This window comes from Nesoenas mayeri, assembly GCF_963082525.1.
Source record: "Nesoenas mayeri genome assembly, chromosome: 9".
NCBI lineage: Eukaryota > Metazoa > Chordata > Aves > Columbiformes > Columbidae > Nesoenas > Nesoenas mayeri.
This window is the reverse complement of record NC_137557.1, coordinates 9,921,146-9,993,234: the sequence shown is the minus strand read 5'-3', so window position 1 is coordinate 9,993,234 and position 72,089 is coordinate 9,921,146. Positions and strand designations below refer to the sequence as shown.

The 72,089-nt window shown below is 39.0% G+C and overlaps 2 protein-coding genes across 2 annotated transcripts; one reads left to right on the top strand and one right to left on the bottom strand.

Annotated features, from left to right (window-relative positions):
* The first annotated feature begins 30,131 nt into the window (after window positions 1-30,131).
* On the top strand, window positions 30,132-38,949 carry TTC14 (tetratricopeptide repeat domain 14). The gene is made up of 12 exons (XM_080350093.1): window positions 30,132-30,319; window positions 30,414-30,535; window positions 30,736-30,935; window positions 31,918-32,002; window positions 32,092-32,221; window positions 32,813-32,965; window positions 33,599-33,670; window positions 34,919-35,038; window positions 35,113-35,235; window positions 35,921-36,038; window positions 36,925-37,034; window positions 37,504-38,949. The coding sequence occupies exons 1-12, from the start codon at window positions 30,156-30,158 to the stop codon at window positions 38,465-38,467; spliced, it is 2,361 nt and encodes a 786-aa protein (XP_080206219.1). The 5' UTR covers window positions 30,132-30,155; the 3' UTR covers window positions 38,468-38,949.
* Window positions 38,950-39,910: 961 nt separating this feature from the next.
* On the bottom strand, window positions 39,911-60,234 carry CCDC39 (coiled-coil domain 39 molecular ruler complex subunit; the record flags this gene model as incomplete). Its single annotated transcript, XM_080349854.1, is given in 20 exon segments — window positions 39,911-40,061; window positions 40,683-40,771; window positions 41,009-41,188; window positions 41,330-41,470; window positions 42,750-42,856; window positions 43,864-44,023; window positions 45,272-45,392; window positions 46,594-46,802; window positions 48,173-48,310; window positions 49,636-49,800; window positions 50,504-50,698; window positions 52,413-52,545; window positions 52,847-52,950; window positions 54,646-54,837; window positions 55,913-56,035; window positions 56,124-56,219; window positions 57,053-57,211; window positions 58,237-58,383; window positions 59,480-59,599; window positions 60,124-60,234. Coding segments are annotated over 20 exon segments (2,841 nt in total).
* Window positions 60,235-72,089: the final 11,855 nt, after the last annotated feature.

The window sequence follows — 72,089 nt, the reverse complement described above, 5'->3', positions numbered from 1 at the left end:
GAGTTCTTAGACCCAATTTTCATTTGAAAGCAGAAAAGAGTCCATAGAAGTCAGTGGAATTACACAGCAACAAAATTGATCTCATCCCTGAGATCTGATGCAAGCAAAGGGCAGGATGAAAGCCTGGACTCCCGGCATCCTTTACATGCCCTTGCACTGAAAAGAATGGGGCATCTGCTGGGTCTCTGGCATGTGTTGATCTAATTTAGAGGTCCAGCAATTCAGTTCTTCACCCCAGGACCCTTGTGGGTCTCAGGAAATAGAGGACACATGCCACGCAGTGGAGTTTGGCCATAGCGTATGTCACTGCAAACAGTTTGTTCCAGTTCTCAGCAAGCAAAAACGGAATCCCTCTGCTGACACTTCAACAAATTAATCTCCCCTTCTTTATGGAGCCTTTGTTGCTGGAGTATTGTTAAGAGATGTTAGGGTATGGATTGTTCAGTACTTTGAATTGTAAGCTCCGCTTGCAATCTCTGCTACTATCAGATATGATGTAAATACTACAGAAAAATTCATGGAAAGATGAAGTCTCTGCAGGAAAAGAACATTTAAATGCTATTAATTGAAAGAATCACCAGAGAGGAAGGAAGAGAGAAAGAGATCACCATCACTGGAAATGAAAGATATAAAAGATAAACCATTTCCATCACTGCAGTTCAGCAGTGTGCAGGAGTTGTTAAGGCAGATGCTGTGTGATTTATTATTTGCCTGTGTGGGTAGATCTCTTTGTAATATACTATAGCTCTTCAAAACAGATTTGTGCCTTCCCTTTCTGTTTTACCTCCTATATATATATACAACTTCTCTGTATATTTAATGATTAGGACATTAAAAAATCTTTTGCCAGTTAGAGACAGGTATTACGAAATACTCCTCAACTGTATTGGGAGTCTCTATTGGGTGTCTGTTAAACAGGGAGTACCAGTCATATCGTAATAAAAAAGTGATAAATTTGTTATTGAACCACAATGTAGCTGCTCAGAAGCACTGGCTCTATTTCCTGCTTTGCCACTCTTGCTTTATAATCCTGTGAAATTTGTTCAAAATTTCTGGGTATCTATATTTGGTTTTTATCCCATTTTGGTTTTATCTACTTAAACTATTTATCACTGTAAAGATTTTTCCTCTGGCTTTCTGTGTATTTTGCTCTGCACTCTAAAACCCTCATCTAATTTGGGACCTGGGCACTGCTGTAGTCCAGAAATAGTGAGAGATAACAGTAGCACTAAGTTAGGATTGAAAAAGGCAGTTCCTCTGACACTTGGCATTTCCTGTAATGTCAGTACGCAGAAAGGTTTGAAGAAGGTGTTCTGAATCATGCTGCTGTCACTGGTGAAATCTCCGAGCCTTCTGAAATTGAGAGCGGCACGTGCGGCTCGTGTTTGGATTGAGAACTCCAAGAAAACAAGGAAGTTTTACTGGAGCCTGCTCTTGGTAGCAATTGTGTAATCAATGGTAAGGACAGACTTTGAGTATTTTACAAGCATGACATTTGACATGACTCAAATATTTTATCAGTGGCCTCTGCAGGAATTTCTTTAAGCACCACTGATGCACAGTTGATTGCAATGGGGAAAAGGCAAGACAGCAGGAAGCAAAAATGCTCGATGCCTAATGACATTACAGCTTTTACAGACCAGTAATTCTGAGGCCACAGTGAACTGCAGCTTTGCAGTTAACTAATAATGATACATCCTGAGGCAACGCAGGAAGAATTTTTCTGTCTCAGACTAGATCGGGACAGTTTATCATCAGCAAAGACACTTTTTGTAAGGATATAGGCATGGTTTTTTGATATCTTAGTAAATTTAGTATGCCCAGTATACACCAAAGCACAGTTTAATTTAAATTCAATAAGGATTCCATACAACTTTTTACAAGGGTAGACAAAGCTGATCCCTTGCACAGTAGGATTGTTCCATAAATTCCCTTGGCAGTTTCACTTGGATCAACTGTTCCCTTATCTGCTATTCAGTGTTATGAGCTGCTAGAAGATCTCACCCGCAGCTGTCTGTATTTCACTGATAAGTGAAGTAACTGCAGTCACTTATTTCAGCAGAGTCTGTGGGTCCTGTTTGAGCTCTGGGTCCTGTATAGCCGCATTCTGTAGAAATCTGTAACGAGCAGCTGTCAGCCTGGAAATGGGCGGATTCCAACAGAAACTGGAAATCTCACAACAGCAGCACCACCAAGCTTAATCTTCTGAATTGGGATTCCAGAACCAAGGGATCACAAAGAAATGCTGAAATGTGCCTTGACCCCAGGTTATCTATAATGCAAATGCAGTCTGGAATCACAGCCTGCACAGCAGTGCCAGTTAGGAGTCTGAGACTTTGCAAGAAACCATCCAGAAAAGTTTTTGGGAAGCCCAGCAGCTTCCAGCAGGTCTCTTCTGATATGACAAACAGGTGTATTTTGACAAACAGGTATTTTTCAACAACAGCAAAATTATTAATTTTTTTTTTTTATCATTTCTACCTCCAGTTCTGAGTTGGTCCTGATTTTTTAGTGCAGATGACAGGCATCAGTTAGAGCTATTCATGTGTTTTCCACAGAGAGCACAAAACCTAAAATCCATGGCTTGCTTGCAACGTTATTCAGTGATTTTTTTCTTGAGAAAATCTGGAAAAACCCAATAAATTTTGATTTTCAGGTTTGTAACATGATCGTTTTATTCCCTTTTCCACTGTGAGCTTGACATTTTCTACAGGCTGCATTTATACTTGTGTTGTAAGGCAGTTGCTAAGTAGAACCACAGCAGTTAGAGATGGTAAGAACTTCCTGAGTCACGTAGTTCAAGCCCTCTGCTAGGTTGTATTTGAAAAGTAAAAGAAATGGGTTTTACATAAGGATTCTCCTGGTTCAAATGATGACAAATTTGCAGGATTGGTGACATAGGATTTTCAATTTTGTTCAATAGTTTTGTCATATAGGAAGCAACACCGTTTTTGCTAATGATGGAAAATGAGGTTTGCCATGTTGCCTGGCATGATTTATGATGGGGTGCAGCACACTATAAAGTTCTCTAGCCTTTAATTCCACCAAGACTTACAATCTTTACAGCCAGAGTTCTCAAAAATTAATTAATGTAGCAGTTGAATAAGTGTGAAAATGAAGCAGAAATTATTTCCTAATGACTTAGTTAAAATGTTTATTTTAAGCTTCAGAAGGGACCTTGCTTTTCAAAGTTAAGACTCTTCATAAAGAACCCGGCTTTGAAATGGGATTGGTTAAAAGATAAGAAACTATTTATTACATTCCTAACAAACTGACAAAGTTTTAGAGATACAGATTTAATCTTCTCTTAGTTTGCAGAAGGAATACAATTTGAGCTTCATCTAAATGTGCTTTTTCTTCCCTTCACTCCACCTAAATGTAGCTACACTGCAGCATTTAGGTGTTGCCAGTGAACCTGACTCAGATTTCTTCATCATTATTGTAAGTAATGGCAATGCTGCAGGCCAGACAGTGCCACTCCTGATACCTTTGGGACTTCTTTATTGCCAATGCAAAACAAATGGCTTGAATTCAGGAGGCAAACCTGATGGAAAAGCAAAAATCGCAACAGCAGGCAGTTCTGGGTCCTTCAGCTGTGACTCCTGAGTAAAATTGTGGTTTTGTAAGTAGCAGAAACAAGCTGTAATCTGGACAACCAGCAGTAACAAATCTTTAGTGTGCAAAGGTAACATTCATAAATATCTAATTTTAGAGTAGAAAGCACTAGTGGCTTTTGAATATGAGGTTACTTAGTGATATATCAAGCAAACTTGTGAAAAGGCTGGTTACCCAGGGGGTGGTATATTGCCATGTCTTTGGAAATATGCACAAGGGATGATAAAATAGAGTTATGCAGAGCCAAGCTCTTTTGAAGTGTTGCCAAATAGCTTTCAGAAGAGTTGCTCCCCTAAACTACTGTCTCCAAATATCCTTATTATCTTTATCTTCCATATAAATGATGGACAGAAAGTAGGATATTGCAGCCCTACTGGCTGGGCAGCGTAACATGCTTTCACAAGAAGCTGAGACTGAGAGAGACAGTTATCAAATTACCTGGAAATGTGAATCATGTTTACTTATTCCATTGCAGTTTTAAAGAGCCAGAGAGAAGCATGATCCATTTTTATGGCCTGAATATTCCCCATTGTGACAGAATCCTACCCCTTTTTCACTATTGGTATTGAATCAGGCAAGCCTATGCACTATAAAGCAAAAAATATATGCATGTTGTTTTAGTATGAAAAAGTAAATATCCCATTTGCAGTCAAATTCATGTTTCAGTGCAAAAGGATCCCAAATGTGCCAGTCACTGCAGGAGGGAACAGTAAGTTACCACATTTTGCTGCTACAGAATTTCACCCTTAAGAAAGGACAGTCAGAGTAAGCCTCAATCTCTTTTGGATGTACCTTCTCCAGCTCAGGTTTATTGTCCTGGATGCCTTCCCTCTCCTTCAAGAGAGGAATAAACCACGGCTCTGAACTGTTATCTGTGGGGCAGTGAGTTTCTGTGCTAATCCTGTCCATCACCCCTCTAGCATTACCTCTGCAGGTTCCTACACTCAAAGCAAAGCTATATTTTTCCTACATCAGTGCACAGCTTCATGCCAGTTTTCTCAGTGTTGCTTTCAAGCTTTGTGGAAATTCTAATGGAAGCACTAAATCATTATGGTGTGGAAAGTGAGCCTGCTTTGGCTATTAACTGCAATTAGCATTCACCCTTCCTGTTTTAAATGAGCACACTGCCCTGGGATCCCCCTCTGAACACAACATTTTGCTCATCTTAGGTCTCGATTGTCTTTCTAGTAAATAGGTACCTTGAGAATCACTCAGCAATAATCGCTATCATAGCTCATCGTTCTGCAAGACTGGCGTTTTATGATAAATTTATGCAATACTTATATAAACAAAGGCTAATGGAGTTATGCAAATAATTTCCTTTAGTACTGAAGAATAGATTGTTAGCGTGAACTTAAAATCCAGATTGTATTATCATTTAGATTTACGAAATATGACTGCAAGAGGCTTCCAACCACATTACCTTTACATTACGCAGCTCTAGAGAGCACCTTACAAAATGCTGGAAAATCAAGCCCTCTGAGTTAGATAATGGCCCTTTCTAGCTCCATTCTGCCATTCTGGGGACTAAAGAGCAAAATACTGATGTGTGTGGGAATTTCTTCTTAGGAAATGGGCCTTTGAGTTCAGAGAGTAACCAAGTGGCAGCACACTATTTGCTGCCTTCTAGCTCCTCTCCTTGCAACATGACCAGGGAAAGCCTGTCAGACACAGCATATCCTTTGCTGCAAGAATATCCCTTTGGGGCTGTGCCAGCCCATGATGTACTAAGGCGACCTCTATTAGATGGCTTTGTGCCACGAAACTGGGCCAATCTCTAGCTGCAGACTAAAGTCAGAGTGCAAAAGATTTATGGCTATACCTGCTTGAGTGCAGTTTGGAGTGCAGAGTTGCTATAGGAACCTGGTCAAAGCACCCAAGGTTCCCTCTTGTTCAAGTGTCATTTTTAATCCCGTCACAAACACATTAGTTTACCTGGGGATATGGTAACTGGGCTGATAGGCTGTTGCATTTATCCATGTTGGGAGAATCCACTGAAATGGATTCAGAAAAGGAAGAATAAGAATTTGGGGGAGGGGAAGAAGGGGAACGGGGACTTCTTTTTTTTAATACATTTTCTGTTCTTCAGTGTTGGAAGGCAAGATAACTTTAGTTGAGCTAAATGCAAAAAATGTAAAGTGAAGAAAACACGATTTGGACAGGAGAAGAAAGGCTGTACAGAACAGTCTGTGAGCAGCAGGAAGGCGCTTTGCTGTGCCCAGGTGCTCTGTGACAGCTCAGGTAACATCATCTGCCTTGCACTGAAGCACACAATGCTCATTTGATCTACTTTGCTGTAGTAAAATTCAACAGAGGGTGAAGCACAGAGCTGGGGTTGGTAACTGTTTCAGAGACGCTAACAAAAATACACATCTCTGTCACTGTAGTCACATACCCTTTAAAACGCCTGTTCCCGTCTTCACTAAATTCTGACCACTACAGTCACATGTGCATCTGGGAATTAGGGAATGAACCATTTTGGTCAGGAACAAACAGGTCTGCTTTAGGTTAAAAGTTTACCAAACTCTTTACAGACAAAGGTACTGGAATAGCTGTCTGCTCCTTCTTCTGCTATTTGCACAGTAAATAACAAAGGCATACAGTTATCCCCGAGATACGCAGGTGTTCTCAAGGCACAAAAGTCTAAAGCCTGGTTTTCTGCCTGTCTGGGCAGGCTTCCAAGACACAGACAAGAGTGAACCGATGAAGAGATATTTGACTGTCGAAGGAAACTTCTACCCTTCTGTGCTCACATCACATTCATAGAGACAGTTCTTCCACAGAATCCTTTTTTGGGCAAAAGAACAGGGAAGTAATCTCTTTCTAAGTGCCCAGATGCTTTGATAAGCTAAATATTAACATAGACTTGGATTTAAATAGTTATTATGTAGCAAAAAAAATCTGTAGTTGCCAGGTTATACGGAAATAAATATATGGCTTGTAAATCTCACTTATTTTCCTTTCTAAACTGAAAGCACATGAGGATCAATAGGAAAAACTCACCATTTTTGCAAACTACCACAACCCCACAGGCTCCAGCAACAGTCCTTTCACATAATGTCTCTCTGCTGAGGTTATGATCTACTCATCCCATGGCAAGCATTAAAGCAGAAATAGCAGAACTCCTCACATCATCTCGCTAGCACTTGGAGTGCTGTTTAAAAACATGTTCTCAATCCTCAAGTATATAGCTAGCTCAGTCAAATCTGTGTCCTGAGCCAAAATTTTGTCCTGAAACCACTATTGTGACTAAGCCGAGGGTGGTATTAGAAGGTATTAAATATTTATTTGGGGATTCTGATGATGCTGAACATTTTTTCCTGTGGAAGTTCCTATCCCAATGACCGTAAATGAAGAACAGGGCTTGGATGAAGCAGATGGTTCAGCAGATGGTGACTTGCTCCTTTTTTTAACCAGGCTTTTGTGTAAATGGAGTATGGCGTGGATCTCTTTATGTCTTTTGACTTTGAGAGTGTGTATATGTGCTTCTAGGTTTTAATAAGTGTTTAATCGTGAAATCATGTGTCACGGTGATGATACGGATTTTAGTGGCTTTGAGAAGTTCTTGAAAATTTAGTTTGTTCTCTGATTTCTGAAACAAATACTATCTTTGTAAAAGGGGTATTTTTGTGTTGATTGTTATTAATAATTAAATGGGAGTAGCCCACAATCCTTGAGTGTGGGGCTGGACAAAGCAAGATTCTGTTGCAGTCTTTAATTTTGTTGCTCTTTTCTGGTTTTGTTTCTCCACCATTAGGCTTAGCTTTCCTGAGCATCCACTGTATTAAGATTTCAATGAAACTAAAAACCAAAAGAGCCAAGAAGTAACTGAAGAAGGGTGAGATCTGAGGTTCCCTTTGCAAAAAGGTCTGTCAAGCTCTCGAAAGTTCAACAGCCCTCAGCACCTACTTACTTACTTATTTACTTACTGTGCTGAAGGTAACAGCCCCCTGAAACCTGCCAGCAGGACAGCTTGTGCATGTGCTCCCTAACCCATTTTATTCAAAATTAGGTGGATTAGTGAAAAAATATACTGCTGAACCATTTCAACTAATGTGCTTTGTATAAACTAATGCAGGTTAAGGAAAAGTCACGTGAGCAGCCTGAGCATCAGCAGATCTGAGGCAGCATTAATTTCTACCACAGGAAACTTCATGATTTGCAGTGAGGATTAGATTGAGGGTGGCAGCATATTATACTGACATAGCTGGAACCGGAAGAGAATGTCCTTTTGCTGTCCAAGAGTGGTTAAACCAACAGTGTCATCTGTTCCCTTGAAGTTCTTATTCCTGTAATTCACCCATGAACTTGCTTCTAATTTCACGTTATTTCATTAGGCCATAGAGTGGTCTTCTAGGATCCAGCTTTGTATTGACAGTGGTCTTCTTGTATCTCATTCTATGTAAATTCTCCTACCAACTAGTATCCAAGTGTATTGTAACTCTTCAATGGGAAAGGGTATCTTTCAGCGTTTGAGATTTGTTCCTTTGCTCATTATTTTCCCAGATTGTACAGGCAGAGCTGTGTTTTTGCTGGCAGAGTTCATAGGTTTAACAGACTGTTTTGAAGTAAACTAGAATATATTTTTGTTCGTAAGCCAAAAGACAATCTACTTGCAGAGTTGTCCAGCTTAACTTTGTCTCCTACTTGAAGTGTTTCTAAGCTGAATATAATCAAGATCTATTCTAAGAATTCCTAAGGGATCTCTTCACACAGAATTTGGAATGGATCCATGGGTTTCCACACTTTAATCAATGCACCGTCTAATATTGATTTCCTCCAGGAGTCAAAGTGATTTGTTTCCCTTCCCTGGAGACTTTGGGTTTTTACCTTTGGCTGCAGTCCTTGAATTAATATGGAAATTGAGAACATCACTCAGGACTAGGCTCACATGCAAGTAAAATGTGCAGTTTCATGGAGCCAGGTATCCCATGCACGCTCAGATGATTGCTCTGTCTCCTTCTCTGGCAGCTGGACAACTCATACAGCTCTTTGCTCATTTCTCTCTAAGCTTCTTTGAGGAGCAGAATAGTAAGTGACTTATTACTGATCTCTTTTTTTCCCCTTTCTTATGCTAGCTCTTCCTCCTCATGTCACTCTGGCGTAAAGGTCAGCACAGTTCTCTCTGGAAATCTGCTCAGGCTGGTAAGGTAATAAGGAGCTGATTACAAACCAGAAAGCAGCTAGATGGAAAGCAGCCATCTCTCCCATCATTAATCCATACTGACCTATAGGTGACTGTCTATCAAGCAAAAAGTTTCAGATTTGCAGCTGAAGCCTAATACCTTTCTTCTAATCAGCATTTCTAAGCTGCCAATATGAATGATTATAACATTGGCTGTGTGAGGTTTCCTTTCATCACTTGGCAGCATCAAGGCAGAGTAGCTCTCACTCGCTTTCTATCACATAAAACTGGAAATGAAATACTGGGGAATCAGATGTCAGCATCAGGGTATTCCATGTTAGAACTACTCATGTAAGCCTCAGTATCACAGAGGACCGAGGACCTTGTGGTCTCTTCTTCCTCATCACTGTCTCTGTGCGCTGTGCACATGGAAATACAATTGAGCATAAAGAAATGCATGGCATGATGAGAGCGAGGGCACTTGCAGCAGTGTAGAGGTCATCAAAGTCATTTTTTTAAATGACATACATGATTTTGTGAACGTGTCAAAATGCCAAGAGAGTTGTAACAACTCCTCCTGGAGACAAAGATGTGACTGCAAGCAGTGATGTAATCAGGGTCATATCCAGCCTCATTTGAAGGGTAAGGTTCTTGGTGGTGGTAAGTGACAATCTGTCCTGAATTTGTCATCCCCATATGCCATCAGCAACAACTTACAAAACACACCTCTCGTTTTAGATCCAAGTTTGCATCTGTTCCAAGTAAAACATGTGCCATCTCCCTGTATATTCCTAGCAAGTCTATATTAGACAACACATGAGTAAGCTGAAAGTGAAACAGGAAAATGTCATTTCTATATAATGACAAAATAAATTGCAAATCACTGTCATTTTTACCTGTCTTTACATGAATACAAAATCTCAGCGGAAAAAACATGTCAAAATACCGTATTTGTGTACGAAAGGTTATTGCAGCTCATATACTATCTCTTAGGAGAAACATATTTTCATATGTTTTCCAGAATGTGATGATAAACAATTTGTCCTGGGGAAAAAATAAATCAAAAGGTATAGAAATGTAGTAAGCAATGACATCACAGGTGACGCTTCAGTGGTGAGTTGTCTGCCTGTGTTTCATTGGTCAATCATACAGGTAAAAGACATTTTAAAAATAAAGACCCAGGCTGAGAGAAATCTATCCCTGGATACTGAGATGATTTATGAGAGGTTGGAGCTTCAAAGGAATTGATTTATAAATGTTTTCTATTTTTAAATATGCAGCTGGACATCCAGTATGATTTACGGAAGCATCTGACTGGCTTATATGCTTAGTTTTCATTGACTAACAAGCAGTGTTTAGGTGCTTCTATAAATCTCCCCAGCTTTTTCTCTTCATCTTTAGGCACATAAATGTTCTGTAAAGGTGAAACAAAAATCCAGGGCATCATTTTCAAAACCTGAGATCATGTGTGACATCAATGGTGAGATTTCAAAAATGTTCTTTTCTCAGCATCCTGAACACTTGCAAGTTCTGCAAATTCGCTATCATTATTTGACATATACTTTTCCAGGAATTTTGAACTTCTAATCTGCAAAAAATCAAGCCATATTACAGAGAAATCTGCAACCACAGAAGAGAAACATTTTAACACTAATGTGTGCAGGGGGTTTTTTGTTTGTTTGCTTTTTACAGTTACAGTGATGCAGAACAAAAGACCTTTGAACTACAATTCTGCTCTAAATAAATACTGTTGGTGCTTTGTTTGCCTAGCATACTGGTTTTCTATATCAGATACACTAACTTTACATTTCAATACATCTTTTACGAAATGACAGGTCAGGAAAATAAAAAGTCAAATATGTTTTGATATGTTATTGACAAGAAGAAAATTTCTCTTTAGATTTCTAGATCTATGCAACCCCAGTGTCTTCAGGGAGACCCTACGAAGGGAGGTAATTAAAATATAGTATTTCTGCTTTCGTACAAGGTAGTAATAGAAAGAAATTTTCATCGTCTTAGATGCATCAATTCCAGGAGGTATGGGAGAGCAAAGGTTTGCTTTTAGCATTTGAGCAGGAAGCCTTGTTGAACAAGAAGGTGTCATGATTGCTTATCAAAACAAGATTGCTTTAAAGGGCTTAAATAACTGTGCTTTATTCAGTATTTAGAACAGATTTGACTTTCCAGATATTTTTCTAAGGGAAGTTTCTGCTGAGCTGGCACTGAAATTCCAAGTTGCAGAACTGAGAAGTTTTTAAGATCCAATTATAATGCAAAAAAAGAAAAGCAAATGATGTCCTATAGAAATGCTGACTCTAGTGTAAACATGGTGGCATTCCCCTTTGTTATAAATGTTCTTATTTTTCCCTGTATTTACAGTTTGGTGGTACAAGGTTCTGCCATATGCTACTGTGATTTTTTGAATTGTTTTCTGACATAAATATTGATACAATGTAGAGTTCCTTCTCTCCTTCCTTTTCTTGCCCCATCATCCTTGTTTCTTGTTAGCGTGTCAATATGAATCAAAATTAGGCCAAAAGGATCTGAGGTGGTAAAACCTGAGATGAGTTATAATTAAAGTGATGGAACTATATTGCTGAGCTCTGCTGTGCTTTGAAATATTCTGCCAGCTTACTGAAAGTGGATGAAATGCTCCCCGTGCCAAATTATCTGCTTTCTAAACTGCAGGTCCTAATAGGAGAGTTGTTATAAGTTTCCAGTTGTTTTACAAGGGTATAGTTAGGGCTGCAAGCTCCTATTTTTGGGTACTTCAGTGACTACTGTGAGAGTTTGCGTGATATGCAAGACTGGGAAGGCAAATTCACATCTTCCGAAATTAGCACCCTCTATGCAGCCATTTTTCTGCTCTTTGTCCCACTTTGTGCAAGACCAGCTGCCCTTGCAAGGGTATAAAAGAGGGTGTTATCCATATGTATGCGGTGTTATGGATTGTAGAATCCCTAACATCTAAATGGATTTCCTCAGCAAACACTTCAGACTGCCTAATAGTATCAGGGTTACAGTCAGGCCTGGGATATATTTTGTTTGTTTCACTAGAAGTTGACTGGTTTTCTGATGTTTCTTTAGAACTAGCGTAGATACTTTGAAACCAGACAATATAATCAGAATGGTTTTTAGGAGAACTTCGTAATTCAAGAGAAAGAAAGAAAATACTCAGAAAGTAAAAAACAAAAACAAAACCAACTTATCTTCATATATTCAAACCCTAACTTTAGATGTTAAAATCACAGCAATTCGCTTTCATTTTAAGAAGAGTCAATAATATTTTAAAAATTAGTGAAGATCTAGAATTGGCTTCTTGTTGAGATGCCAAGCATGTATAAATCTGACCTGGTCCAATAAAAGATTTCCGAATTCAGAATAAGCCAAATGCAAGTTAAGCTCAATTATACATGAAAATGACTCAAGGAATGTACGGTTTAAAAAACTGCAATAAATTATGTATGAAATTGAGTCATTCCACCACGTTGTTGTCACAAATGCAACATGTCAAGGACACCACATTAAAAAAAAAAAAAAGGGTGAATATAGAAAGCACAAAATCTAACTAACTGACTGCTGTTAGACTCACATTTTTGTGCCTGATTAAAATTTAATTCAAATAAATTTAAAATAATTGAAAAAAATCTCCCAGCAACCCAAAATCTCTTCCTCAGCTCTGCGTACTTCCTGAGGTTTTCTTCCTGTAGTGGTGATGACTCCAAACAGACAACAGCTCTGAGGATTTCAGCAGCTAAATATGGCATTTTTATGAAGGTCTTAGTAGGGAAATGTGAAGAATATAGTCTTATCCCAGTAGAGCACAGGCAGAAATCATGGTCAGATGAAGGAACAGTCATGATCCCGGCTCTTCTCACTCTACCAGTGCTGCTGAAGGCAAAATGTGTTCTTCAGATCAGCTCCTACATCCAGGTACCTCTTCTCACACACCCTGCTCTGGCAGTGAGATTTAGCTCTTCTTAATTCAAAAGGAACGCGGGTGATTCCACTCGCACCTCTTTTATAGGAAGGCCCAGTCACCTTGCCCTTCATTTCCAAACACAAGCGGTTTCAGCAGTTTATCGGTGCTGCTACCTGGTACACGTGAGAGGAGAAGACGAGAGGTTTGTGGCAGAAATAAACCCACCCGCAGCTAGGACAAGCTGTAGCCTAATTAAACTTAACTGTCCCCAAGTGCTTTCTTGAGAAGAGTTGCTCAAAATTACCTAAACTAATCCACTTTCTTAAAACCCCCCAAGGTTTTGTTTTCCTTTGGTTTATTAGGATTTTACCTTTCTAATACCTATGATGGTGATAATGTGGCTTTAGCTTTATGCTGAGGAATCTGCGAGCAGAATTTGACCACTAGGCATTAAGACAGAAGTACTCATCTTTAGAGAGCTCTTCAGCCTGAGAATATGTTCATCGCTTGGTCGCTAACATTAATCGCAGCACTCTCCATCTGTTAGCAAGTAAGTTGCAAGCTTAACTGATTGTTAGAATTTTTTGAGAAAAAACAAAGACACTGAAAACAAAAGTTCACACTGACTTGAACAGTGGATTCAAGGCCCCAGAAAGAAAATGAAAACACTTTCTTGTTAACGAGAAAATATCATCTCCTATTTATATAACTCCTTTTTGTTCTTGAGAACCTCATCAGTTTGGGCTTGACCTTATCTTTTTCATACTTACGTATTTTCTATGCAGTGTCTCAAAATTAAGGGGACTGGAAAAGCAGAATTAGGCCCTTTAAAGTGAGTATCTAAATGACTAATAATGACTTAACAAAAGCCTTTAAGAAGGCAAAAGAGCACTGCAGTGTTGTATAATGACTGTCACAGATGAGTTCAGGACAGGAAACAGAGGAGATCCCTAAAGGAAAAAGGAGAATTTAGGTGCTTGGAAAATAATACAACCTTAAAAATGCTATTTTATCTGCTTGGCAGTCAACTTTCTGTTGAGGTAAAGCTGAGTAGTCATAGAAAGGCTGTTTTCTTCCCTTTTCAAACAAATGCAACAGCCTTCTGCACCCTTTCCTAAGTAATGCAAGACATATCTAAGCATTATATTCTGCCTTCAAAGTGTGGATTTATGCATAGAGGAAATACTTCTGTTCACAAAAGCAAAGCCTGGGGCCATCTACATTAACAACTGCTCTCCAATATTTGCTAAGGACCTTTGATGCCACTCACCACTGTGCCGTTACAGCCACACTTTTGTGGTTACAGAGTTTGGCAGTTGAGAACTCAATGGAGAAGGTAAAATGAAAGCAGTTGTGACCCTAGTAGGTTTATGGGCTGGATTCTAGTCTCTAACACCCTTGAACCCATTCAATTTGCACATATATAACAAGCACTTTGTAGATGGAGATGAGAGACAGAAAGAGGATAAACACAGACTTATGTACCCAATAAACTAGAGGAGATTATTTTTCTGTTTGTCAGCTGAATATAGCTGCATCCCACCAAATTGAGTCTCTGCTCAGTGTGATTCTCTGCATACTTTGATCAAAACCACAGGAATGTACTAAAGACAATAAGAATCCTTCCTTGCACCCCTTTAATTTTGATCGGCTTTTATCTCTGAAGCAGCTCTTACTGGAAAACTGTAAGAAATAGATTTGTAATTAGTAGCAACAGAGCCAAAATTGTGAAACTCTGAAGATGTAAGAAGGATTTTTTTAATAACAAAGAAGACTATAATTTTATCTCTTCAAGGCAAATACTAATATTTACTAATTTTATCTAGCATACTTAGCACATTAGGATCCTCTACCTAGTTAAGGAGGACAATGTAAAGTGACAATACCAAATGCCCGTTTTGAGTATTTGGGTACTTCAGGAACCTGAATTTGATATTCAGGTTATGAATGGATCTGAATAACAGCAATTGCTCTTTGGAATTCTTCAACACATCAAGCTGTTGCAAAGGCTTTGAAATGTGCTCTTTTCACTGAGATTTCTGACCCACTGGAGGATTTTAGGCAAGTGACTTCACCTCTATGTATCTCAATTTCCTCATCTAGAAATTGAAGATAATCATATTTTTGTAAGTTACTTTGAGCACTACTGATTGCAAGTGCTCTATGAGAACAGTACTATTTTCATAATATATATATATTTTTAAATGCCTACATCTTGATTATTTGGTTTGGTTTTAATCCAAGGTGACAAGAAGAGACTTGAATGAAAACAGGGCAATTTGTGGATATACAAGATAATTTTTTTCATATATAAATCTTTTCCATATGAATGTATGCATTTATTCTATATAAAGGCTTCCTGAAAAGTTCAGACCTCTCACCTCCCTTAACTGTAAATTATTGCTCTGTGCAACAGGTCAGACTGTGTGCTGCCCTGAGCAGCAGCTAATGATACTCTTAGAAGCCTGTTGTTAATCATTTCAGAGAACTGACAATATTTTGAGCACTTTTAAAGATGCAGTCTATCAAAAAAAAAAACCAAAACACACCACTAAAACCAACCAACCAGACAAACAAAACCCCAACAACAAAAAAATAACCCCAGAGATTAAAGTACCTAAAGAAAAATTATATTCTGTGTCTCCATCAGGCAATAATCTCAGTCACATTCTAGCGCTGAGTCGAGTAAGATTTCCTCCATCCCTCTTCACAGACAGTGGAGAGGGAATTTTTGGCTATAAATAGATCTGAGGAGCTGTGTTCCTGTTAAGAGTTTGCTCATGAGCAAGAGAGAGGTGAGCTCTTGTTGTTCGCATCTTTGCCTGCTTCTCACAGCTGGGGAGCCAGCAGTAACAAGGCTGTTCTGGAGATAAATAGTGCCCTGGTGACACCAGACAGAACAAGAACAGCAGCAGCGGTGCTGCAGGTGACCCTTGTGGCCTTAGGCTTTGCTGATCAATCAGCAGAGCCTGGGGGAGCCGGCAGCTGGGAGAGCATCTGGCTCTCTGTCCCTGTCTGATGATTCCTCCTCATCCTCACCTTTGGCATCTTTTAGTTTGGGCCTTGTTAGATATGCGGTTCAAAGCGTTATGTATTAGAGCCCAAGCGTACAAGCATGTGCAATTAACAGTAGATTTACAAATGTCACTGGCTGGCATTTTCAGTGTTGTGGCACACAAAAGGCAGTTCAGAACTCTGGACTCCTGAAGGCACAAAATCAATGCGTAAAATTGTTTAAAATATACATAGCTATAGAGCTATGGTCCTTGTGCTTCTCTCCGGAGTGAAATGCATTAGTTCCCTGGGGAACCGTGGGAAATTACAACTGCTGTTCTAATTTTCTCAATAAAAGAAAATGCTAAAAGCCCTCAGCAAGCGCTCAGGAAGTGGCACTTTGCAGTTGATGCTTGATGATGATAAAAATATTTATTCAGTGGAAGAATAACTGTCAGAGAACATTTTAAGAGCTTTTATATAGGCTTTTTTCCAACCAAATTCACGTTGTACGTAGGCCTGTCAATCACATGAAATGCACATTCCAAAAACCTTTCCAAAAAGTACAATGAAACTATTCTTTGAGAAACAGGAGATTTCTGAGTTGACCTTTTCCTTTTCCTTTTCCTTTTCATTTTCCTCTCCTTTTCCTTTTCCTCCTTTTCCTTTTCATTTTCTTCTCCTTTTCCTTCTCTTTTTCCTTCTCCTTCTCCTTTCCTTCTCCTCTCCTCCTTCTCCTTCTCTTCTCCTTCTCTTCTCCTCTCCTCCTTCTCCTTCTCTTCTCCTTCTCTTCTCCTTCTCTTCTCCTTCTCTTCTCCTTCTCTTCTCCTTCTCTTCTCCTTCTCTTCTCCTTCTCTTCTCCTTCTCTTCTCCTTCTCCTTTCCTTCTCTTCTCCTTCTCCTTTCCTTCTCCTTTCCTTCTCCTCTCCTCCTTCTCTTCTTCTCTTCTCCTTCTCTTCTTCTCTTCTCCTTCTCTTCTTCTCTTCTCCTTCTCTTCTCCTTCTCTTCTCCTTCTCTTCTCCTTCTCTTCTCCTTCTCTTCTCCTTCTCTTCTCCTTCTCTTCTCCTTCTCTTCTCCTTCTCTTATTTTCCTTTTTTTTATTATTATTTTTTTTTTTTTAATGGTAGCTGTTTCCATTGTGACATTTGAAAGTTCAGCTGTGACATTAATGGTTCGTGAAGATGAACTGGCCGATGACTCACAAATGGCTCCCGAATTTGCTGTTCTGGGAAACAGCAGGTGAAGGAAAGCCGCAGAGTCCATCAAGAGTTCAGCTGTTTGATCTGCTGCCTGGTAAAATCTCCAGGCACTATGCCCTGCTCTAACCTGGTTCTTATTATTTGTATTGAAGTTATTTTTGAGTCAGTCAGCAATTATGTATTGTGCTTTCTCTTTGCTACAAATTCAATGTTTAATAATACTGGTACAGGATCTATAGTTATGTATTTGCTTTTTTTGGAAAAATGTTTGCCGTAGCGGAAATTGGGGTAACATGGAGGCCACAGTGTGATAAATTCCAGCCCTACTTTGCAACCTAATACTATACTCCTGAGATTATATTTTCTCAAATGTTTCTTTTGCTCTGAGCGATGGGCCTCAAATTCAGAGAGGAGCTGTAATAACTGCTGGCTGAAAAAGTTATAGATGATACAGATATCCACGGGAACTGGATTTTAGAGAGAACATTCAGGTTATACAGAAAGGAACACCAAATTATATGTCATTAGGCAGGGGTACCGTTTCCTGTAAACATTTTGAAAAATACAGTTATGGACTAATACATTTGGGCTAAATTTACTGCTGCCCTAAGTGTTGTGAACTCCGTAGTGTTTGCTATTGTGGAATTCTGACCTTTCTATGTCAATATTATCAGAAAACTTGTGGGGAGTGCCATAACTTTCAGAATTCATGGAGATTTCAGCATGTTTTGATGATGTCCCAGAACACTGCAACATACATTCAGGGGATGGTCACAAGAGAATGCAGAGGCCATTCCTTAGCAATAGAAACCCATTCAACTTACCTCTTAAACATATGCTTGGTCCAGAGGCTTACAGATCACATTATCTTATAGCATGATCTCTGCTGATTTCTTTTGTCTGTGATAAAACCTATGGGTTCTGTTGTTAATCTGACCAAAAGAGGTACAATAGCAGAAGAGAGTGCCAGCCAGGAGAGAAATTCCCATGCTCAGGAGTCATGAAGGGCACATCTACGCCATACAGTGAAACTGAGAGCAGTGTAAATTCTTTAACACAATGTTCCTGAACTAATGAGCCTGCCTGTGAAGCTGGTGTTATTGCCTCAGACTTGGCACCACACCAAAGCAGCTGCGTTGCAGTCGAGCCCTCGGCGCTGGGTGCACTGTGTGCGTGTCCCGGTGCTGGTCAGCAGCAGTCATGGGTTCTCCTCATGGTCCACCTGTTGCCATAGAAAGCTGCCTGCAGGATTTTTGAGTAAAAAGGCGAAATAAGGTTGAAGGATATATCTATCGTAGGTTAGACTGTATATTGATTTGTAGATTCTGAATTATGTCACAGCCCAGAGAGCTGATCAAACTTAAGTTGAATCCCCTATGAAGCCATAAAGCAGGTGTTCCCAAAGGGAACTGAACCAGGTATCACCCAGTGGGTCAGGTACTGGGAGCAGATGCACAGCACACCAGCACCGTTGCAGCCGCTCCAGCTCTGCGTAAGCTGTGCCGTGGGCTGGGATTTCTGTGCTGCATCGCTCGGAGGCGCAGCACAGGAGATCACCATTCATCTTCCTCCCCTGTGGTTTGGCACAAACAAATAACAGCTGGAACTAAAATGGTTAGCATGGGTTTATTAACTTTGAGGGAAGCAAATCATAAAAGGGCAAATTGAAATTAACTGGGCTGAACACAGGGTAGATCAATAGGATTATACAAGGGTCACAAAAAGGGAGGACTTTCTTCTATTCTGTGACCTTTTGTGAGGACAAGCTTGAGGGAACACAAGAGACAGAAAAGATTCTGAGCTCTAGCTAGTGGCAATAACCAGATGTTTTTAGCAGGTGCTGTAAGCCCTGAACAGTGGGGTTTTGCTACATGATATCTTATTTGTCTAAATCCAGAAAAGGACTTAGAGTAAGGCCAGAAATATGCAGGTGGCTATGGGATCTGATTCCAAAAGCTCAATGGCATCTCATTTGCTCTGGCTGGAATGCAGAAGGAAAATTTCTTCTCAGCAGGGTACTGAGCTAAGAATAACTGCATGAAACAGACTTTCAGGCTTCTTTTGTGCATAGATATTAAACAAAGTAATTCTATGACTACTGAGACAAATTTTGTTACTACGAATTTGCAGAAAGTTCTTGAGGATTTCAGTTCAACATCCAGGGCAGTATATACTAAGGTTGCACAGTGTATTTTAATAATGTCTAAGGTTGTGAGCTGAGCTTGCATGAGCTGTTGCTGCAGGCAGCAGTTGCTGCAGTATCTACTATATTACTAGAACCTGATTGAAATAATTTTGAGTATGAAATATAAAATTAAAATTTCTGCAATGAATCATACTCATTTTCGTAAGTGTACCTGTGCATATATACACCAAAATTGCAGTTGTCTCCATTCCTGGAATGGGATTTTAATGTAAGCCAAACAGTCATTTTCTAAAGCTAACGGTGAGTCAAGAGTAATATCAAGATCCAGTTTGATAAAGGGGTGAATGCTGGGTTAGAATATGGTGACTAATTGTACAGTAGACATCACTGGTAGCTCCTGGGAAAACATAGTCACTAAGAACCTAGGCAAAGTAGTAACTCACATGTTGATGAAGTCATCTGGCTGTGCTTTGGGTATCCTCTGGATGAGTTATGAAAAAAAAATGTTAGCAACTGGGAAACAAATAATCTGTTTCTTGGAAGTCTTTAAAACTTGATGAAATGCAACAAAAATTGGATTCAACCTGAAAAAATGCAAAATAATCTATCTCAAGAAAAATAATTCTTGCTGTACATGCTTACTGCAAGGGACAAATCTGGAAAGCAGTAATGTGAAGGACCAAGAAACTGTTGGAGTGCCTGTGCTTGTGCAACATGGATAAGGAGGTAATTGTTCATCTCCATACAATTTGGATAGAATACATGCATTTCTAGGTAGCTCATTACAACAAACAAATTGAAGGTCATCCAGTGTACAGCAGAAATAACTACTGAGGGATTTTTTTAATAGACAAAATAAGGTAGATTGGAAGGGAACAATATTTATGGGTTAAATGGTTGAGAATCAAAGAACTTGCCAGCAATGTATAAATGAAATAAATAGTAAGAAGGATTATTAGGATGTTCTGAGGCAGAAGGAAGGAAGAAATGAAAATTTAGGCTGGATACTAAGATTAAAACTCTGATACAGAAATGAATTATACAGTGTAAAATTCTTCCAGGGAACTATTTAAACTTCTTTGCTTGAAGACTTGGACAAAGTCTTGACTAATCTATTTCAGCAAACAATTTGTTTCTATTAGCATCAGGACACAACCTTCTCACAAGCTCTCAGTAACTTCAGTGCATTTTGTAGGTGCCATATGCAGCGGCAGCAGGGGCTGGGCTGCTGTTAGTGCTGGGCTGGGTGAAGCCAACTCCCAACAAACACAGTTCAGACCCACGACAGGACCTGGGACCAGTCCGACCTCCAAGATGAGCCTGTATAGATCTGTTGGTGTTGTGTTCTAGAACAAGTGAAGAGACCATTTTCACTGACAGGATTCTATTAGTTTTCAAGTGTGTTTTGCCCTGTAGAAATGTTCTCTGGCGTCGTTTGCTGTGGTTTCGTTTCGTTGTGTCTTTTTGTTTGGCTTTTTTATAGTTTTTGGTTGGTTAGTTGGTTTGTTTTATGTCAATATGCGATTACAGTGTGTGTCCGGGAGCAAATAATGACTCTAAGGTGATTACCATGTTATTATTAAACTATGGGATAATCACCATCCTGTCAAGTGTCAGTGTGTGCATTTCATCAGCCCCCATGTGACTGCGGCTCCTGCACTGAACTCCCAGTAGCTTTTTCTGATCTATGGAGAATATTTTTCCTGGTCTGCTGCTGAATGTGATCCCTCTGGAACTGCAAACAGCACAAAGAAAACAAAGATGGATAAACACTGCTAAGTCACCCCCCCAAAATAATACTTTTTTGTACTATTTGAAATGAACCTAGGCTGACTTTTCAGATGGCAACATACTGATGTGACCGGTAACAGCTGAGGCATTAGAAAGTATAAACTTCTTAATAATCAGATAATTTGGCTTTTCAGGCTGCTGATGGGTCACAGACAAGGCACCTGCAGGGTGAAATAGACCTGTACCTCATGCTGCAATTGCTTTTCCACTCGTCAAAGTGCAAAGCCTGAGTTTGTGCCAGGGCCTTGAGTATACGTCCTTCTGGAGTTTAGTTGGCTAAGTTAAGGGGTTCAGTGAGCTCTAGATCAGCTCCTTCACTGACAAGAACTTCTGTGAAGAAAACTAGAAGACAGGGCCTGCCCCTCCTTTTCCTTGGGAGTTGTTTTTCAGCTGAGGGTTTCCTCTGGCTTTTCCTGTGCCAAACTCTGACCTCCAAACTTAGACCTGGGCCCAGACCCACTGGCTGGGCTTCTTGGCTGGGAGCTGCCTTGTCACTGGGGACTCACTGGGCCATTGCTGGGCTGTGTCGCCCTGACCCTGACCTGCTGCTCCACCTCCCAGCTCCTTGGTGGGGTCACTGCTCCCACCCACCTCCTGGCCGTGCTCACTCACCTTCCCTTCCACACCCAGCTGGCCCTTGCTGCTCTCTGGCAGTTTGTCCCTTCACTGTTTTCATGCACCTTAGTGACTGGGCTAATGCTGTTTGGGGGCTCAAAATAAAACATGTGGGCTTCCATAATAATTGCTTTCCATGGTCCAGCATGTTGCATAGCCAAAAACTGAAGTCAAGTTTGTAAGTAATGGTGTAGTTTGCCCGAACAGATGAGTGAGACTGAAGGCAGAAAGGGATTCCCTGTGAAGTGGTATGTTCAAACTACAGTTCACCTGCTGACAGACTTTAATTTTTACCGTCCTGCTGCTGTGTCTTTTCATCTGTGACAGTCATTGTACAAGACAGAGAACAGTGGATTTCTCCACCGAAAAATTCCTTTGGTTTGGTTTTTGGGTTTTTCCATGGAGTTGGCATTTAATCACTAAGATGTGTCATGCTGCTAAGCTGCATGACAGCTTGATGCACCAAAGGATGCTCCCTACTGAAAATGTAAACTATTCATGCTGTATATTTTTCTACCTATGGAACCTTGGTATTTGCTAGTAATAGTTTTCCTTTTTCCAGCTAAATTACAAAAAAGTGTCTGCATTTCCACTCTGGTATTGGTTAGGCTAAAAAGCTCTTGTACTCTTACCTTAACAACACATTTTTCTTCTCTGTGATCATTATTTTAAAGCAGGAAAGCAATAATATATTTTCCCTGTGAAAGAAATAAAGACTTGTATATCACACTAGCCAAGCTGCTGCTTTGTCCTGCTCATTCTGGCTTCTAAAATAGCTCTTAAAGAGACCAAATGACTGTTTCATCTGCCAGCTGCAGGAGTTGCAATTTCTGAAGTAGAATACAGAGGATTATAGCCCATTTTAGGTACCAACAGGAACCTACTACTGCTCAGAGTCTGCAATTACAATATCTTAGACTTCTCATTGCAGCCCTTGTTGTATTTTAATATCTCTGTTTGGCCTTACTGGAGATATTATGTACCCTAATCTACTTTTCCCCTATAATTTCCCTGTCCTACATCTTCCCTTGTTGTTCGTTTTTTTGGGTTGTTTTTGTTGTTGTTGTTGTGTTGGTTGGTTGTTTTTTTTTCAGTCAATAAATGATAATCATTAATTGCAATAAATGATTCGTCAAAGACTCCAGGCAGTTTCTGACCAGGTGATAGTGTAAATCTTTTCTCTGCTGCTCACTCACTCCTTACCCAAAGGCACTGCCAGCTCTGGTTAGGGAAGACTTTTCTTTTTACCTTGGCACTCAATGCCAAAATGACCCTTGCACTCTATGGAAAACCTCTTCTCACATATTGAAAAACCTCTTATCGCATATTGAAGTTTCCAAACCTCTTCTGAATTGCAGGACCCAAAACTCTATTTGGATGCTGTACATTATTTGAATGAAGTGATTTTGAAGAAAAACTGTTCCTTGTATTTTTCAGATGTACTTTATGATCACTCCTAACACAAGGCAGATGTTTTCAGTTTTCAAGAAGAAAAGCACTACATTTGCATTCTAAGATTAAAAACAAAGTTAAAGAAGTGAAAGATGAAAAATAATGGAATGCTGCATTTAAGGGCCTGACAATAATCTATTTCCCTGTCTGCCACTTAAGTTCCTTAGAGACACTTTCTGGCAGTGGGAACCAACAACGCAGTTCAACCGCATCTGCTTGAAGTGTTGCTCCTCAGGACCAACTTTCTCCTGGAATATTAACCTGCTGTTTAAGCTTCTGATCGCATGTATGCTACCTGTCACTAACCAAGCCTTACAGGTGTAAAGTGCTACATCGTTTCCTTCCAGCTTCTGAACTTAAGGAAACATTGTGTTGGAGCTCTGATTAACTCTCACTGTCAGCGAAGATACAGAACTTGACCAGACTGAATTGTGCTTACAAGGCTTTTGTTGAAAGCTTTTTATAGACAGTCTGTTGACATTTTGTACAGATGGAGAAATGTGGATTTCTTTCTCCCACTTACTGTTCTCCTACACACGTACACACAGTCCCTCATGTATATATTTGCCAGTTTTAGGAGGATCAGATCATCACAATTACAAGAGGGGAGTTTTAAGCACCAGTATTTTAAATTTGTATGTTTATTCCTCACTCACAATCAACTCAGCACAGAGCTACATCTGTAATTAGTTGTGACAGCAAACAATTCCATTTGCATATGTAAGAACTTCATTTGTGGTACTAATTATCATCCTGTCTTAGGGCAGAATTTGCAAAGGTATTTACATGCCTAACCTGCTTTTATGGGGTTTGAAACCTTATTAGGCACCATTCTGTGACTTTACCTGCCAAAACCTCTAAAAACAGAATTTGGTATCAGTGTCTAGAATATGCTACAAAAGAGAGATGAACAGAATACATAATTTCATTTCTGTTTGTCTCTGCATTTGATTTGGAAGACAATTTAGAGGGTTTTTTTTAAAAGAGAGACATTCTGGCTGTTGCTGACATGGGTCCCTTCTGCTTTAATTCCATTACCTGCACACAAACACATATTTTTTTTTTTCACAGAAACATTATATTTTTCACATTCCAAGCTGCTTCTTGTTTCTGCTTTAGATTTTCAGTTGTTGCAGAGCTTCTGTTCCCTGTGATTATGTATTTGAGTTAAACTGCCTCAATAAGACAAGAATATAGACAAAATCAACAGATGTACATTACTTACACTTCAACAGCCCCAACCAGTGTCTGAAATTTGACACTTGATTGCACTGATGTGTTGTAATTAACGCTTTCCTAATTGCAGACAGAAATGACTGATTTCTGACTTTCATGCTTGACCTGGAACCTGCTGAAGTCAATGGGAGCCCTCGCAGACTCCATCCAAAATCCATCAGAAGCACTACCCACAAAAACCAGTGGCAGTTGTTTCTGTCTCAGCCTTTGTGACTTGTTCACTGAGTCAAAAGGCAGACTGGGACACCAGGCAACAGATTTTACAAGTTTTATGATACAAAGTGGGAACCTCTAATAATACGTTATAAACCTAAGGATAATGATGAAGTTCAGAGCAGATACATTTTTTTTTTCCCATGACTTTTTAATTTACTTGCAAATCAGTTTAGCTTTCTGGATTTAACACTCTGAGGAATTCAACCAATTTTTAAACAAAAAACCATCAAACACATACATCAGTTTGGCATTTCACTGTTCCATTCAGCCTCTGCTTGTGGTTGTTGACTGGAAAAACAAACCTGATCTGTCAGGAGGCCAATGAATGTCTACACATGAGGGTTGCTACTTATGGCTATTAGTTACTGGAATTATACCATCCACATAATACCGCAATTAACTTCTCTTTCTATTTGCAAAAGTATTTGTTCATCGCTGTATTTCCAGACAATTCTAATTGAGCTAAAAATTAATTGGAAACCATATCAGACCAACTCAGCTTATCAGCTTTAATGGGAGTTTCACCTGCTCAGGACGAAACTTATTTTTTTAATACTTTTAATTTGTTTTAAATAAAGTTAAGCTTATGTATTAAATGAGAGCAAACATGGATGTAATTAATCTGTATTGTGAAGTTGCCAACTGTTTAATTCTTCATGAGTTAATTAAAACAATTTTTAACTTTTCAATTTTAATTTAGTTTAAATACTGACAAATTGTAAAGAAGTTAAGAGGCTGATATTTGGTTTGTGACAACAGTTACATGCCTGGTTCACTGTAAGCAATTAAGAAAACAACTTCTGATATTTGTTAATTGCTCTTTAGTCAGTATTTATTACATGTGCTGTGCAGATGGAATGTTAGAGCAACTGACCATGGGGTACAAAAAGCAGCACTTTGCTTTACCATGAATAGAAGAACTCCAACCAGTTTAGATCTTCAAAATACTTCAGAGACTTCTTTGAACATCTTTGGAAAGTTCATTTATGTGACATGACAATTTAGAAAGCTGACAATTGCTGGAGAAAGTATTTTATGATTTACAAACATATATACAGCTCTATTATGGATAAGAGACTTAACAATTCAGAGTATTTGCATGTTTAAACATCTCCTTGTAGTGCTTGTAGACTTGAGATCAAATATTCTTACTGTATTTTGTTATATGTTGGAAATATAATTTGGAGTTTTAAGTAACAATCTACTCTGCTGACTGGAAAGTTGTGATGCTGTAAGCTGCAATGACTTTAAAACTCAGGAACAGGATGACTCTCCCTTTCTATAAAGCAGTAGATACTATCAGTCTGTAAAGTGTTAGAAGCTGGAAAAATCATTTAAAAAAAATCCCCTAAACCTGCCTGTTCGGCGTGCCTTCTGCTGAGTCCCTTATGTATCATCGGAATTTGCTCTGTAGGCAGTATTTCTAGATATGTGGCAAGCTGTACAGGTGGGTGTATACATATTGTCTCTGTCATGATTACCACTAAGTTGCCTGACTGGTGTTCCTGTCAGAAAAGCAAACCTTCATTCATGACAGCCTGGTTTTTTCATAGTTAGGTTAAAAAAAATGTCAAACCCAGTGTTTCCTTTAGTAACATTTTCACCTGAAACCTTCAAACACTTGTCAGTAATCTGCAGGCACAAAACACAGCACTAAGTGCACAAGCAATAATCCTTGCAGCCACACAAAGGCTCAGCAGTGCCACTGCCTGCGCTTTGACAGAAATCACCACGAGTCAGAGGGGGTTCTCACTTGACATTTCTTAACTATTATTTCTGTTGTTTTCTAACAGGGCCTAATAGTTGACTCAGAGCCTGGGCAGTTTCCACGGTCTGTCTTTGCATATTTATCATGTGCAACCGACTATTCTTTGTCTACACATTTCCAGAAATCCAAGACACCAGAAGCAGGCGCTCAGCTTGTCCCCAGGTGAGTCACTGGAACCGTACTCTCTCTCACAGACAATGCCAAAGTTGGCTTGAGTTGTTGCATCACTCTGGCTTTGGTGTTGTTTCCACACCTTCATATTTGGCAATCATGACTGCAGACATAATGTTTTGCTCCAAGTAGAGCTACTAACTGGCTAGCAATTATTTTGTGCTGAACTTCACTTCATCACTCTCCAGCTAAAATAAAATCTTGGATATCATGTCATCTTTGAACAATCCATTTGCTGCTTCATAAATTAACAGAAAGTCTGGGCAGCAGGACAGCTTTTGGCAGAATTTGCCAAAAATCCAACAACACAGCTGGAAGTATAGCTCTTCATGTTAATTCTCATTAGTTCTATTAGTTTCATCTTTCTTTGCCCAAAGAATATATTTAGCTTAATATTTCGTTCCCACTTGCAGGAGGCTAAAATTTACCTCAAATCTGCTGAAACTTTGCAGAAAATAATACTTTGACAAGCATGATCTTGGAGGATCTAATCTTTTTGTCAGAGATAAAATGTAGTTCTTGTCACAAAATCCTTTCCTCCCTGTGATTTTCTTGTAGGCTTTACCACTGATAATGGGTACTTGGGAACATTTGAAAAGCAACTTGACCTTGTTGCATTCAAACTGTGCTTACTCGAGTTTGATGAAAATCTGCGTAGTTTTCACATAACTGCTTTGAAATTCTATCATGCCTACCGGTTTTTGGGTTGTTCAGGTGACCTAACCCTGTGAGTGTGACCCTGGGTTCAGAGCTAGCTTGCTGTAAATTCACACGCTTGTTCAGACATGCCTGGTTTCAGAGCATCTGGAATGTTCCTCTTTGAGTAGGATGATGTGTTGACTTGTATCACTTTCTTCTGCAGAATCAGGACTCTTCCTGTCAGCTTCGTTTATTTAGCATTTGGGATGAAGCACTATTTGTCCAGGGAGTTCCTAAGTCAATGGAACAGAGAATTAATGATGTTGTAGGGTATGGAGCGTGTTCCCTCCCCAGGCCTGGGTCTCTTAACTTGTATATATTCCCCTGGGTTTATTCCATACTGTCTCCTTTAGCATTATCCCTGTCTGAAGTGTGGTAGCTGCTATGACCTTCTATCAAAAATATTTTCTGTTGGGTAACTAAAATAAAACAAGTAAAAACTGAAGAGAAAAAAAAAATCCACCGCTGAAAACATGCAGATATTTTTAAAAGCACAGTGGATATCCAGGCAGCATCCCATGAGATAAAAGGATGGCAAAGGCTCGTGTGTGCCCTGAGTGAGGCGAACAACACACAATGTGCCATAGCCTTGCTTTGCTTCTGAGTTCCTTACCATAACCTGAAAAATAGGAAAGAAAATTACAAGTTCATGCTCACATACCCTGCTCCAGCAAAGCTCTTTCTAAAGATCGCATTATTTGTAGTATTTTAGTTTGTTTAAAATAACTTCAGAATTTGTTTGGATCACTTTAAATACGATGCTAATCCTCATGTTCAGGGGCAACTAATCTACATTCTGTGTATTAATATGATATAAATCATCGCATTTCCTAAAAAGCAAATTATTTCTACTTAGAGGTGAATATGCCTGTAAGAAAAGTCCATAATAATAGCTGGTTCAGCTCTCACAATGATTTTTTGCTGGTATATGAAGTCCAAAAGCCACAACACATTTAAAGTATTTATTCATAATGTCTTACTTCTTGTATGTTGTGTGTGCATCTGCATATTAGACTGGAGAAAAGCTTACACAAGCAGAGTTTGTGTTTCAAACTTATTTTATTGCTGGCTCTTTGTATTTACTAAGCAACACAAGTTAGCTCTTCCGCAAAATACCATTCCCTCAAATAAAACTGCCATTATTTGCAACAGTGCAACACAGTTCAGGACATTGCACTTGCAGTCTTATTCCCTTTCTGCACCAGATCTTTGCAGGTGCATTAACCTTTCCATGTCAATCTCTCTCTAATCCATCTTAACGTCTAGAAATTTCCATCTAGTATTCAGAGGTTTTTTTTTCCACCATGGTAACCGGAAATCAAAGTATGCATGTGGTCTTATATAGATCAGGAAGACTTTAAATCAAAATCCTGACAGCTGTTTGGTACATAGTGAGTGTCCTTTATCTTGTTATATTAAAACAGGAGGACATGAAATGAAAAGAAAAGATAAATTTGCCCTTCTAGTGTCTTACTCAAGTCTGCTATACCAGCAATATCCCTGCTGGCTTTGAACTGAGCTTCTGAGACCAGTGTCTTTGATATGATCCCTGCCCTCTCAGTCATGCTGCTTCCTAGAGGAGTCTGTGTCACTGATCTGCTGACAGCCAGATTGCTATTTTTTCTTCAACGTTGTACTGAGGGTAGAAGTGACATTATGCTGTTTGCAGTGGGGTTTCTTTTCCTTCCCTGCCCCCACCCATGCCCTTTTAAAATTAATTATTAAATGCAATGCCACGGACAAATTATTCTTGGTGAGTGAGGGATCTTTTTAATAGACTGAGATTAATTCCAGCTGGTTTTAAGCACCTTTCTCCATTAGCTAGAGGAGGTGATTAGCATGAAGAGCCTCCTGAGTTAAGTGTCTTTTTAGTGTCTTTAGGCGCTGGTAAACTGAACCACCGAATCCTGAATTAGGCCTGTTTTAATGGCTCAACTGTAATCTCAGTGCATTATCTTTTCCTGAGATAATTGCCCATTTTCCCCTAGGTTTTAGTAAAGCTATTCTGACGAAGCAAGCCAGAACACCTCTCACCTGCACACTTTGTTTCCTTTGTATGAATTTCTGATGAGGGACAGACCAAAGAACCTGCATTATGGACACAGTGGTGGTTTCCTTCAACCTGAGCCCTGTCACCCCCTGTGGTGTCTGTGATACCCCTTTGTTTATTCTCTTTGCCTTAATTAGTACAAACATGTACGAACTGACTGAAAGCTAATTGAGAACTTCTTGAATGAAGTGTCTCCTCAGATCTGAATGATCATAGAATCCTTTTGGTTGGGAGAGACCCTCAGGATCATCGAGTCCAACCATAACCTAATTCCAGCACTGAACGACGTCCCTAAGAACCTCGTCTATGTGCATTTTAAACCCCTCCAGGGCTGGTGACTCCAGCACTGCCCTGGGCAGCCTGTTCCGATGCCGACAACCCTTTCTGTGAAGAATTTTTTCCCAATATCCAATCTAAACCTCCCGTGGTCCAACCTGGGGGCATTTCCTCTCGTCCTATCACTTGCTACTTGGGAGAAGAGACCAACACCCTCCATGCTCCAACCTGCGTTCAGGCAGTTTCAGAGTGAGCAGCTCTCCCCTCAGCTCCTGTTCTCCAGGCTCAACCCCCCCGTCCCCCAGCCGCTGCCATCACCCTTGTGCTCCAGCCCCTCACGCCTGTCGCCTCCTCTGCACTCCTCCCTCTGAAACAAACACCACCCAGAAGCAGCGCCTCCTCAGGACGGGATACACAGGAGAGGAAGCGCTGCCTTTTCTCTTTAAACATCTGTATTCGGTGCCACTGTTGCACACAGACACTCGGCCGGCCCCGCCCCGCCCCGCCCCGCTCCGGTCCGCTCCGCCCCGCTCCGCCGTGCTCAGCGGGGCCGCAGCGCCCTCTCCCGGCTCCGCGCTCGGGCCGCTCCCTCAGCGCTGCCGGGCCGGCGGACTTTCCGCAGCGCCTGCCATCTGGGTAATTTTTACTTTGGATGTTTTTCTATTCTATTAGTCTCGTGGTGCTTTTCTAACACTGGCAAGGGGAACCCTGGAGGGGGCCCCTCAGAGCGAACCCCGCGGTCCTCCTGTTCCCAGGGGGCGCTGAACACGAGGGTTAACTTTGGCCCCGCCCTCTCCGAGCGGCGCACGCGCGTTGCTTCGCGGGGTCTTCCCAGGCCGGCGGGGGGTGGTTCCGGTTCCGGTGGAGGCGGCAGCGGCGCCATGGACCGGGAGTTGCTGCGCCAGGCGCTGAGCTACCATGGCCCCACGCTGCTCTCGCTGCTCCGCGCCGAGCAACACGACAACCCCGACTTCCGCGGGCTGCTGCCGCCGCCCGGGGCCGCGCTGGAGCCGCCCCGCGGGTCCCCGCACCCGCCGGCCTCCTGGTGAGGGGCGCCGGGGCTGCGCGGTGCAGGGGAGCGAGCGGGCGAGCCCGGACGGGCCCGTGGGATGTTTCTCACCGGGTTCTCCTTCCCTTAGGAAAGAGAGGACGAGCATCGACACCGAGATCAAGCGCTTCATCGCCAAAAAAGCCGATCTCCTTTTCGCTCACTCCTGGAAGCCCAACGGGCCTCCGGCTGACACGATCGAGGAAGATGAAGGTGAGGCTGGTGAGGCAGGTGTCGCTCTGTTATGTTTAAAAACAAGGTGAAAAATTGTTGTTGCTGCTTTTAGAGGCTGTGCATAAACTTTCTGTTAGTACAAATAAAGCAGATTGCAGCGTGATTTGCTGTCGTGATGCGTTTTGTGTTTTCAGGCTGTAGCTTGGTCGCTTCGTAACTGCATTTCTCATGTGTTGCAGAGTGTTACGCTGTTATGCCTCCCCTGGAACGCTTCATGGACTTTCCCAGGGAAGACAGGAGAGAATTATTTTTTCGAGACATCGAACGCGGTGACATCGTGATTGGGAGGATTACTTCGATTCGTGAATTTGGCTTTTTCATGGTGCTGATATGTCTGGGAAGCGGTGTCATACGGGAGATTTCGGATTTAGAAATCACTGTAAGATACAGCTGTAATCAATATTTTGTTCTTGATAAGTGGGAAGTTGTTGAGGTGTTGGTTGCTTCTTGTGGCTCTTAATGGAGCGATACGCATACAGGTAAAACTGAATTTTGGCATGGTTGGTAGCTGAATTTGTAGACAGTTTATGATACTTTACTGAGTCAGCAAACATTTCTTTTATGACCTGTTCTTAATATTTTGTTGTAGAATTACAGAATAGTTTGGGTTGGAAGGGACATTCAAAGCTCATCCAGTCCAATCCCCTGCCACGTGCAGGTCATCTTCAACCAGATCAGGTTGCTCAGAGCCCCATCCAGCCTTGAATGTCTCCAGGGTTGGGGCATCCGCCACCTCTCTGGGCAACCTGGGCCAGTGTTTCACCACCATCAGTGTAAAACATTTCATTTAGTCTAAATCTTCCTTCTTCTAGTGCAAAAGCATGACCCCTTGTCCTATCACAACAGGCTCTGCTAAAATATCTGGCCTCGTCTTTCTTATTGGCCCCATTTAAGTACTGAATGGCCACAATAAGGTCTCTCCAGAGTCCTCTCTTCTCTAGGCTGAATAACCCCAACTCTGTCAGCCTGTCCTCACAGTAGAGCTGTTCCATCCCTCTGATGATCTTGGTGGCCTCCTCTGGCCCCTCTCCAATGGGTCCGTGTTTTTCCTCTGCTGAGGGGTCCAGATCTGGACACAGGACTCCAGGTGGGGTCTCACCACAGCAGAGGGGCAGAATCACCTCCCTTGACCTGCTGGCCCCACTGCTTTTGATACAGCCCAATGTACGATTGGCCTTTTGGACTTAGTTCTCTAGAGTTGAAAAGTTCATCATATATGGCTGCATAGTTTTTATTTGAGCCAAGTCATGGTTTTAACTATCACAGCTCTGGTACGCATTAAGATTAAACTGATCTTCTGTCTTAATCTTGGGGAGGGAAATACATTTGGCTTTGTTTCTGGTACTCCTATTTTATTGCAGGCTCTTTGTCCTTTGAGAGATGTGCCTTCTCAAAGCAACCATGGAGATCCTTTATCTTATTATCAAACAGGAGACCTTATTCGAGGCAAGTAGCCACAAAAGTTGTCAGGAATCTGTCTGTTTTAGTTTTGAGACATTTCTGTAATTTTATCTTAACTTCTATTGTTTGTGTAGCTGCAATCAAGGACGTTGATCGTTACCATGAGAAGCTCACGGTGTCGCTTTACAGCTCAGCTCTTCCACCCAACCTTTCCAGTACAAAACTAGGTGTAATTACTTCTGATGACTTCCCATTACATCATAAGTAAGAATATGTTATTCATCTCTACTTGCTAGGTGTATGTAGAGTGTCTGAAGAGCATCCTTAAACTTGTCAGTTCTGATTTAATTGGATAATTACATACATTTTGTTGTTCATCTCTTCAACATACTTATTTCTGTATATTTCAGGTGTGGTTGGTTTTATAGCATCTTTCCCAAAATATAAGGAAAGCAAAAAGCCAGTGAGGTATCTGTCATTGTGGGACTGTGCTAAAACAAAACAGAACAAACCAACAAAACAAAACTGAAAACCTTGGGAGACTGGAATGGATTATGACATTTAAAAATTATCCTTAAAGACAGAAGAACATAGCTATCTGTGGTTTTGTAAGGTTTCTGTATGTTCTGAAGATACCTAGATGGGTCAGAAAACAGGTTTCTAAAGCTGACTTGGGCTAAAGCATGTAAGCTAAAGCATGTTGTTAAATAGTAGGAAAATACAGGCCTGTAAAAGAGAACAGTTTGTGAGCTGTAACAAGTATCAATGTAGTCGGTTTTGTCCTAAGCATAAGCATCATAAAATGGAGTATAGTGTCTGCGATTGTGTTTGTGTACATTGGTGGTTTTTTTAAAGGCGAAGCATGGAAGTTGCTAACACAGGGGAGACTTTTGAAGAGGTTTTGCATCGTTCCCCAGGATTTGCTAATCCATCGATTGTTGAATATTTAGCAGAAAAACTAGGACTGAGTGAATCAAATCCACCATCTTTGTTGAGAAGTCTTCAAATGTAAGTGATTTCTTTATCTTGTTCCTATCCTACAGCTTTGTGGAGATTATTCTAATCCATTGAGATAAACTTGTGAGTGGAAGTCCTAGACCACTTATACTTACACCTTTTTCATTTTGATTTGCATGACTGTAGCTTACATGTCCTCAAATATTTAAAAGAAAACTTCTCTACAGTAAGAAATTTACATTTGAAATTCTCTTGCTCTGAATAAGCAAGTCATTTTATCACACAACGTTTGATACCAAATGCTTTAGGAATGTATTGCTTAAATCTCGTCAATATCTTTGGATTGAAGTAGGATGTTTAAGTTTTAATGTTTTCTGTCAGATGTTTATTTACAGTGTTTATTTTAGCAACAGATCTGACCTTTTTAGTAAAACAAGCTTAAAGATATGCAGTGATTGAAGTTGTCAGCACTCTCTATATATAAGGCCTCAAAGATGTGAATAAGATATATTTTTGTTATATGTGCTGCAGCTGTACTAGTTTGATTCAGCACTTATAGAATGGGTTCAGAAATATGAAAGAACATTATTGACTGATGGAGAGTAGTGAAGCATTGTGTAACTAACATTTCAGTTTATTTTAACTGCATTGCCCAACTTGGTGTTTTTGTTTTTTTCCTTGAAGGAAAAATTTCAATGAAGAAGATTTTGCCCCTGCATTGAGGAAAACACAATCTGCATCTTGGGCCCTGAAATGGTATGCAGTACTTCTTGTCAGAGCTTATTGGTAGCTTAGATTAGGTTACAGCTTATATTTCTTAACAGAAAGTACACATTGAATGAGTTTTTCCGCTGCATGTGTAGTGATGTAACTAGGAAGATCTTATTGAAAGTAACTCTAACTGTCAAGTGGGTACATGATAGATGAATTCTAGTGATTCAGTTCCAAAATATGTCAGGTTTAAGGGAGAACTTCTTAGAATATTTATAATATGCTGACCTACGGATGAGATGAGAGCAAGATCTGTGACAATACTAAGTACAGGATTTTCCATTTTATAATTTGGTCTTGGATGACCTGATGCTGTTTGTTGTGCCATTCAAGTCTCAACACATAGATGTAACAAGTGCACTTGCTGTCTTGGAAAAGTTAAATGTATTTCCCTGGCTGCATTTGGAACAGCAGCTCTGGACCAGGGCTGTTGCCTTTGCACCATGCAGTGTATTGGGACATACTACAGGATGGAGGCAGCAGAAGTAAGAGATTTCTCCTAAAAATGTAAATTTCTTTGTGGAAAAAATTTGAATATACCAGCTCAAAAAAAAAAAATCTGGGTGAAGCCTCAGTATTTCTGGTTTCTGTGCTAACAAAGCAGTGTTTTTCTTAAAACAACAGTGTTTTGCTACTTTCTTTAATTGCAGAAAAAGGCGCTTATAATGTTAAAGGAAATATAAATTTTAATTTTTAAAAGAAGTCTGTAACAAAAAGTTCTGAAATTCAAGTCATATCAGTTCTTTTCCAAGAAGTTCATCTCTTAGTAAATGTACAAGAAAGGTTCAGGTAATATGCAATACAAAACCTCAGAATATTCTCGTTTGAGATGAACTGGTTCAGAGTTTATCATCTAGCCATCTCACCTTGTGTCGTTCATCTAATAGTCATTTTTAGCTTTGGATATAATTAAGCTTGTTACAGTTTAATGGTGGTAGGTAACACATGGCTTTGTGCAGAGAAGTGCTTGAATATTAACTCTGTAAATAAAACACAGTGAAATACAGATTTGCAGAAGTGTTCTCTAGTACCTTAAGATTTTGGATTGAAGACAATATATTGTTAGGGAACTACGTCAGTATCATATTAATTTCAAATACCACTGTTAAACCTTGACCTTGTTATCTTGTATTTATTAGCCATCAATTTCTGGAACCATATTTTTGAGTAATTGTCAGTATAAAATCTGTATAGGCTAACTGTACATAATAACTTCTAAATATTTTTCTGCAGTGTGAAGGCTGGGGTTGATTATTTTAAGGTCGGGCGCCATGTGGAAGCCATGAATGAGTACAACAAAGCTTTGGAAATTGATCCACAAAATGTTGAAGCTTTGGTAGCACGTGGAGCTCTGTAAGTCTGCTTGTGTCATTGTTTTTTCAACTTCGTGAAAGAGAAACAGCACTAAATTTTTTCTGTTATTCTAGGTATGCAACAAAAGGAAGTCTGAACAAAGCCATAGGTGATTTTGAAATTGCTTTAGAAAACTGTCCTACGCATAGAAATGCAAGAAAATACCTTTGTCAGACACTTGTGGAAAGAGGCGGGCAGTAAGTCTTCAGGCTGTATTTTTTGTTTGGTTGTTAACAGTTTTTCTCTTAATATTTGTTAAATAACATTCTAGTTAGGACACAAAATGGGATGTTTCTTTCTTGGCTATGTGTTTAAAAAAATATATATATATTTTGGAAGTACTTTTATTTTAAATTTGCTTGTGCAATTGGTTGACACTTTCTCCTCTATCCCAGTTAGAATCCTGGCAAAATACTTGAGGTTTAATCCTTGATATCCTTTCACTGGTAGGTTACCAGGCTTGCATAGTGTCTTGTGGAATGTTTGAATATATTCCGATAGGTTTGTTGTTGGGTTTTTTTTAAGAAATTATTTGTAACAAAATTATGTTCTGTTACTCTACTGAAATATTGGTTAACCACCGTAACACAAAAGTTTAGTTTTGAATGTTCAGGGAATAGATTTCTTTTAAGCTGTGTGTTAAGAAGAGAGAGACAGTATTTTGGAAACTGAAATTTCAAATTACTGATGATCAGGAGGGAACATGTCAGAGATATTGTTTCATTTCTTTACTGAGGTAGGCTAAGAAAACTATGATCCATAGCATGTTGGATGGATACAGTGGTAGTGTCGTAGTGCAAACAAGAAAAGTAGTTCTAAAAATAACAAAAAATTGTCAAAACCTGTGGCTTAACTGTGTATGAATTATCACTTGAATTTTAGGTTGGAAGAGGAAGACAAACTAGTAAATGCTGAGAGTTACTATAAAAAAGCCTTAAGTTTGGATGAGACGTTTCAGGAAGCAGAAGAGGCCTTAACGAAACTCCGTAAACATATGCAGGTGATTCTTTACTTTCTCTTCATATAGTGCTCTCAATAACAATAAATGAACATCAAAAATTGTATCAAATCTTTTGGACAAGGAGAGTTTAAGTTGGCAGTTTGTCTTATTCCCTGCTGATCTCGAATAGGCTTCAGTAGTTTAAGGATTGTTCATCTGATGAGATTCCTTTCTGCATTTACATGTATTTTAATACATAAGTCTGGTACTGTCACTGTTGTGCTAGGATGGTTGAAACAACACTGAAGTCTGTTTTCCTGTAATACTGATTATGTGTTTTTCTCCAATGCATTTTCTTCTGAATTGGACCGTTGTTGCTGTATCTGACATCTGGTGCTGCTCATCACCAACAAACCCTTGGAACATGATTTCTTACGTAAACTATGCATCAAACTGCTCTGTGAAATTGTTACAAAACGGTTTGTATTCAAACACGGCCAACTTGAATACACTTTTCAATGGGTTCTACCATGTTTTACTTGTAAACTACAATAACGATACTTTTCCTCAAATGTTTTTGGTTTTGTTTTGGGGTTGTTTTTTTGTTTTGTCTTCTCCATGTTGCTAATATTGTTTTTTCTTGCTTATTCTATCTATACCTTTTGGGCTCCGTGCTTCACGGTGTGCTGGATCATGGGTACCACTACAATGGCTGGTTAAATATATTTTTAATGGAATAAAAACTGCAATATGGTCCTTAATGTAAACCTGATTATCACAATGGCCAATGCCAAACTCCTGAACAATATTAATTCTTGATCTGGGAATCCTGGTAAAACATCCCTGATGTAATTATACATTTGAATGGGGTTGGGAACATGGGGGAAAAATACCCGTGTTAACACTTTTAATGTAATTTTTTTTATGATGCTTGGGTTGAAAAAAGAAATCTTTGGAAATGAGGGAGAAACAAGCTGCCAAAGAAGAGAGACAGAAAGAAAAGAAAGTAGAAACAAGTGCAGAAAAATTGCGTAAGCTCTTAAAAGAAGAAAAAAGGTAACTTGGTTATATTCGGTATACTGATCATGTGGCAATAAGTGGAGACAGGACTATGAACAATCCCTTTCCAAACAGACTCCCGCAGTAAGCTAGGTAGAACTTTTACCTAGGTAAGCTGCTTTTCCTCCAGAATTTCTCTCTGGATAGTATCCTTTAGTGCATATAACCTTTAGTAGAGATCTACGTGGAAGAGAAATTGTTTGAAAAAACACTTTGCAACGTGAAGCATTTGCAAAGTGTAATGCCATATTAAACTGGGAAAGATGAACAAACTTTTTGGTGGATTTAATCTTAATATTCTTAAGAAGAAATGATATTTGAAAATGTCTTGCCAGATCAGGCTCAGTTTCCATTCATGCTTTACAGTCCAATCTCAGCCAAACTCTGGGGAGTACAGATTTGCTTTCTACATGTATTTTTTTGTCTGATAGTGAAGATTATCTCACATGTTAATTACATTTTTTAGGTTGAAGAAGAAAAGGAAAGTATCAACTCCTTCCTCCTCTTCCTCCTCCTCCTCCTCTTCTTCTTCAAGTGATTCTTCATCAGATGTATCAGTTTCTTCTTCCTCCTCTTCCTCTGATCACAAGAAACGTAAGAAAAAACGTCGGCATAGATCTGAGTCTTCCCGCAGCTCCAAAAAGTGCTCATCTAGAGCTTCTTCCCATTATAAAGATCAGAGTAGGAAAGAGGAGTGGTATTCGCCTCCAGCTGATACCTCTGCTTCCTTTCTTAACCAAAATTTTGAAGTGGAAAAACTGCTGGAAAGGCAGGACAGCTTAGTGTGTCCAAAAACAGAAGTAAGAGAGAAAGGCAGACACTGTTCTTTTTCAAGGACTTCAGGTGATGATGAAGACACTTTTGGAGGTAGGTCTGAAGATTCAAGGGATTCTTATAGTAGCTCCAGAACTCTTCCAAGTTGTAGCAAAACTGAAAAATACAGTAAAACTGACAGATTTTTCTCCAGTCGGAGGGGTCCTTCAAGTTCCTATCATAGGTCAGATGATAAACCCAGGATGCATTATTTTAGGAAATTAGAAAGGGATGTCGAGGGGAGAAAAGAGCAGTTTAAAAAACATTATTCAGGTCAAGACAGGTATTATATGTCTCCAGCAGGGTCTGACCATTCTGGCAGGTCAGTGGGAAGGTACAGATCATATTCTAGCACCTCCTTTCGTGAGGGTGATAGAGGTTATGATGGTGATAGAGGTTATGATAGTGATAGGCATGTGGTAAGTGAGTCTAAGAATAGGAAAAGAAATGATGAGGAGTCTGATGAAACAAAGGAACCAGATGAGGAAATGTCTTTAAATGGTACAGCCCAAACAGAAAGTGGCATTAAAAGAAACCTGCCCCAGAACTTAGTTAACATATTTAATCAAATAGCTGAGTTTGAGAGGGAAAAAGGAAGTAAGCAGAAGAAACAATGAAGTACCCAAGAAAACACTATTCTGATGAGTGTAGTTAAATGAACTTTTATCTGAGTATCTCTTGAGGAAACGCATATGAAGAGTGATAGGCAGAATTTGTTCTGTCTTGCAAAATGTCAAAGGATTCTTAAAGATTGTGTGGTGGAAAGAGATGCAAGGATATCTTACATCAAATACCAGTTATTTAAACTCTTAAGTTTCCTATGCTCTCAGTTTGAGATGTTCCTGTATCGTATTCTCTCTCCGATGGGCTGAAATCCTTGGACAGCCCCGGACTGTAGTTAGCTGTGTAACTCACATCAGATATGCACTTTAACAACAGATGGCTTTTGTTTGTTTTCATTCCCTGGGGTACTATTGACTATTGATATTTTTGTATCAAATTTAACTTCAAGCTATACAAAGGGGATAACCGAGTGAAAATCACATGCCGTCAATGTATATAGCTCATTTGATCATTAAATTTTCTTATTTTTTCTTGATTTTGTGTCTTGATTTTTGTTTGGGATGTTTTATCCTGGTGCACTGGTTATATATGCTGCTTAAGTGAACGGAACCTTCCCGTGCCTGTGGGAAGGCAAGTGTATTATGTTCGTTAAATGCATCAAATGCATTCTCTAAATAATGTAAAAAACCCAACTGAAGTAGACGAGAGTTTTAAAACAGTGGTTGTTGTGTAGGTAAGTTGACGTCTGGACTGTTTGGTGTTTGTGTTTTTGTTGTTTGGTATTTGCTTTACAAGTGGCTTGAAGGCAGCGGTTGCATTCATGTGGAAAAAGTCACGCTCTATTTCCAGTGAGTTCTCCAGAGATGGTTGGCAAAACACCTAAGGATCTAATATCTGCCACATACACAACACTAATTGTACGTCAGCTGTAAGTTGTCCATGTAATTCTGTAGATACTAATCAGTTGTAAAAGAAGGTATTGCGTAATTTTGAATAGAAAAAGTACAGCTTTACTGACTTTAATTATATTCTGTCATCTTTCAATTAAGATTTGATCTGAGATGACTATTTGATTAATAGTCAAGGTTGATCTTGAAACAAAACATACATTTTCTTGTCTGGGTTGTTGCAATGTAATCTAGAACTATTCTGACAGCAGTGAGGTACCAGTTCACTAAAATTAACGGCTTTAACATAACTCTCTTTTTCATTCTATGATTGGAAGAAAAGTAAATTAATGGCTTCTGAAGGGTTTTGCGAATTTTTAGTTCTCCAACAGCAAAATGAGAAAGTAATTTAAAGGTTAATTTATTTAATTATATAAAGCATATGCTTAACATTTCTCCAAGATAATTCATTGCATGCTTTAGAAGAAAGTTGAAACATACATTTCTGAGAGACATTAATGCTAAGATTGCCAGTAGACCTTGATAAATAAGTTAAGGCTTCTTAATTAGTCTAACTAGTGTGAAGCCCTTACAATGGCCTTCAGAAGATTACTTAAGACTTTTTTTGCGTTTACAAATATCAGAGGTACTGTCTCTGCTGGACGGAGCGTCCACTCCAGGAGTGTCGATAGGCAAGCTCAGGTCTATGACTTTGAGTGATGACGTCTGACTAGAGCCTGAACTTGTGCTTCCGGAGGAGCTGAAAGACACAAGTTTATTCCTCAGTACGCGGAAATCCCTGTACATAAATGAAACAGGTTCTCATGGTGGCTTACAACAAAGCCACCCGGCAGCAGCGTGTGTTCTCGGTAAGATCCCTTGCAAACATTCCCACTAGTTGCTGAAGTAACCTCTGAGAGTGTTGTTAGATCGTAACCAATTCAACACGTTACACACGCTGTTAGTTGAGCATATGTTGAACAGGGGAAAAAGGAATCGGTAAAAGCATACACGGCTGCCTTTCCTATTAGGAAAGGGAGCTCACACTACCAAGTGCAAAACGTGGCTGGAGCTCAAGCATGATGTGAAACCACTTTAATTAGAGCACAGTTAGCAAAATTAAATGTAATTATTCTGTAATTACAGTTTTATTTTAAATTGTGATGGATGCTGAAGTAAACCGAATGGCATGCTAAAAAATATCTAGTAAACTTAAAGGTGAGACGGCATAAGGAGAAAGTTTTCACGGAGCGCTTAGGAAGGTGAGACTGGAAGACCTTCAGGAGTGAGGATTCGAGTCATTTAGGGACTAATTTTGCTGGTTTAAACTTTAAAATAAATTGAAAAAAAATAAAGCCAAGAAAACAGTGCTAGCACTTACCTGGTAGAAGCTACTGAGCTTTGTGTGGATGATGATCGAGAAGTCTGACTACCAGCAGCAGAAGCAATTTTAGGAAGCTCTAAATTGTGCTAGAGAATTTGGAAAGAAAAGAAATGTTGGCGTAATGGTTGTTATAATAGGACGGGGTATATAGTAGGGTTTATAATCCTTTGTATTTGAAGAGATGTTGAAAGCAGATGAACACTTTTCCTGTCTTACCCTAAGTATAGTTTATTGTTGAATTGAGGACTTGCCCTTGAAAGACACTCATCAGTAGACTAGAGCCATCAATCAAGATTTTAGGGGCAGTTAACTGGAAAACTTACCTGGTGAAAGTACATTTGAAACGGTGCAATTAAATCAGGATTTGCTTCTAGAATATCAGCTAACAATTTGTTGATGGTTTTGTTGAAGATTTTCATTTCACGGAGATCGATGTCTCTTTCTTCCTGTGTTTCTGTTTGAGTTTTCTTCAGGGACTGAATTTCTTTGGATAGTCTGGAACACTTTTTAACACAAATATTTTTAAAGCATTGCTAGAATGGAAGTTCAGCACTTTTTCATAAACCTGCCAAGTTTGAATTATGTGGTTTTAACCATGCTACTGTCTTATAAGGTTACAAGTTGTCTTTAATGAATATACAGACCTGTTTTACAACCCTTTCCAGCTTTGGCTTCTGTTCTTCTATGTCTTTGTTCAGCTGCAAAACAAGCGCTTGTTTTTCCTTCTTTTGCTCCTGGAAGAACGCTTCCTGCTTCAGGAGTGTATCAAAATTCTTTTCCATGCTCTGCAAATTCATTTGAACAGCAATTTTAATTTATAAAGCAGTTCTGATATCCTTTAACTATTCGTGTTACTTCGTGGGAGGGTCTGTTGTTGCTACTGCTTGCTTCTAAATGTAGCTCAAGCAATTATTACTAATGGTAACACAACTCAAAACTTCCTGCCTGTCAAACTCTTTAGTGGATAAATACCTGGATAAAGAGACCACCACCTAATTTACTTTCTTTTAAAAAAATAATGAAGTTATAATTATGTATTTTCAGATGTGCCTCTGAGCAGGGTCTACTTGGCACAGTACCAACTCACCAGCACAAGCTATCCTGAGAAAAATAACATTGTTTCCCATAAGAAATGGATACTTTTGGCTGGAATTAATACCTTCAGCTCCATAAATGTGGCTCAGATTTTTAAAAAATAAATACATAAAAAGGCCTTAACACCTCATTATATCCTAGGACTTACTCCCTGATGAAGATATGTGTCTCTTATTTCAGAGATATTATTTATTAAGTAACGTATATGTCCTATGGTGGTAGAATAAGCAACAGGAGTGTTTGTTGACCTGTAGCCAGTGACTTAGGGATTAGAGTAAGATACAACAAGGATATAACAAGGTGCCTTTGATTTCTTCTACCTCAGAAAATTTTAACTCAATTGTCACATATCGGAGTTAAGTGTTGTTCCTTCTTAAGGGCTAAGTGGGCTTTTTGATAACAAAGGGAACTCAGAGTAAGTCCTTATGTGGAGTCTGAACACAAGCTGTCCTTTACCTACATGTAGTGCTCATCCTGCTCAGTTAAAAGTCAGCTAGCTTGCTTGAGCTAAATTAATCCTGTTTAAGCTGAAGCACCCTGAAAGCTAATGAAACAATATGTTCTCCTAGAAAAATTATGTGCTGTGGATGCCAGAGACACCAGATGCGTGGATTTTAACCTCTGCAGTACTGGACAGGATAATACAATATAGCGGTGTATGCTGCACAAAAATACAGCTGCTTTCTTGGGTGCCAGAACAGAGCATCTGGCATTTTGAAACTTCAGGCTTTTTATTTTCTTTGGTTTTTTATAGCTAGAAGTTTCATTGTGATTCAAGGAAATTGAAAGAAGCACTCAATTGTTGAAAGGGGAGGTAGAGCCTTCTAAAATGTTGTATCCATTCATACAAAGCACAGGATATCAAAGAACAGACAAAAATTTCCTGTTCTGTCAATAAATTGGCTTGCATGGATTTAACTATGTGCTGCAGCCTTCTCTGTTCAACCAGAACTTTTGCTTGTATTTTACCTGGAGATTTTCCTGAAGTTCCTTCATCTGTCTTCGTTTGTATCTGTATTTTTCATCAACAACCCTTTTCTCCTCCTCTAGTTTCAATTTTTCCTCATATTCCTCACCTGTGATCCCAAACAAAGAGGCAGCATTAATGCTGGACAAGCAGCATATACAACTGAATTTTCACTTTAAAATAAGTTGCACTTTATAGTAGCTGCACCACAGAGTATTACTATATTAGTCTTGGCAGTATTACAGAGACCTCAAGGTTTAAGGGTATTTTTAAGTACTCTACTACTAATTCCAAATCACTGGGAAAAAGTAACTGGATTCGTGAGAATGATTTATGAGCTCCTGTTGCCAGAGCCAGCAGAGGGCACAAAAGTGAAATATTTTCTATAATTAAGTTTATGTTATGGATGCTTTTTATATGCAAAAAGTTCCACTGAAGGAGAGCAACCTTATGAAGTGTGAGTGGCAACCGAAGCAACAGATGAAGATACTTTCCAGAATTCAGAGGAATTTCCAGGATCCAAAAACTTGTAGTTGGATAGTCCATATTTTAAAGTCTACTGACACTACACTAAAATAACACAGTTTAAGTGTTAATCTTCCTCTTCATTTTCCCAGATGACAGTTTGCTATTTTTTCGTCTCTTCCATGTGGAAATCAGAGATAATGCTGGTGTAGCTGTGGGTGAGTAGCTGTGTGTGACACAGCACTACAGAGAATGTAGCAGGGTTTGTTCTGTGCAGTTTTATCCCCTAGCCCTATGTACTTCAGGGGGCACTTCTTTCTGCCCATAATGACTTTTTTTTCTCCCCCCAATAATTGTCTTTATGCTTTCCATATGCTTTCCATTCCATTAACAAAATGTGTATATGTATATTTTCACATAAATTAGATGTGAGAACATAAACATGAGTTGTTTTTGCCTTACTGCACTTTCTTGTGTGCTTATTCTGCTGAACTGTTCACAGTAGCATGTGAATTACACCCTGCTGCTACTACCAGTTTTAGTCTCTCTCTGTGATTCATTCTTTTGTGCCATGGAATTTCCCCACTGTCTACCCAAGTTATACCATCATCTGTAACTCACACAGCAAATAGCAATTTCTATTTTACATACTTGTCTCAGTGACTTCCTTGAAAGAGTTTCGGTAATTGCTGTTGCAGTTATTAAGTACACACAAGGTGTTTTCCAAAGCTACAATTTCTTTTTCAGCTGTGCAGATCTTTGCATCTAAATCATCACCTTCACGTTTAAGTGCTTCCTTTTCCTGTGCAGCCTGGAAATAAAACTGATACTTTAGGAGATTGCACGCATACTGAAAATATTAGGACAATTTTACAGAAAAAAAATACCTGCAATGTTTACGGATTAAAATCCTAGGTAGATATGGGGCTTATCTGTGTTGTCAGCCTTGAACTGAGATTTGAGTTACTAAGTAAGTGGAAAGAGTAGTTATTTACAGCACGAGAATCTTTTTGAGATATTTAATCCACATGCATTTCATGATTGGTGTCTGTCTCTCCATCTCAGCTCACAAAGTCCTGGTCAGCAGCATCCACACCATACAAAGCAGTTTCCGTGCTTTGCACTGCTGATGGGAACTGCAGCACATGCTTCATGTCTGTTTGTTTTCCTTACCCACAAAAGCCAAGTAAGATTTGAGACTGTACATTACATAAAACCACTGAGAGTGTTAAAAGTAAGCCAGTGTGTCTGGGAGTGACTCACCTCAAAGCCTTCATTCATCTGATCAGCGAGATGTAAGAAACAGGCAGTTGGTGAAGTATTTTCTATAGCCCCTCAGAAAATTTGAGGTGGTGAAAAAATCTCCCTACTTGCAGAGCATAAACTACCAACCGTGACCACTGGGGGTCTTCTGCTGTGCTAGATCTCATAGTAGCAGAAATACCATAATTCAGAAATTTTACACTTAAGAATGAGAAAAAGATGGACTTCAGATCCAAGATGACATCTAGAAGCATTTTGCTTTAAGAGGAAATAAAGAGAGTTTGTGGACCTCAAAAATAATAGATTTTTATTCTAGAATCACGGCATTACGTTATGAATGAAGGCTGATTTATTTTTTTTCTCCAATGAAAAGCTGAAGTATACATGGGTGAATGATAAGTAAAGGGGAAAGTTGACATTCTGCAAGGTTTAAACACCATAGGGTGAAATAAATACCTAAAAAATAACTCCAAAGGGTAGAAAAAATTAAGATCATGTGAGGATGTGATAATCAGTCACAGATTACCACATGACTTCTTGTCTTTGTAAATTAATGAGCACTGGAGTGAAAATTTTCAAGGTGCTCAAAATTAAGGCTCCACTGACATTAGGACTGACCACAGAGATTCATGTGAAATTGCTTTATCATCTGAATAAACAACAGCGTCATATAGTGTAAAACAACTAGGTGGAAAGTAAGCAGTAGGTAAGGAGGTTGTCTTATTTACTTGAATAGAGTCCAGGGAAATCTACAGCTTAAATACTCAACTTAGAATGAATTATGTTAATAAAGTACCTTTATTACATAGTAGGTAATGGTTTTCTCTTCTCCGTCGGATGGCATCATGACAACAGTAAGAAGTTCATATCTGCATCTCAGTTTATCAATTTTACTTAGGCGATCTTGAAATTCAGCACTGATTTATTCAGAAAAAAAATAAATGGGTTGTGAAAGTATTTGTCTGGTAGTGTTTTGCTGCAGTTCTTGCTGCAGCAGTTTGAATTACTGGGGTTATGGCAGCATTTGTGCTGCTGCTGTTTTTTGCTTCTTTCTGTGTTGTCCCAGCTACAGTCATCTTGTTCTCGTGGTTACCCACACTTCTCTTGCAGTTCTAAACTGAGACAAAATTGTTTTCATATTCCAGATCATTGCATCGTGAAGGACTGTCCCACAGTCCTTCCCCCAAAATTTTAAAGGTTTGGCATTTAAATTGCACAGCTGCACAAGCTGCCTCCTGCTGATATTATCTTAATATTGCCACTACTAGATGAGCATAAGCAACAGTAGGCAACAACCCCAAATCAAATTACACGGAAGTATCAATTAGCTGTGTAATTATCAAAGGAAAAAAGCCACACAGTCTGCACTCTCGGTGAGCAGTTAAGCTTTAGTCACACTAAATCACTCTAATTTCCTATTGTGTGGGGTGTGGTTAGCAGAGGAGGGAATAAAAAGCCTGCCAGCTTTCCGCAGCTCAGCTGCTGAAGCTTTGATTTGACAGGCTACAGATACTGGGATTGCAGAGCTAAAACTGTCTCAGATACTTAGCACTAAATATTACAGAAGGGAAAAGTTATTTCATACATGGTTACTTTATAATAATGTATATACATAATTCACAAGGTTTAGTTTTGTTATATAGGACACATAATGGAGAGTTCATTTGTTAAAAAGACAAATCCCAAACCAGACAGACATGCTGTATGAGTCAAAGAAATCACAGTTTTATCAAGTTGGGAGTAAACCCTCTTTAAAAGCAACTTTTCTGTCATACCTCCAGGCACACTGATTTCATCCTTCCTGATTATTTTGGAGAATGCACATGACATTTACTTTAAAAAGTTGTCTTTAACTGAAGTTTCCTCTCAGTACTGTAGAGAATCATCAGAATAAACAGTAATATCTCTTGGTCACCAAGCTGTTAAAGATGTAGGCTGCATTTCAGAGAAGGGATTTCTTGCTAACCTCAAGTGTCTCAGTAAATATATAGAGACTTATTTCATCCTCAATTTCTCTAATTGGTGAAACTGGATAAAATGCTTCACTTTTTTCAGTAAGTCCCCATGTAATCTATACTCAGCAAAAGTTACGAGTTTAATTTGTATAAGAATAGTTACCTTATACGTTGCCGTTCCTGATCCACAAGTCTTATCTGGGAATCCAGCATTGCCTTATGAATCTTAATTTCCTCAGTTCTTTCTGCTATTGCTTTCTGTAACTCCAATTTTTGTTTTTCCAGTGTCAGAACCTTCTCTGTCTTATTATACAGAATATCTCGAAGACGGTTCAGTTCTAGTTTTAAGAGATTATCGTCGACCATCATCTCCTAATAAATGCCAAAAAGGTCTCAAAATAAGAAAGCATTGTTTATAATTAAGGTATCTACAGCAGTTAATAAGTTGTTGTTGTGTTGGTGTTTTTGTTTGTTTGTTTATAAAGCATCCATTATTTTACCTATTACATATACAACTGTCAGACTCATTTTGCTCCGCATTTAAAAATGTTCTCAATTTCTCGTTTGCTAACAGTTCACATGGTGAGTGCAACAGGGGTAGTTTCTTTCCTGAATGGTTTCCCACAAACTCAGACTGAGATAGGGCTTGTGAGGCTTTTCCACCTAGAGCTTTCAGTCAGCAGTACCAGTGGTAAGACTATAAAGGTGGTTTCAAAGAAATCAAGTAGATCTTACAAGGAACTTTCTGAAGCAGTTAATATCTCACTAGAACCATTTTAACTGTCCTGGAATGTGTTATAGATTTAGTAGGTCTAAAAGTCCTGTTGTTATATGAGCAAATTTATATATACCAAAACTCATGAAAAACAGCAAGTGGTGAATTTGATTACCATGCAAACACTTGGAATCATTAAAAAAAAAATCTGTTATGGATTCCAAACTCTGTACCATTTCTTCTCTGAGGTCTTTAATGCCATCAGCTGCTTCTTTGTTCCCCTGAATTTCATCCCCAAAGCAGAGTTCCAGGTTAGGAGCATTTTCACTGAAGAGCAAGTGGCCCAGTGAAGTCAAGAGCAAAACTTCCTCCTGTTACTTAGACCCTGTATCATTCTGGTACCTTAGTGCTTCTTTTAGGAAGGCTAGAGCTTATTGCAGGAAAAAAAATGTGCAGTAACTAGAGGACTAGGAACTGGGTTTTTTCTGTTTACTAAAATATGGGGAGAAAGACTTCCATTTTATTCCTAATACCTTAAATTGAAATATAGGTAGATCCAAACCATCTGCTGAGAAAAGTCCCACAATGTAATAAGAGAACTGAGCCAAACTTCTTAGCTGGCATCATAGATTGAGAATAAAAATTCAGTGCAAGGTAAAGATGTCCTTGAGCAGTAAATACATTTTCTATTTTAACGGCAATCATTTATCAGAAAAAAAAAAAAAACAACCCACACAGACCAAGTTGATATCATGGTATAAGTGATATACAATTAAATTAATAACCCAAAGAAGCTTTATGCTGCAGACATAGGAGAAGCATCATGTTGACTAGTAAGACAATAGTGACAAAACTGACTTTAGAGTTTGGGAATGAAGGTGTAAGGCAAGAAACTACAGGGTTATTATGGATATAATGATGTAGCACAGTGGGAGGCAGACAACAGCCTGCAGAATAAGTCATGAGTTTATGTGTTTTAAGAAACAAATATGTTCTGTGTTAGTAAAGCTGCAAAATAAAACTGTACCTGCTTAATGGCTTTCGCTTTTTTCAACTCCTGATCTGATCTCTCATTGAAAAGATTTAGTTCATTTATCTTCACCATCACACCGCTTGTTTCTTCTCCTGTCTTATCCATTGCTCTCTTGAGGAAATGAACATCGCTCTGTTTCCAAATGAAGTTATGTTTAATTTATTTCAGCAAATGTAGTTTGCACCAAAAGCTACCAGTTAATTTTAAACTAGATATTTTTAAGTCCTGAAACCAGGAAGCATCATCTTCATGTGTCTATGTGCTGCTCTGCAAACAGTGTCTAGAGCATTGCAGTCTGCATGCAGAGTGCTGTTGCAATATTAACGTCATTGCTTGGTTTATTTGGAGTGTAGCAATTGTTATTTATACAATATAGATATTTTAGCCAATAAGTCAGTTCTACTAGAATCATGTAGTCTGGTCTGGATTTAAAAAAAAAAAAAATCTCCTGGTGTTTCTGACCATGACTTTGGTATTTGTAGTGCATCTTCGTGAAACCATCTGTCTTTGATAATACTCCAGAGTATGAATAAATTCTCAGAGGCATGTTTCAATGTTTGATTATACTCACTGCTCAAATTTTGCATCTCCCCAAAACCGAAGTGTGGGCAACAGTTGCCCAACACTACACCTTGTTATTGCATGCAGCTTCACTTAAGGGGCTCTCCCATAAGCAGTTTCTTCCCCTCACTAAATTCATCAATTTTTTTCTTAACTATCAGTTTGAGAAACCAGTTGTGATGTTTTATTAAAAATCTGACTTCTGTCTTTGTAGGATTACTCTTTGAAAAGAGGTTTCAAAACATGCTAAAATGTAACTGATTAATAAACAAATACATTACTTACAAAAATAAATTCTGAGTTGGCTACAGCATAACTGACTGGTTCATATCTACAAGTGCATTTTTAGAGAATTAATGATGGTCACTAGATAGCGGAAAACCAGACAACAAGCAAGTAAATGAAAATTCTCGTACAGGAATAAAGGCAGAAAAATAGTGTTTCTGAATTACGTAACAGGATGGCATCAACTAACTCAAATACTTTATCTTCAATTCAGTAATGTTACTTCATACAATTTTAAATGCAACTGTACTTACAATTGTATGAAAACTATAAAAGCGAATAGCAGCATCACAGAATAACAGTCTCCTATTTCTATGTGGTGCTAATGACTAATTCTGACATTTACAAGCAGTCAGTCACACCTTGAAGTGAAAGCTAAACTCGCCCTTCCGACATTTCAGTGCTTCTCTTTCTGCTAAGGTGCTTCAGTTGTACAGTAACGACCTATTTTTCTGGAAGGTACAGGGAATGTATGAAGTTTTCCACCTGTTACACAAAGTTCAGATATCTTTTAATCTAATACCAAGTTATTAATTAATAAGACCCAATCTACTTTGTTAGCTGAGGTTTCTAGATGTTACATAGTCAACCTGATGTTCTAAGGAAGTTACCTCAAGTTTCTTGTGCTGCGCCTGTAAAACATCATATGCGTTTTTCTTTTCTTCTAAGGTTTTCTTAAGCTCAGCAATTTTTGCTTCCAAAGCTTGTCTCTCATCTGCATTAACATCTCCTTCTAACCGTGACAGCCGTCTCTGTACTTGCTGAATATAAAAATCCTGTTAAAATAATTTTAAAGAGAATTAATAGTCTGAGATAAGCAATTATAACCTTCCTATAAAGCTAAAACATTGATATAAACTTGGATCTAAATGTTAGCTTTAGGACAGTCACCCAATTAAGCTATTGTTTTACAATAATTTATGGCTTATAGACCTCATTAGCAAAATATTCTTAGGTAACTGATGTGCAGTGACAGTTCAGGAATAATCTTCTAGAAGAGTAACAAAGCATCCTCAGCACAGTCTGCTGTAGGGAGGCTCACAGCTGAGTTGCCATCTTGCTGTTACCAGTAGATGCTGATATAAAAGAGCAAATTTCAAAGTGGTGCATAGGAAGTATGCACAAAATCCAATTAGTAAATAACAGGATTTGGGCATGTACCTCTTGTATTGCTTTAAAAATTTACCCTGAGGTGTCTTGTGGTTCAGAGGGATCAAAGTAAAGAACTTATTTGAGAAATTAGTGGGGAAAGCAGCAGATCCAAAAAAAATAATGAAATACAAAAGTGCATAATGTAGGTAATACTATAGCAAGTTTCAGTTATTTAAATTTTATCCATACATCCAGAGACAGAAATAAACACGGACTTCAAATTATACTGCATGGCATTTCCAAAGTGTTGACAAAGATTACAGAACTCAAGCAATTTACTCTCACTAGACCCAAAAATCATAGTATGAAAGTGCATTAATATTTTACCTGGTTATATATGTGTTCTTGTTGTTTTAATGCTTCTGCATCAAGTCTGTGCAGCCGACTCTTAAGATTTTTAAGTGATGTTCGACTTCCCTCAATTTCTGCTAGAACACACTTCTCCTTGTCCTTCTGTGCCTTTAACTCTTGAGTCTTCTTGAAAAGTAGTTCTTTTAACTGCTTCACTTCTGTTTCTTTTTCCTGGTGACAAATTAACAATTCAGTAGTGAGAACTAATTAATCACATAAGAAGTAATTTCTGAGGAATTCTTTGCCTTTATTAATCATACATAGGATGATTTAAAAATTTCAATACTATATCCATTAATACGAACACAGAATTTCTTAGGTCCTCAAAATGGTTGCCAAGAAAAGTCTTTGACTTTAAGTTGTGGGGGGTTGTTGTTGTGGATGTTTTTGTTGTTATGATGGTGTGGGTTTGTTTTGTTTTGTGGGGGTTTTTGTTTGTTTGTGGTGGGTTTTTTTGGCCGTACTCAGGCCATTCAGCGTGCTGCTTTCCTGTAAGGTACAGCTCCAAAACGAGTGCTGTGGCATCACAAGCCTGTTCCAAGAGACTCAATTACATTTAGCTCAAGTCTGGTACAGAGTTTGAAGATGCACATTTAAGTTAATATAGAAAACCACCTTAGAATTCACTTCTCTAATTAAAAATGTGTTTCTTCTTGATTTTATATGTACACATTATGAAATTTGCTTGTGAACCATTTCACTGGGTTTAATAACAGCAAAAGATAACTCCTTCTCTAAGAGTTTGTAATTACAGTCTACCAAACTGAAAGTTTTTGTAGTTAAACTTGCTGTAAGTGCAATTGCGATTTGTAGTTAAACTTGCTGTGAGTTTAATACGAAATTTTACAGTGATGTCAGTGGGCTTTGGATCATGCCTGAACAAAGGAATTTAATTTCAGAAGTAAATTCTTTTTATGCAGGTGCCCAATACTGAGCTGTATCTCTGAAACTAATGACAATAATGAATTCATCTCCTAAAACTGGATCACAATCAGACCTTCATTGCGTAGTCATTCTTGCATATCTAAATTCATTTATTTAATGGAAATTGTTTCTCTCCCTTTAATTGAGGTTGTTAATAGAGATAAAATATTCAGTAAGCTTCACCATGCAACAGTGTTTTGCCACAAATTGAAGAGGAAGAAGTATCACAGAACTAAAGCACAAAATGGTGACATTTCATCCACATTGTTCCTGCAAACATCTCTTCACAGTAGATTAATAGATGCAGCAAATAGCTATGTGTGTCTAATGGTGATGGGAAGCACGCTTCTGATTAATACGTCACAGACATTGTTCAAGAACAGTTCATCCTAGTTAAAATATCACCCTGAAGCTGTGGAGCTGCCGAGCTCAATGTCATCTTAGGTTATCCGCCAGAGACACAAGCAGAGAAACCCTGCTAATGGTTTAGCCGCCCCACTAACGGTCTTAAGGGGAGAAAATGAGATTTTCATTTCAATGAAATGTTATCTCATTCTAACTTGTTTTCAAATTATCTGAAAAAACAAAACAGTAAGTAAGGCCTGTAACTTAAGAAACTCTATAAAGGAAAGACATCCCCTCTATAGATTCTAGATGTATATTTAAAACTACAGTTAATTCCCGTGGAGTTAAAAGGTTTGAAAAATAACGCTCCATCCTCTCTGTTCCTATGTTAGTGTGTGGGGACACCATGTTCTGAATTACTAGTACCACTTATTTTCCTCCAGTTTTCCCAACACAGGTGCTGATGTATCTACATGCACTTTACTTCATCATTTGATGAAATAGCTACATGTCACATTAACACTTACATTCCATTTTAATCCATCAATGTTTGTTCTAGATAGGGCTTGCAAATTAAATGAATTCTCACTTGCAGAAACCATGAAAAACATTTTACCTTGACAATTTTTTCTTCTTCCTTTAGCACTTCTTCCATCCTCAAAGCTTTTTCTTCTGAACTGAGTGTCTTCTCAGTCAAAAGTTCCAGCTTGTTGGAAAGACTTGCATTTCTTTCTTCAAGAAAGCTTGCTCTAAACAAAATTACATGATTTAACAAGTTAAATGTATGTTGCATATACAACACTGCCAAAGTTTATCAGGCTAAACTTTAACCTGTGATAAACGAGGCCCTGATTTTTTTCACACCCTTTAAAAAGAAGGATTACCAGGAGTATTTCCTAAATTGCCCAGTGCCAGAAACTATGCAGAACATGAAATAATCAGAAGGCTGGAGGCTTTAATCATCAATGTTATTTAAGGTTCTTCGCTAGCTCAAAGATTTGATTATGTTACTAATCCATACAAATTATGCTTTACAAGTCTGTTTCTTACCTGTCTTGTTTTTTCTGAATTTCTTTCTTCAGATTGGTTACTTGTGTTCTCAAAGACTCCAGATCAGAAGCAGTTTTGTCCACAGTGCATTTCAAAGTATCCAGCTAATAAATTACAAAATGGAGCAACCAAGCTCTTATTTACTCGGGTACGTGTTAGGATAGTTAAAATATTAAGGGACCTATTTATTGCAAAGTATTCCATTTCTTTCTAACACTCTTTTCCAAATGAGAAGTGCTGCAAATTTTGAAGTGCTGTTAAGTCACCACAGCTAGTAAACTCAATAGACTAATTTACTTAATCTGAATAGACAAAATACTTAATAATTAAGAATACACAAGGAATCATTAAGGTGCTGTGGGCTGCAATTCTTCTCCAACAGCATCTGTGTAAGTGGAACCATAGTTTTATAGAGCACTGCTCACTTGAATGAGGTTCTTTGTGAACATAGATAGCCTTACGTATCAACTAAATACCTCCAGTTCAAACTTTGGTGGGTATGTAAAACTATTTTGATTAAGGGAACACTGTGACAAAAATACACAGACATTTAATTTAGTAAAAAAAACATGACAGCATACACTCATTAAACAAGATAGGAATATTTTACAATCACTAGCTCATTAATCTTCACAGAATCACTTAACAGTGTAATTGTCTTCACTTTCACAGATGAAGAAACCTGATCAAGGCTGTACATAGAGCAGGTCTCTCTCTGTACCAGGATGAGAAACTGGAAGGTCACAAGTTGTCAGCTGAACAGTAAGTCTGTTTCTTTCCTTGTTTCTCACTTACATGCCACAGATGTTCTAACACCTAATATTGGGAGACTGTCCTCATTATCACATTACGTAGTATTAATTGGGAAAAACATCAAATAAGACTCTCACAGTTTAAGAGACTAAACCCTACCAATTCTGGGAACCATCAAATTTGCATGAATTATAGGGTAAACTAATAGCCTACACCTTGCTTGAGCTACCTGCAGTTTAATTACTATATCAGTTTGTGAACCACCTGCCACAGCAAAGCTATCCGAAGTTAAGGCAACAGCAGATGCAGGGTTTTTAATCACTGAGCTGGCTGAGTAGCCCAGACTTACTGTTTTCTTGTTAAGAGAAAACTTAGGTAATGCAAGTATATCCCTTCTCAACAGGGCCACAAGACTTGAATTACCTCTTATAGAAGTACTTTTACAGGCATTTAAGTAATTCAGCAGTGCAGCGCATTCCTAGTTTTAAGTACAGATTAAACATAGGTAACAGAGTTAAGTATGGACAGCATCAAGTATGGCTCATTGAGAGTAGCCCTGTCCTACTGCCTCTGGATTAGAAAGACATGTGAGAGCGTTTTTTTTGTTTGCCTGTTTGTTGGTTTTAAATAATTTCAACCTGATCAAAAGGGCCATCAACACACACTTCTGACAGCACAGGATAGGAACTGTTTAGAATCTGGAAGAGGTTTCTCTCATCACTGCAGCCTGTGTACCCTAAAGGCAAGACACGCCTCCTTGTGAAGCATCTAATAGTGATTCAGAGAAAATTCATCGATTTTATACCAACACAGAGAACACAAGCTAATCTCTTTACCACTACCCATGAAAGGATTAAGTTGAGGGTTCAGATCCTGATAATCACAAATAGACTGAGAAGAGCAGACATTTTGTTGAATTATTAAGAGCCTAGTATAAAAACACAGAAAAACAAATGTAATTCCTATATTTCCTCCATGTAGTCAAAAGTTAGAGCTAAAAAGTTCTAGTTCCAGTCTGTTTTTCTGAACAGTTTGTTCATGCTTACCTCGTCCTGCAGCCGAACTCTGTAAGTCTCCTGAGTTTGGTATTCATTTCGGAGACCAGCAGCTTCCCATTCAGCCGAAGAAATTTTCTTTTCATATTCCATATTATTAATAGTTTCATTTGCCAAAAAGGAAGTCTTCTCTTTCAGCACAGTTTCTTTCTCTCTGATCTCCTGTTTTATCTCTGCTATTAGCTATCAGGATAAAAACATTTTAGATTTGCTTGCATTGCTTAAGATGTGTTAGATTAATAAAAGGTACAGCCAGAAGATAGATTGCTGTTAAGACTATTCTTTGCATGTGACAGCCCAGTTAGCACATCATTTTTAAATGACTTCCTTCCACCAATCACAACAACAAATATAATTGTTTTGGATTGGAAACCCCCAAAGTATTCCAATAATTTAAAAAAAAAAGGACACTGTAAACTTGTATGAAATAAAAATCAATTTTGATTGATGGAATAGTAAAAAAGAAAAAGTCTATGCAAAGAAAACTTCAGAAAGACTTGAAGTAGAGAAAATGCAAGAGGAAAATGACCAACAGTAGCTGACAGATTTATAGCTATTCAGTGAAAAAAAAAATGTTTACGAAACTGTCAGTAGGTCTATTCTATAGATTACTAATATATACAAGGTTGGCCAGAGCTGGGGGTTTTTTTTGTTGTTGTTGGGTTGAGTTTTTTGTTTGTTCTTTGCAGGAGTCTTCTGACCTGAAATACTATGAAATCCAAACTATTTCAGCTAAATTAGACCACTATATTTTCTGTTTGGTAGTATTTCTTCTGGCTTGCCATTTTCTATTAGTACATTTTTTTAATGTTAGCAACGCTAATTCCTTCAATAACAACTGTTCGGTTTTCTTTTTTATATTGCATTTCAGACATGGAATCCCCTCCTTGCAGTTGAATATCCTTTACTCTCTCAGAAATAACACTTCATCTTGTTGCTTCTAGGATCACAGAAAATACTGAAACTGGCATGCTTTGCATTTTCCAATGACCTTGAGATTGAAAATTAAATGTTGTATAGTATCAAGCAGAGCAGCATTACTTACACTGTGAGATACTGCTTTCAAAATAAATTCTGAATGTATTTCAGTAATATCTGAACTTCTAAACACCTTAATAAAATTCAGAGGTAAACACAAAGAAAACACTGAACATCTACAACACCAAGTAGTTCTGTGTTTGACTGGCAAAATTCCTGTCAATATCACTGATACAAAGTAGGCTGATATCCTGGCATGGATCAGTTACAGCGGTTTTACCAAAGCACAATGATCAATCTGTTCATCTCTTTTCTGCATCTGCTGTATCGCGTTCTCCCACTGCTTGATGACTTCCTGCCTTTCCTGATGAGCTCTGCGAAAATCTTCAGCTGTCCTGTCAAGCTCTATCTGTTTAAAAGAAAGCACTCCCATGATTTCTGATTTTAAAAATTTCATATGTAACAAGATCTCTTCAAGAACCTGAAGCACAAACCTGAGCCGTTATGGTTTCTGTAAGCTCATTATCAAGAGCTCTGCGCTTTTGATTTGCTTGCATGGTCAACTTTTCTACTTGAAGGGTTAATGCCTAAAATGAAAGGATAAAAAATGTGATGTATTTGAATACAAATATGTGATGTCTTATAAATTCTTAAAGCTCTGCTCTAATTAGAGGTGAAATTACTGAGGCATCAATTTTATTATGTTTTAGAAAAAAAAATAATAATCTAGCTTTTCCAATTTTTGGCTCTACAAGAGCCCACAATCTCATCAGCCTCTGGGACCAGACTGGAGCTACGTCAGAGTAACCCTTCATCACATAGAAACTTGTATGTGGTGTCCTCAGCATTAGCTATTTCACTTCACTCTGCCAACTATGCTGTGTCACTCGCCGATGTAAATGGTATCAGTAAGACTGTTTGTGTAAGCTAAACTTTTGGGGTTAAGCATTTAATGAGTAGAAATAAATTTTCTCCTCCCTGTATTTAAAGTCTCAAAAGAATATTAACCCGGGATACTTATCTCTGAATTAATATACTTGAGAACTAACCCTTATGAAGTCTGAACTCATGACTGGAGGGTCTGTTTAGACCTTCTTTCATTATTCTAGGCAGCTTTACTGAAATAGATATACTTTGTTCTGAGTATTAACAAATTCAGTTCTAATGGGAAAATCTACCCTATTTATCCATGTTTGGCATGCATTTTTGAACAAGCTCCTCTCTTAATTCAGTGATACTGTTTTCTAGACTTTATTATCCATTTGTGCACTTTCTTAGAAAAACTCAAACTTGAGTTTTACCCAAACGAACAAACAAATTAATGTCTTCAATTATGGCTTTCACCTTTTGTAAAACCTGTTCTCTGTCTTCAAATGCTAAAATGGTTCTGATTCTGAAAATTGCTGCCACTTCTACTTACTCCTAGTTTCCCTTCATCTTGTTGTGCATACTTCTGGATTGTGAGAGAATCATTATCTTTACGGTTAGTTTCCTTTATCCAGCTCTCCAGAACTTCCTCATCACAGTTCATCTGTTGTTTTAAGTTTTCCAACTTCTTCGTGGTTTTATCTATAGTATTCTAATAAAATAGGAGATAATTAAAGGGTTAAGTTAAATATCTACTATTTTGTTTGAATAGTAATTGAAACAACCAGTTTAAGTACTGTAAAAGGTTTACATACATCTTGTTGTCAACAGAACTGTTAGCTTTCTTTGTTGTTAGTTGTGTATTATACTTGAGGAATGCTAATATATTTCCTGGTCTTAAAGAAGAGACGAGACAGTAAATTACCACAAACTTAAAACACAAATTATTTTAAACAGAAAAGTCAGCCTCTGGTGAGATATACCTATATGTGGGATCTTTATTCTAGATAATAAACTCATCTGAGGCATCGGAGGGTGAAGTTTCTCCCTTCCACACTAAGGTCCAGTTCTTGGATCCTTATCCTGCATATCAATTTACCAGTGGCCCCTCATGACTGTGATTTCTGACACAAATATGAGAGAATCTGGATCCAGCTGAATAGCAAGGATACCTCCATCATGCTACCCATTCTGAGGGACTGGAGATTACAAACAGACTTGATGAGAACAAAAAGAGCAAATAAAAAACCAAAGACACATAATTTAAATTATTGGTAGAAAGAAAAAGATACAGTCCCATAAAACAGAAAAACACCTGTAATTAGATAGCATTAGACTACTTTTTAACGTAAAGCAAATTTTTGACCTTGAAATCATGCACCCAGTTTATTTATGTGGGGAAGAACATTTGCCACCAACAATTTAGTTTTAAGAACATAAAGAAAATATCTGTGAGAATTAACAAGATGGTGATATGGATGTGTGACTGTGTATCTGGCATTAAGAACTGCAATCTTTTAATATCTACTTAATATTTGCTAAGCCTTGACCAATGGCAAGGAGATGCTCAGTGTACCTCTACTTGTCTACACAGGGAAAAGCACATCCAGATCATTTATTATACTTTAAAAGATTTAGCTATAATTAGTTATTCTTGACTTATACTATTATTTCTGTAAGTGCAAGTGAGGACAAGTCACTTCAATATGGGTGTTCTACAAAAATTTTAAACCTTACTTCTTGGCTGTTTTTCTTTTCTCTTAAGGAAACAATCTCATCTTCCAGTCGTTTGATCTCACTTTTGAGACGTCCTTGTTCTCTCTCAGCAAGGGCTTTAAAGTGTCGTTCAGTTTCAATTTCATTCTCTTTGGCTCTGTAAAGAGACTAGAGAATAACACACTTCAGCATTTTACAATAATCAAGAGGCATATATGGATTTAAAAAAGCAACTTTTTCTACATACAGCCAAATCCCAAGTCAGAGATGGTATGATTTTGTCATGCAAATATAGGAATTTTCAGAGCAACTCTTGTATGGATTTTAGTATCACAAATGTATGTATTCTTATGTATATACGCATACACCTCCATTGTATCAAATATCCACAGATCAACCATTTATAGCCCTAAAAACTCACTTCAAAGATATTTCACCCAAGATTCTGAATCTTCATTTTTCAAAATCAAAATCTTAGCGTCTTGATCACCAGCAGCTTTATGTCAGATTGAGGAGGCACAGCAAAAGAAATAATTTTATTGTCGTGTGCAGAGACCAGGCTGGCCTACAGTAGTATCTCTATATTGTCTAATCTGTCTGACAAATGCAATTTAACAGGCGTTTTCTTCCTTGTATAATAACAAATCTATTACTTACTAGAAGCTTCTCTTGAGTAGAGACTAGTATATGCTTCTTCTTTCTTTATGTGCAAATTAAAACTTGAGCTGCAGGGAAGTTTCTTAAGACTTTTTCACCTAGGATATTTTACCTGAAGGGTGTGCAGCTTTGACTAAGAACTCTTTAGAAATTTAAACCACCCATTTTGGCCAATTAACAGAGAGTGTAAGTGAAGACTTGCACCTTAACCATCTCACTTCATTTTTAATGTCCACAGAATAACTCTTCACTAGCATTTCACAACTCTTGGCCATTATAAAGGTTCTAAATTTGTTTTTTCCCCTTACACTGATGTTTTATTTTCCTTGAACATTTTTTTCATATCCTCTATGAAAGTCTCCCTTAATCAAGAATTCAAAAATGCATCTTTCTTGGCTTTCTTCTAGGTACAATCATTTGATCTTGAAAAGTCTTTTTAATGATGATCACATAATGTCACTGAGCTATAGTTTAACTTTTGTTTCTTGTGAAAGTCCTGACAAATCTCCAAGAAATTTGGCAAAATATATAGGGTCACCAGCCACAGAAAGATACTCAGATTACAAGTCTGTCTGATAAAATGGATGTGCTAGAGGTAGTGATTTACCGCAGTGAAGCTCAGCTCTTCTCTCACGTTTCTCAGATGAGACGTCATTGCTTTTATTCGCTCTTCTAAGTCAGTCAGCTCATTTTGCAGGTTCAGTTTTTCTTTTTGCATCTTCTGCAGCTATTTAAGAGTTACACTTGTCAATTATCTGTTTTTAGTTGAGTGCTTATTACTTGCAACTACTTAAAAAATATAGCCATTGCAATTACTAATATAAAAAAAAGTAACAAGTATGCACTGTATTCCTCCAAATTAGTGAAACGAGAGATTTGGGAAGAAAAGGTGGTGACAAAAACTCTTTTGCCATTAAGTCCTGTTGTTTATTATCGGGACAAGCAGACCCGCCCAGGCGCTGCACCTGAGGCCAAGCGGGGGCACGTTCGGGCTGTCGCTGCCCCGCCTGGCCGGGACCCCGCGGGTACCGCTGCCCTCGCCTGACGGCCGGGACCGCGCTCCCAGTTTCCCCGGGCAGCTCGGCGGAACTCGGGGGTTTTCCCGGCGGGGAAGGCTGCCCGGGCAGGGCGCCGGCGGCCCCCCAGAGCCAGGCCGATGGCTCCGCGCTCCGGCGGCCCTACCGGGGAGCCCTCCGGGCCGCTGGCGGGCGGTGCGTCCCTCTCCCCCCCCGGCCGAAGCCCCGCGCTCACTTCGTCCTGCAGCGCCTTGTTCTCCGCGTTGGCCACGGGGATGGCGTAGCCATCGTCCCAGTGGAGCTCGGCCAGCACTGAGGCGGTGGAGCGGCTGCCGACGCTGTCCATGCCCGCTGGGGAAGCGCGCAGGGCCCGGCCTGGCGTCCCCGCGCCCTTGGCAACGGCGAGTCCCGGGCAGCTCCGGGGACCCGCCTCCCGCCCCGCCCCGCCCGTTGGCGGCTCTGCCCCGTGGTTTGCGGTGGATTCGGGAATTCCTGGTGTCAGTGCCTACATCAGCTCACGAGTGGGGCTGTGGTCAGCGGGGCTGCCGAGCTCTCTGGAGGCGATGGCCTCGGCTGTGGTCACTTGTCACCCTGTCAGACTCCGTGCCTCGGGCCGACAGGCCGCTGGCAGCACCGCAGAGCCCCCCAGGCTCAGCTGCTCCCTGCCGGAGCCCCAGCCCGTGTCACAGCGGAGTCAAGCGCAGGGCAGCTCAGCTGTGGCTGCTGGCCCCTCACAGCACATTGCTAGGGCGGTACATAGTCTGTGTCCTGGCTCTAAAGGTGCTATCACAGAATCACAGAATGTCAGGGATTGGAAGGGACCTCAAAAGATGATTTAGTCCAATCCCCCCGCTGGAGCAGGAGAACCTGGATGAGGTTACACAGGAAGGCATCCGGGCGGGTTATTTCCTAGTGACCATCAGGTGTGTTTCCTCAGCCAGAGATTGCATCTAGGTGACCATAGGCACTAATGCCATATCCTTTGTAAACTTGGCTGCTACCTTTTCGAACTTATCTGTACTTCTGTGTTGCAAATCATCCTGTGCTATTGAGTTCTGTCATTTGTAGCTGGAGGAAGGCTTGGTAGGGAGCAGAGTCTTGCTGCAGAAACCCTCTGTTGGTGACTATTTCTAATATTGTCTGGCCAAAGCATCTGAAAAGACATAGAAGGAATCAATCAAAGCATGATTAAAAAGTGGATGAGCAAAACAGCCATAAGCATTGAGAAATGGCTGGGGGGTGGTTTGGAGGAGAAAGGAGTTTGCAGGGAGGTTTGTTACAAAACATGGGCCTATGGCACAGTAGCAACACTGACCGTAGCAGGAGATGTTATTCTTGCTAGATATCTGCATATGTTATGGAATAATATTTTCAGAGAGGGAACAATTGTTGAAAAATGGTGGAAGTTTTCCTTGATTAAGATGCACCAAAATGGCAACTTGCAGTATTGTACAGGTTATTGTTGGGTTTTGATTGTTGGTCACTTCACTGATCATCTCCCTGAGAAAAGTCCTGAGTTGTTCTTAGAAGTGTTGTTCTTTTTTTTCTTTCAATTTTCTTAAAAATAGAGGAATGGTACAGGGGTCAGTGCCTCAAGCTACCTGTGAAACAAATCCAGAGGTCATGAGGGAAATATTTTGTGCCTCTATTGTCTTACTTGGCATGGTGACCTATGGATGGTTATAAGATGTGCTCCATAATATCTTTTAAGCAAGCTTAATGGGGAAATGTAGTGGCTTGAGACAGTAATTGGCAGCAAGAAGCCTCCTGTCACCTTCCTGTTTGCCCTCTGGGATGTCTGAAGTTGTGATGGCCACAGTCCTCTGTTTTGATCTCCTTGCTATGCACTTTTACAGCCTGCACCTCACTGATGCTGTCTGTCTGATTATGAGAATGATGTGCACAGTACGGTTTGTGTCTTCCAAAGGGTTGTGGGATGATTTGACCTACATTACCAGCGTGGACAAGACAAAGATGGTCATCTGCAGGAGGATAAAAGATAGCTGAGATATATCGCCATTAAGAAGAAGGGAATTTTCTATAGACAGAAAAATCGGGCCTCTTAAGACACGTGTATTCTTGATTCCAGTATATGTGGAGGAGACTCCTAGAAGATTGACATGTGCAGGCAGCTGGCTTTTCAGATGAATTCTTAGGACCAGCAGCTCTCAGCACTGTCTCAGGAATGGGGATATGCACAAAAGGGATCAGTGCAGAAGTGATGTATCAGTGCGATAACAAGGCGGGAGCTCCAGCTGTTGGGAAGGTGTCAGGTGGGAGGGCTGCTTGCTAAGTACCGGCTTTTTGACCCGCCGGAGGGGAGGTATTGCGGAGTGCAGCATGGTGACCTACTGAAGGGAAAGGTTGAATTCCAAAGACACTACAAGCTACTAGAAAAGACAGCAGAGAGTACAATGGCACATCACTGTGTACAAATTAGGGGCCCCTTCATTTCCTGCCCAACATGAGAACCTCCTTTCACTCACTGTATGGGAAAAATAAATGCAACTTACTTTGCAGGGACTTTAAATTAACATCTGTAATGCAATGTGGCATTACAGTGGTGAGCACCTGAATGTCTTGTATTATTCAAGCAGAGCTTGTGTGTTAAATAACATGTAAGACCACACAGTGCCCACAAAGAAGAAAGGAAATTATTGGGTAGCTGTCTGTTATTAGGTATACAGTCAGTCCTATTCACTAAGTGAGACAGGCATCCGTGAAACAATGGTAATTTATAATAATTTACCGTGATGCATACATGCAAGAAACCAAATTAAATCATTCTTGATGCAGTTATTTAAAACACATACCAAACTTTTGAATTTTTGTAATTATAAGTGTTTTGTTCGTATGTTTTTGTGAGTACAGTATTTATACATAGTGCCTGAAAAGTATAAAGTGTTATATGAGTAGAGAGTATTATTTCACAATTTTCATGGAAATTCCACACCCCTTGATTTCTCTTGCCTGATCCTGACTAAACAAATCTCCATGATCTGCTTTTGTTTGTGTGGCTTTTCCCCTTTTCTGCCCGTGGTAACATATTCAGTGTGTGCCTGTGTCTGTCAGACACCTTAGTCCAGCAGATGGCGCTGCGCGTCTGTGCATTTCAGGGGGATTTTTTTGTTGTTTTCTGTTTTAACAATAGTTATTGACTCCCCAGTTAAAAGGGAAAATATAATTCCTATTCTTAAATATATATACACACAGAATGATTGGTTTTGGTTTTTTTTTTTTTTTCCTAAATTACGTGTGTTATTTTTAAAGCTGTTAGAGAAACAAAAGTAATTGTAACATGACAAACTATTTTCCCCTGTTAACATTCCTTTTGGATTGAATTTCAATTATGTAGACCACTGTGCCCATTTGTTCAAATTCCATAAATGTAAAACAACTGTTTCTGGCCTTTAAAAAGACCTATAGCTCCTCTTGTGCCTGTTACAAAATAATTTTTGTTTCTTTGTTTATACCAAAGCTCCTGAAATGGGCATCTGTGTGAAAACAAAGATTTCAATTATGATTTGCTTTCTAGCAAACGATACTTTTGTTATCTAAAACACAGGAAAATATTTTTTCTTGGCTTTACATATAAGCCATCTCTTGAAAAAAAGATTCATTTAAAGGATTATTGGATTATTTACAACTAAACCAATGCAGACAGTTATTGTCATTTAATCACCGCTTATTAGAAATTTCACATGTGAACCTTTTCCTCTGTAAGTCACAGGGTATTTTTTAACGGGATGTAGTGGGACACATTATATCTTTTCTTTCAAATGGGTGCACTAAGACTAACGCAATGGAAGGAGCAAAAATGGGAAGAAATACTGAGTGGACTGTGCAAGTGAGTGTGGATCAGAACATGCAGGAAGTTTGAAGGATGGAGAATGTGGCATCATAATTTAGGTACTGACTAAAAATCTGATGGCTTTATTGAAACCTGGATCTTCTGACTTAGGAGAAACACAGTTGCATCAAAAGGAAAATTGCTCATAATCCAGGTCTGATGTGTTATCAGTTACTTATTGCTAACCAGTGAATCATATAAATTGACACCAATTTTAATATATTGATCTTAGAAAAAAGAATGACAAATAGAAGCCAAAATCAAATACTTCTGAAGTTTGAGGAGGTTTAAATTTCTCACCAATAGATTCTCTTTGGCCTGTTCTATACTTTTTGCGTAGTTGCGCTGGTGAAGGCTGTGACTTTTGCTGGTACAGTGCTGTGGGCAGGGGCTTTGGTGTGGTAGGTATGGGTGCAGAGCAGAAAAAAACCCTCCTTTTGCTGCAATATTCATTTGAAAAATTACTAGAGGCCTTACCAGCATAGGGTCATTTATTTTGCGTGTACAACCTGAGTTTTCACTAAGAGACTGCTAGGGCAGCTGTGACAACAAATCCCTTTAAGCATAGACAAAAGCTGATTTTATGTCAGTGGCGAAGGGTCCGTACGGCCCCTTTGAGCATCAGCCAACAGAGGGCATTGCAGCCAGCAGTCTGAATGGTGCCCAGTGGGTTAGGATGTACGTTTTCAAAACACTGTTCAGAAAATGTTCATGTAAAACCATTACTAGGTTTTATTTAATAACCTTCTAACCCCCTCTCTCTCTCCTCCTCCTCCCCTGTGTTCCTCTAATGCCTTTTACAGCTCTTGCTGCACAGCGTGAAGCCTTAGAGCTGTATTCATCAATGACTCACACCCTTGCTTAGGGGCCAATTTTCATGGAAGCTATACAGGAAAATCTTGAAATGCACCTATCTCATGCAGGGCACAAGATGATTTCTCTATTCATTACTATTCCAAAAGGACTTGTTGCCCTTTGGAAACGTTCAGATATTACTTACATTTGTGTGCGCATGCATACGTGTGCAGAGGTAACTTGCCTTTAGATTTGAGTGTTCTAAAAATAAAAATGTATTGTTATTATCATTGATGCTCGTCAGCTGAAAGGTAACTAAGGACCTGCTTACAGTGACTGGAAGCAGGCAAATGCAAAAGAAAAAGCAGCGCTGTGCTTTAGATGAGCAAATCCTACAGACTCAAGCACAAAACTTGTTAAAAAACACCCTTTTTTGAATGCTACGATTAGCAGCCTTCTGAGGAATTTGGGAGTAAAGCCAAGGACTTACTCTGAGAAACCAAACTGCACTTTTGCCTGCAGAAGTTGTGTAGGTCGAGGTTACAGTACTTTTCTAAAACACTGAAAGAAAACATGTTCTTTTCCCTTAAGACCTTTCTGTTTAAAAACTGACAGGGAGTCTTGACTGCAAAATGACCATTCATAGAATAATTACACTCCTGAGGGGTTGCTGATTGTAACCAAAATTACTTTAAACAGTTTTAAGGAAGGGACTGAGACTTACTGCTTAGCATAAAGGAGTTTTATTTACGCATGTACAAAGTAACTTACATCCCTACAGGATTATAGTAACTGCAATATTTTACTGTAAGTTGTTGTAAAAATTGTGTCACACAATGATGAATCAGAACTATAGGGAAAAAAAAAAAAGAGGGTAAAATTTTCTTTTCATAATTTTTCTGACTTAGGCATTTCAAATCGTAATTCTAAAAATAGCGTATTCCTTCTCTTTGTTTCTTAAACAGAATGGAAAAATCTCTTTCTGCAGATCAAGCCTATCCAGTGGCATTAATTTCTACCTTCAGGCTGCTCAGGTGAGTTACTCTAGAATGCTAAAGATCAGATTTGTTTTTTCCCTATTTGTGGATATTATTTTGCCTAAGGGAGTTTTGCTAACATAACTTTTTGCTTGGCAGATAGTTTCTTCCTTGTTAAGATGGCCTAATGAGAGAGCGTTGTCTTACAAGAGTGCATACAATTACCAAGCTCTATTCGTATATTACACATAACAGGAAAATTCTTGATCCTATCAGATCCAAGGAATAGGAGGCAGTGAGTCCCATAAAGGCAGTAGCATGATCCTTGTTTTAAAGGTGATGAAACAGGGGCAAAAGAGATCAAGTGACTTGCCTGACATTGCCCAGAATGCAAAGTAGGAGATGAGAATTTTTTACTTGCGTTTTACATTCAGACACAACCATAACACCTATATGAAAGTAATTGCTATTTTGTTTCCGTAGGGTAGCCTGTTCCATTTCTTCCTTTCTAAAGTCCATTTGTGCTGTAGTGAATATGTAGGGATTGTGAATGTACTCGTAAGTAGCATTCCACAGTTGAACTAATTGCCAGGCCAAGCAAGGGACCACAGTAAATGGGTGAATAATTTGATCCAAGATGGATTTGTACTCTACCAACACAGCCTGAAATCTTCTAATGCTTTTGGATTTGGCTGTGAGCTGTTCATTCTTGTCTGAGCCTGTTCTTTTCTATTGCCATATTTTCTCTGGATATCATTTCTGTTCACCTTATCTTTGTATAAAAGGCTACATCTTTACCATATTTCCAGGGAGTAGTCAGTAGTAGCATATGAAATTTACTGCTATAGACCAAAATATGATAGATAAAGGTAGTGCATTGCAAAGTTCTTGCCCTCAATCACGCAGAAGGTGCCCTCTGCTTCTGTGAGCAGTGGTACAAATGTGGCTACACTGTAATGGGAGAAAGGTTAACAGCAAACCAAGACATTTTCTGCAGCAAAAGGAGCTGGAATCTTCTCTAAGCAATTACCTTTTATGTAATAAACAATGTCAGTGGTCAATAGAGGGAGTTTTCTTACCCTAATCTCCTTCCATTTAACTGAAAATAGAAATGCTATTAGTTTGACTAGCAGGTTGGTGTATTGTGAGGTATGGCCATACATGGTTGTATGGTAAACTTAACTGCTAGCAGAAGTGCTACTACAGTAGCCTCTGTCTATCCTTTCCTTGAATGAAATACAATAAACACATAAAACGCATGCTAGAGCTTCAGTGATGTTAGGTGCTTTTGGCAGACGTGTCTGTTGATAAACTGCAGTTTCTCTGGAATACAGAGTACATTGCCTTTTATTACAGATTCCATTGGCATCATGAAATTGTGAGTAGCTTCTCCTGTAGTTTTAGCTTCTATTGACTCTGAAAATCCATCTCTAATTACTAATGGATGCTTTCCAAAACATAAACAGTGTTACAGGAAAGCAAGGGCAGTGCCCTGGAAGGCCAGTGGCCTTGTAGTTACAGGGAGCTGATCAAAGAGAACCTTAGGCTGACCTGAGCCATGGCCTTTCCTGTGTTTTGCTGAAGTCTCAAGTAACTACAATTTCTTCTGTTGCCTCTTGTGTCTATGAATCCTCAGTGCTTGAATCCTTCTGCTTCTGGCTTATAAAATCCTGTATCTGTAGTAGGATTCTTCATTTTCTTCCTCATTTTGGCAGTACTGAGGGAATCAGAACAGTTGTTAATTGTTTATTTCTTAGCAGTTCTGGTTTTTGTGGAAGGAAATTTGCCTGCCTTCTACTGGCATATGTGGAGCCAGAGTTGTCAAGGCAACAGCTTTTGCTTGGGGAACAGCAGAAGAGAAAGTGACAGGAATGTCCTCCTGAGAACCAAGGTCTTTTGTTGTATGTCATATAAACATGTGCGTGCTCTTTTTACTGCAAAGAGTATCTATTTACCGGTTAGTGAAAATAGAAGTTACACACAGTGCAACATAATGAGACAGAGCTTATGCTTCTGAGAAAAACATTCTAATGTATACACAGGTGTATAATTGCAGACCCAAACTGGGCTTGTGTTCCATGTATTTGTTCCGTTGTTCAAGGTCATTACATGGCCATGTTAAAACACTGGCATAAGTCAAACAGTTTTAGACTTTTGGAAGGGAAAGGGCGTTCATTTTTCTTTACTACCTAGAACTTTTAGCAAGCAAAACTTTCTACTTAATATTTTTATCACTATTCAGTGCTCCAGAAGAAGGGTGTCTAAACTACTAACTGGATTTTTGTGGTGATATATTGCTTGCCTTCATGGCGAGATTTGTTTCTCATGCTTGACAAACTTTAAAAGCGGCGACCCAAGATCTTTAGCTGGTAAAAATCACGTAGCTCATATGAACCAACAGAGTTATGCTAAATTTTATCTGGTGCAGATTGTGGAATGCATGAATTCAACAGGGAAAATACCATTGCAAAAGTGCTAGAAATACATATAACCCAGCAGAAGTACCTTCTTTCTGTCAGTAGGGCAGGATCCTTCTGCATTGTAATATTTTTGGAATTTCTATTGCCTCAACAGCCAACAGTTAGAAAATCTTGCATCTGTATATCATAGTTGGGATATTTGATGCATATTTCTATGATGCATTTCCCATTAGACACAGATTGAGGCTATCAAGAGTTTAACAACACATTTTGTATTGGGAGACCAGATGGTCCTAAGAATTGTCGCTCTGCTTAGTATTTGACACACAGTGTTACCATCTTCATGCAATAGTTACTTGACATCTCTAAAGTGCATATTTGTGGTTATGTTACTGCTATATGTGTAGTAAAATACTATATAGGACATACCACAATCTTCTTTGATATTATGATCCTGTAATTTTCTTTAAAAAGATTAATCTTGTAAATACGGTAAAGTTATTTTAGTAGTTGCAGTAAGCTGTTTAAGATTAATGTGCAGCAGCATTATTTGTAGTCAGTGACCTTGATAGCTTGCTCTTATAGTTGAGATATTTTTCTCTTACTTTGTTTCTTTATTTTCTTGGCCTTAGTTAAAAATAACCCCAAACGCTGTTTGATTTCTGACTTACAGAATAACTTCTAAACTTTTACAAACTGTGATACACATAGATTTTGGAGCTATTTTCACACTTATTCCTATTTCTTGTAGTCATTCGTGTCACTAGGGAGTAAGGTACACCTACAGATACAAAACATTACCTATGAGTTAGGGTCTTTGAAGTGCATTTCATTGCAGTTATCAGTCATTGCAGAATAAGGTTCTGAGCCTAGAAGTACAGATGAAAATATATACAATCCCTTTAAAAGGCAGAATATTTGAATTTAGGTTGCAACACAGACAGTTGCATGAAATGATCTCTCCTGACATGTCAGCTGAAATATCAGAAATCCTATTTCTAATCCCTTCCATGTAATATGGCATGGGGACATAGATACATATCAGCCATAAAGAGAAACAGTACAGCCTTTCAGGCAGGCTCCGCAGGCTGCCTAGAATTCAATCCCCGTTTCTCCAGCCTCTCCACCCACTGGTTGAGTCTCTTGTTGCCCTTCCAACACCTAATGCACTCCTGACACAATGGAGGGAGGGCAGGAGCAGTGTGGTGAAAAATTAGACACTGCAGACAAAAACTTGACAGACTGTCTTTCTCCTAGTGCTACAATATGAACTGGCCAAGTGAGAAATAATGGCCATTATCCCGTCTCACTGAGTGACTTAAGTGACTTACAGCCACATGCAGAGAAAGTTCTTTGGACTATTTCCATGGGGTTTTTTAATTTAATTTGCATGATAACATGTACTAGGTGGGTTTGTACAGTTTAAGCAGCTTCATTTTAATCTGACCCCTGTGTAAAGTAAGGATAATTTCACTGAATTTATTGGAGTAACTTCATTATCAAGTGGATGTTGCGAGAGCACTTTCGCAGTCTTTAGGCAGCTTTCCAGTTGTTGCTTCTCTATGCTTATGATAAACTGCAATTTACATCTTCCCCAAGACTGAGGTTTCTAGACCTACTGGGCATTCAACCAGCGCTGCACTTCTGACTCCTGAGGCAAGGGGGCTCTTTGTGAACGGTGGCAGTGTTGTGAAGGTTGTCAGTTGTGTCAACATCCAGAAGTCTCAAGCAGCCACGCAGCTGCTATACTGATAACACTCTGGAAAATGTAGTTATTCTAGTAAGTGCAATGCTATATTTACAACTTTACAAAAGCCATCTCAAGTTCACTTGAACACTTGCCTTTGGCATTCCAGACTAGTACCTGCATCCCAGGATGCTGGTCAGGCCGCTCTTTCTTACCTTTGTCAGAAATCCTGTCTTTGACTTGAGATACTTTCCCCTCTGAAAATTTCACTAAAATTGGTAAACTGCAGTGAAAAGTTTCAGTTCTGAGAAGAACAGTTTTCCTGAAGAATTCTCAGCAGGATCTGTACAAGCCCTGTGATAAAAGCAGCTGTTCGCTGCCTCCATGTCCAGTTTCTCCTGCTAATTCAAAAGCATAGCCATGGACTTGAGACGAGTGGCCGTATGAGGAGAAGCAGCCAGAATCTAAATGTAAGAAGAGAAGGACCAAGAGCTGTGCAGTACTGCGACTGCGAGGTCACATGGGAATTGGAGCCACAAAACCCAGCTGTCCCCTATTGTCTGCTACAGCTCCTGTAGCCTGACCTGACCAATAAATCCTTTAATTAATTACAATTGGGGCCATACTTTTATACATGTACTGAAGCCCGGAGAAGACTGCTTGTAGCTATTCAACCAGTTGCTGTTAGTGTGCACAGCTCTTAAAAATCACACTCGGGGCAGCCACAAGCATGTTGTACGTCCTGAGCTTTCCATCTCCCACCTGTGCTGACGGCGTCTGCAGAGCCCACGGACAGCGTGGGCATGTCCTGGGTGGAAGCCCTTCCAACCCCCTGAGGCGCTGCCTGGAGGTGATCGTGAGGCTTTTCTGGGTGTGCCTGAAGCCGTGTCTGTATGAACAGCATGTCTGCTCTTGAGACGACATTGAAGTATGACTTGAGAGGCAACAAAAGATGCTGTTTGTCTTTTATTTATTAGAGAAGATACTGGAAATAACGGCAAGCCAAAAAAAAATCAGATTATATTAAGTGCAACACACCAGAAACTGCTTCCTTCCCTTTGCAGTGGAAATGTGTTTCTTCCCATTTATTATTTCTGATGGAAGCATAATATTGCCACAGAATTAGCCACTATTTTATATTCATTCTACCATCAGCATCCTTCATATTTTCTTCATTCCTTCTCTTTCTTTTTGGAATGTGTGGTTAGACGGAAGAAGATGTTTTCTCAAAGTGCATTAAAAAATGTCTTATCTCCTGGTTGTTATTCTTCAAAAAAATGCTTACTGTATTTTGTTTGGTGGTATAGAAGTGAAATAAAATAAATAACCCACTGCAATGAATATAAAACTATGAAAGATAAAAACTTGAAATCAAGTGAAGGAGTTATGATTCCATATTTAATGTGTCTTAGAAATTAAATTTATAGTAAAATCATATTTTAGTGAAATATTACTTACAGAGAATCAGACAATAATCTGTGCTCTTTTTTCCTTTTTTATCATTGTTCCAATGTGCTAAAATCATATTTTTTTGCCGTATAGCACTCCTGTTGATGAAGCCTGAAGTACATGACAATATGACTGAAATTCATTATCAAGCAAATAGTGTAGTGAACTTTGCAGCGATTCATCACCAAGTAATCTTGCTTTTCTCTCTGGCCTTACTCTAAATGTGATTTGCACCCTTATGGAAAGAGGACCTTGTGCTGGTTTTAATGTTACACACAAATGCTTTTGCTTTATAAAATTTCCACTATGCCTGTTTACGTTTAGTAGCAGTGTCATTGATTTAAGCTGTACTGATTTGAAAGCAGAAGTCTTTAACACTTAAGCCTCCTCAAAGTTTCTCATATATTTGTGGCATTTTGCCAGCTTTGCTCACAAAACAGCACAGAGCTGCTGGAAGGAAACGCTCCAGCTGCAGGAATAACTGGAGCCAAAAAGTAACGTCCAAATAGAAATTATCTAGTTTGTGATTTCGCTTTGATCACCAGATGTTTGTCATGTGACTTCAGCATTAGAAAATAAGAGAGAGGAGAAAGTGGGTGCTGTGATGCTCAGCTTGATTCTGACACAAGAGCTCATAGCTCAGCAATAGATATACACAAATAATTATTGGCTTTATCCATTTTGGTGGAGAGATTCCTTGTTTTATCATGATGTAGATTACAGCAAACATCGTCCCCATGCAAAGTTTTGTTTTCGTGTCTTAATTCTTAAAACCCTGAAAGACTATGGAAGCAGGGTGAGGTACACTCCAGATTAACGGTATTGATTACTCTGGTTGGTAATTTGACTCTAACAAAGGCTAACTGTTCTCTGTGTACTGGTTTATAACAATGTTAGTAAATTATACAGAGTACTATTCTCGGCTTCTAAGGTCTGTAAAATTAGATTCATATCTTCTTCCTGGTTTTAGCATCGGCATTCATTTGATTTAACTTCCTCCAATACAGTGTACTTGAAGGAGCT

Coding starts and splice junctions, on each gene's coding strand:
- TTC14 (XM_080350093.1), top strand. CDS start 30,156: ATGGACCGGGAGTTGCTGCGCCAGGCGCTGAGCTACCATGGCCCCACG. Junction 32,222..32,812: donor GACTTCCCATTACATCATAA/GTAAGAATATGT, acceptor GTTTTTTTAAAG/GCGAAGCATGGAAGTTGCTA. Junction 35,039..35,112: donor TTGGTAGCACGTGGAGCTCT/GTAAGTCTGCTT, acceptor CTGTTATTCTAG/GTATGCAACAAAAGGAAGTC.